Consider the following 72,089-nt stretch of genomic DNA (forward strand, 5'->3'; position numbering starts at 1 on the left):
TCATTGAAATGGAAACTTTTCTCACAAAGGGGTAAGTTTTGATGAATTTTTTGTCAGGAAGGTGCCTCAGAATTGAGAGCATCCCACACCAGAATAGCCAATAGTCCAGTGGTCAAGGCGCTCACCTGTGACATGGGACGATCAAGTCCCTGCTCTAAATCGGGCAAAGAAAAGACTTGGAGCTTGGCCTAACCATCAGGCCATTCTGGTCTCTTGCTCTCTCTGGCTTTTTCATCAGACAACTTCAAAAGGTCTTTCCCACTCAGCATTATTTAGACATTACATGAATTCACCCCATGGCAGAAGCTGAATTGAGGGTCCTTTCCCATGTTTCAAGTTCTATCTTCTCCTTAAGCACCCAATGACGTGAACTCCCTGCTCTGTCACTCTCAGTGTATAGGAAAGTTACAGGTTACAAAACCAGTTTTGTTTTCTTGGACATTTTCCTAAATGATGGGAAAACATTAGAGAAACAAGGTGGGAGAAGGAATATCTTTTATTGGACCAACCTGTGTTGGTGAGAGAGACAAGCTTTGGAGATGCACAAAGCTCTCCTCTTTCACCAACAGAAGTTGGTTCAGTAACAGCTATTGTCTCCCCCACCTTGTCTCTCTAACATCCCAGGACAACAAGGTTAAAACAACATGGTGAAATATGAAATCAGTTTCCTCAACCAACCATGGGGCAGCCAGCACTGGGGAAAAGAAGGCCCACAGTGGTTAGGATGATGATATCTCTGGCCAAAGCAGCGATCCCCCTCTCAGGTGAGTTCTTTCCTCTTCCTCAGGTAGCAGAGTCCCTGGAGCACAGAAGGTTGTCAGACCAGAGGCTAAATCAGGGGCAAAATCCAGTCAACAGACTAAGTTCCTACTCATGGCAGGAACCAGATGAGACAGCATCAGATCAACACTAGGTGAGACCACAGGAGTCCTGGATTCTGTTTCCTGCTCTACGACAGATTCCCGGTGTGATCTTGGCCAATCCTCTGAATCCCTCTGTGCTTCAGTTTCCTATCTGTAAAATGGCAATAATAATCCTCCAAGCCTTTATCTGGTTAGACTGTAAACTCTTCAGTGCAGGTAATATACAGCACCTAGCACATGGGGCCCTCATCTCAGCTGGGCCCTTTGGTGCTATTGTAATACAAATAATAAAAGGGTAGATATCAAAATACTGTCAACAAGAACCACTTCCCAAGAATCTTTTTAATTTTCCTAACTTCTGTAGTCCATAGAAAAATACACACTCATTACAGCACTTCTTGTCAAAGTTTTTTAGCAAGCTTTTTAAAATAAACAACTTTAACTGCAAAAAGAAGGCAACCTTCTCTCTGCAAACATATGGACAAGAGTGCAGTTCTGAAAGCAAAGTTCAGAAAAAGCTCCCAGCATTCAGATGGTCCTCATTAGCAGGAGTTTGGTTTAATTATTTTAGATCTTTCTTCAAAGTTCAAGGGAAATAGGCCTTCATTCAGCAAGATACTTGAGCTCTTGTCTGCCTTTAAGCGTATTTAAAAGTAGACATATGCTTAAGTACCTTGCTGGACTGGGGATACAGTCTACCATCTAAATATCTTAAATCTGTTATACTTCTCCTTTTGAATGGAGGCCATATTGGTTCTTGGTCTCATTATCATGACAGATCCTTTGTATCTTAGATGCATTCAGTGACCGTGTGTGCCCATTCCCCCACAATTATGTCTGCTACAGGTATCTCTTCCTATGAGACATGATAGTCTCTGGCAAAATATCCATCATATGTTTCTCAAATCCATTCAGAATCATATGCTCAGCTTTTGATAAAGAGTTTGAGGTTTCTGTCTCCCCATAGCCTTTTCACAACATCAATAGTTCCTTTGAAGGCCTTTCACATGCTTCAGAACAGAAAATCCAATTTGAAATCAGAGTGACTGTCGACAACACGAACTTGTAGTAGTGAATCTTCCATTGGCAACTCTCCAACTGCCGACAGCCTTAGGCCATGTCTATGCTATGGGGCTTATGTCACCACAGCTATGCCGGCGTAGCCTATGCTGACAGAGGGAGTCATTCTGTTGGTTTAGGAACAATGCCTCCCTGGAAGATCTTAGCTACATTGACAGAAGCCCTCTTCCACTGACATAGCTAAGTCTACACAAGGGGAGTTGTTGGCACAGCTAGTTTGGTCAGGGTTGATTTTTTTCACACTGCTGACTGACACAGCTATGCTAATATAACTTTTAAGTGCAGACCAAGTCTTAGAGATCAATTTTAGAAGAGCTTCAGAGAGTCCCTTTCTCCTGGGATCCTCCAGATGTTTGAGCCGTCTCTTGGACAAGGCTAACTTCCAAATACATCTCAGTAGGGAGGTACTGTTGCAGGGGTGAAAGTAACTTAAAGGACTTACGGGCACGCTGGAGTCCTGAGCAGGGGGTGGGGCCTTAACTGGAAGGGGTGGGGCCTTTAAATCCCCAGACCCTTTAAATTGAGATTTAAAGGGTGCGAGGCTCTGGCTGCAGTAGCGGCAGCTGGGAGCCCCAGGCCCTTTAAATCACCGCCGGAGCCCCGTGGTAGCAGTAGCTGCAGCGGCGGCCAGGAGCCCTGGGGCTTTGACAGCGATTTAAAGGGCCTGGGGCTCCAGCCGCTGCAGGGAGCCCCAAGCCCTTTAAATCGCTGCCTGGGGAAGCCGCCCCATGCCGCTACAGTCGGCTGTGTGACGGCTCTTGCCAGTACGTTTTACCGGACTGGACCGGCTTACTTTCACCTCTGTACTGTTGTCATGCTGAAAAAGGGTGGGAACCTGGATGACTGGAAATCATATCATCCAATTCCATTAATGAATCTGGACAGCAAAACACTTGTGAAGGTAGCTGCCAATCCCCCCATTTAAAAGAGAACTAAATCCAAGAGCATTAACCAACTATTAATGCACATCAGCAGAGTCCACATGGATAGTTAGTCTAGGCAGGCTAGTGCAGGGTATATTAACACCCCAGCTTGCTGCAAACTGATTGTTCATGTAGCCAACTCCTAAGAGAAATGTAAGAATAAAGTGCATTATATAATATTGCAGTATTTGAGAACTAGCATGTGATCATATAATAATGACTGGGCCCACAGTTTTGCTGGTAGTTCTTACCCAGTGAAACCATTATTGACCTTTAATAGGAGCTTACTGTCACGGACTCATAGATCGTGTCCACTCGTGGCCCCGTGCAGTCCGTGGGGGTTGCCCCTTTCAGTGCAACAGCCCTTCTCGGGGGTCCACTCTCTCTCGGGACCAGGCCCTCCACCTCCTGGAGCCACACCTCTCTGAGCCTTAGCACACCTGTCTCTGCCGTGGGCCCCCTCAGGGAGTCCACTCGCTCTGGACCCCCCGGGCCTCCACCCCTGAAGGGGTTGATGCAACCCTGTTCTCTAGACCAGAGTGACTCCCAGCCAGCGTAAAACAGGAAGGTTTATTGAGCGTTGAACACAGCATAGGAAACTCTCAGGGCCTCAGGCCTGGCCTCCCTCAGCCCAGCACATCCCCGTCTCCCTGCATCCAGGTGGGCTTTGCCTGATCCCCCTCTCCAGCCCCGAGCCCCCCTGCTTCCCAGCTTGTCATCTGAGGTCCCCGGCCCCAAGCCCCGCCTCTGTCCATTGTCTTCTTTCCAGGTAAACAGGGTCATAAACTGGGGCCTCCTCTCCTCGCTTCTGTCCTCTGGCTGGAACCGGCTGGTTAGGTCACTGGGTCCTCACTCTGCAGCCCATTGTTCTCCCACTGGCCAGAACCGGCTGCAACTCCAGAGCTGGGTCTCCGGGTTGGGGGTCTCAGGTCACTGGTCTCTGGGGTATCCATCCTCCAGGCCACTGGCTGGGGTCCCAAGTTCCCTCTCCGGTCCTCTGTAACAACAAACTCCCTCTCCCCTCACCTCGTTAAACCAGTAACACCCAGGGAAACTGAGTCCCACCCCCTCCGCATGCAAACCATTGAAACCCCACCGAAAACAAGAAAATCCCCCACTTCGTCACACTTACCTTGAGTGAGGACTGCAGGCTTGGTCCCTGTATCTTAATGCACATGCAAGGGATTGTAGGCGTGACTGTGCATTCAACCTCAATATTGGCATTTCCTGGCTTTGGGGTGTTTAAGTGTGCAACCTTAACATTGCACTAGCATAGGATTTTTTTTCATCTAATTATTAAAATAAGAAACATTGTTAAACTGGAGGGAATCCAATGATGGCCGACAAGTATGATAAAAGGATTAGAGGGTATGGCTCATGAAGAGAGATTAAGGGAATCTTATCATGTGCAGCCTCGAGAAAAGATAACAAAGAAGGCATATAGGATATCTGTATATAAACACTTGAGAGGAAATAGTACTAAAGTGATAGATGATTTATTTAAGGTGGTAAAAGAAGAACTAGGGATCCAAACCTGGAAAAAAGAAACACCAACTGGATATTAGGAAAAGCACATGTTGAAGACAGGTCAATTTTGACAATGGAATTGCCATAGCTGGGGCAATAACATTAGAGGTGTTTAAGAGCAGACTAGACAGAAACACAATCTGAGTATAGAGGACCAACCTGCATTACTGGAGAATCCTAGACTAGGTGACCTAAGTAACTCATTTCTTTAGATCCGTCTCTGCATTCATTTGTATATACATGAGGGGCTTGATTCATTACTACAATGGAGTTACACCACCCTATATTTAGAGGAAGGTAGTGGCGAAGAGGCCCAGAAAGTCCTATTTTCATCTACAAAAACACTTTCATTTCATACTAAATAAAGGAAACCTAATACTGATACTGCTTCCACTAGTAACAGTAATAAGCAAGTAAACAAGAAATCATCCTGAACATGCGGGGGTAGGACAGGTGTGAACAGAGCCGAAGCAGGAGAATAGATATCTGTTGCTGGCCTGAGCTGTGAATCCATAGCAGAGAAAGGTAGGTGGTCAATCTATACTCCTCAGGGTATTCTGCGTCATAAAAATTCTGCGCACAATATTTTAAAATTCTGCAAAATTCTGCAATTATTTTTTTTTTGGACAAATAAATGTGGAGGCTCTAGCATGGCATTGGGGAGCACAGGCCACTGGCTGCACAGAGGTGGCAAATCACCGTACAACTCCCCCCCGGGACATGGACTCAGCAGTGACTCTGCACCCAACCCTGACACAGTGCAAGGACCGGGCCTGCCCCAGAAACAGACCAGGGCCCTGCCCCTCCATGCCAGGTACGCCAGGTAGACTCAGCAAGGCAGGATCCAAGTGTGTGGGGGTTGGTGTGGGGGGATCCAGGTGTGGGTTGAGAGGGTTCTGTGTCAGGCATTCTGGGTGCAGATGGCTCAGTGGGGGATCCAAGTGTGTGTGTGTGTGTGGGGGGGGGAATTTCTGAGTGCAACAATAATGGGACTCTGCAGGGGGTCCAGTTGCAGGGGATCTGGGGGTGGGGTGGCTAGAGCTCAGCAGGGGAGTCTGTGTGTGGGGAGCTCAGTGAGGGGGTCCAGATGCTGTGGGAGTGGGGCTCAGTGGGGTGTGGCTCCTGGTGCAGCTGGTTAGGGCTCAGTATGGGGGGATCCTGGTGAAGGTGACTCATCAGGGTGGTCCAGGTGCAGGGGGAGTGGAGCTTATGGGGGGGGCTTCTGGGGGCAGGGGGGGTGAGGCTCGGCAGGAGGGTTTGAGCATGAGGTGGTCTGGATGCACGGGGGTTGGGCAAATAGGGGAGCAGCTCCCTGTACAGTGATCCCTCCCCCTGCAGCTGAGGAGCGATGGGTGCAGGAAGTGCATGGGCAGGAAGGGGAGGTTGCAGAGCTTCCTACAGCCAGGGGAGAAATCTGGGGGTGGTTCTGACACAGCCCCGGATGCCATGCAGTGGAAGAGGAAATTCCGTCCTCTCCAGCCCAGCCGGGACTAGCAGCTGAGCTGGGAGCAGGGTAGGAGCCACCAGCTGGGTCTTCTCCAGTCCTGCCATCTGCCTCACAGTGATTTACCTCTCTGCTGGCTACCCTGGGCACCCAAAACATACTGCTTGGGGAGAGTCGTGTGACCGCTCATGTGGCTTCCCTTAGCTTCCCCATCAGAAAGTCATTTTTCTGTGGGGAAGGAAAGAAATCTGTGGGGGACATAAATTCTGTGCATGCGCAGTGGCACAGAATTCCCCCAGGAGTAAATCTATTACCTCATTTAATAGTTGCTGCTCAAAGTGAGTGCGAAGGTCCTTAGAACTCAGCACTAGGAATGTATAAATCCAATTGGGGGCATAGAACTGATGCAAGTAAACCACACTGACTGTTTGACAGTCACATGCATTTTACATAAACTAATTTTTAAAAGCCTACTTGCTTGTAACTTTTTAAGCAATTAGAAGCAAACACTCGGGGACAAGGGAAAATGGCAGACATTCAGTCAGCTATCACAGCAGCTTCTGGGCTTCATGTGCTGGACTAGGAGGAACACAGACACTGCCGTGATGCACTCAGGACTAGCAACTTGTCTGAAGCTGAGCCGGCAGCAGGGATTCCCATGACAGGTACTATAGAGCCAACCATAAACCCATCATAATCGTCCCCCTTCTGCCGCCATCCACACAAGCAACATCTCACCCAGCTCAAAAGGCAAGACTTCAGCCTTGTCATTTTCAAAGGAATCGCTGCTGTCCCAATTCTCGTTGAACCCCTAGACCCAATTCCTATGCTAACATGCTGATCTTTCTGCCTCCAAGGCCATCAGTGCACTTGTGTTTGTAAAATAGCCCCTTCCCAAGGGACATGTCCTGTATCAGAAATACCTGTGTTGCCTGTTGTTCATAGCCTCCCCACACTGCCGCATGTCTCCTTCTCCACGCACTACTCATCTGGAATGACAAAAGACCACTCCTATCCTCTAGTCTGACCACCTGCATAGCACAGGCCCACCCAGCGAATCCTGCTTTCTGCCTAATAGCTTAGGGCTGAGCTACGGCATGTCTTTTAGAGAGAGAGTCTCGATTTAAAGCCTCCTGTTGGAGGATCTCCCACAATCCACAGTATCTTGTTCCAGGGGTGCATTACATTCACTGTTTAAACATGTCCATCTCATTTTGAGCTTGAATTGGTCAACGTGGGAGGGAGAAGGAGACCAAGGATCCAGTCAGGCATGTGGAACTGACAGAGCTGCAGTACAGATATGTGTATGCACCTGGAAAAAAAAACCTTAGCTAGTGATATGTCTATGCTGCCCTGCAGTTCGGACTACGGAGGTATGAATAACAGTGCACACCAAGGGGCTGCACTGTAACTCCTCCATGTGGACACTGTGGGTGTGAACTAAAAGGTTCCTAGTTTGGGTTAACACAGTCCTCTTCAAACAGGGCTACCTGAATGCAAAGTAAGAATCTTTTTGTTCATACCCACAGTGTCCACACAGAGGAGTTACAGTGCAGTGCTTTGAGGTGCACAGCTCTTCACACACCGACCATCAGAGCAGTATAGTCAGGTCCCCCAGTGCCTCATTTCATTAGCATCAAATTCACACAAAGGTTTGGAGGTCAAAAAGTAACTTTATTTTTTTTTTAAAAATAGGGTCAAACATCCCGTGGCAGATGGGAATATACAAGAGAGGGTTTTTTTTTTTAATTCCTTCTTTAAAGAAAATCTCGCTGAAATGCAAAATCTGATTGTCCATGAGCATCCTACTTTTTACCCAGTTTTCCATCTAGGAGCCTGAAGCACAAAGAAGTTGAGAATTTGGTTAGTCATAGTTAGAACACAAGGATCATCCTAGGTCCCAGTTATCCACTCTCATAAGAATGGACATACTGAGTTAGACCAAAGGTCCATCTAGCCCAGTATCCTGTCTTCCAACAGTGGCCAAAGTCAGGTGCTTCAGACAGTACCAGGTTTACCATGGCGCCAGTGGCATCATGGCACCAGGCCCACACTCAGAAGGGGTCCCAGTGTCAGGACTTGCTGCTCCAGCCTCCAGTGACCAGCCTGATCCCCTGGCTGGCTGAGCCTGTCAGGAAAGCTGCCCCTGCCCCTGCTCCACTCCCGCCCCACGTCTTCCCACCCCTGCTCCATCCCTGCCCCGCCCCCACTCCACACCTTCCCCTGAGCTACACCCCGGGGGACTGCAGCAGGGGTCGGGCCTGCCCTGCACTCACCGGGCGGTGGGAAGTGGAGTGACCCGGCCCTAGTCCGCTCCGCTCCACCCCACCGGCTCCCAGCCGCGCCGATGGTGAGTGCTGGGGGGCACATGGAGTCACATGCCACTGCCTCCCCCCCTTTCTTCAAGTACAGAGCTGCCTGGCTGAAAAAAGAGGGTGCTGCTCAGAAGTCACTAAGTCCCTCTGCACTTGGATCCTGCTGCCGGGCTGAGACTGATCACCCACACCTGGTGCGCCTGGCACAGGGAGGCAGGGCCCCAGGGTGTTTCTGGGGCAGACCTGGCCCTTGCACTGTGTCAGGGTTGGAAGCAGCCTCACCGCCGAGTCCCTGTCCTGGGATTGGGTGGGGGAGGCTGCAGGGTAATCTCCCACCTCCATGCAACCAGTGGCCTGTGCTCCCCACTACCATGTTGGAGCCGCCACATTTATTTATTGACAAAATGTGCAGAATTTTAAAATATGCGCAGAATTTTTAATTTTTTTTGTGTAGAATCCCCTCAGGAATATGGGTGCTGTGCAGCTGTGATGGTGGGACTCTAAGGAGGTGGTAGGCAGTGGGGAAGTCTATGGGCGGGGGGTGCTGGGTGAGTGATGTGGTGTGCAGGGTGCTGTGCAGTTGTGGTGGGAGGCCAGCAGGGGAGGTCTCTGGGAGGGGTGTGGGCTGGGCATAGAGATCTGTGATGGAGGTCTCTGGGCGAGGGGGCACTGGGCATAAGGGTGGGGCACTGGGCAGGGGGGCGGTGTGGTGCGGGCTCGCCCTCAAGAGGAAGGGGCATGCTGGCAGCACAGGGCTAGGCAGGCCAGTGTGCATCTGGCAGCAGCAGGTTCATAAACAGTGCCCTCCTGCTGGGCTGCGTGGAGCAGGGCTGCTCCCGCCGCACTGTGCCTCATTGCCCCCAGCCTGCCCTTCACTCTGGAGACTGACCATCCCGTCCCCTGCACCTTGCCCCATGGGGGCCCAAAAATATGTTTGGTACCAGGCCCACAAAAAGTTAATCCGGCCCTGGCTTCAGAGGGAATGAACAGAACATGTAATCATCAAGTGATCCATCCCGTCACCCATTCCCTGCTTCACCATCATTTGAGATGAACAGTAACTATCAACTATGTCAGTTGTGATAGTTGTGTTTTTGCAACATTTTCAAACCATGTGCTTTCCTTAGCAGACTTAATATCTGCTAAAGAAAGTTGTACATAATTTTGTACATATATATAATACTACAGATCTGAGGCAAAATTTTCAAGCTTGGTGTCTAAAATTGAACCCTCAAATCTATATTTAGTTAGCTAAACAGGTGACCTCTCTCTGCCTAAGAACCTTGTGAATACCATCTGTAAGACCTCTTCTGTTAATTACAATACTCCCTGAGCGTTTCAGTGCAGAAAGTTTACAAAGGGAGAGCCAGGCAGGAAATGGTATTCCTTGCCTAGGAAAATTATTGAGATTTCAAATATTTTGCCCTTTCTCAAACAATTTTGCAAACAGACAACCTGAAAAAAAAATTGGTTTGAGTCAATCAAAATGCTTTCTTTTGATTTTGACCTTTCTTAATTATTTTACTATAATTAGCTTACATTTCAAAACAAAAAGCCATTTGTGAATGAAATTTTTGAAAAGAAAAATTCAGTTTTGTCAAAACAGGACATTTTAACAATTTCATTTTTTTCCCCAAAGTTTTTGGAAATGAAAATTTCCTTGAAAACTTTCTTTTTCTTATGAACAGCTACAGTTCTTGACTAGCTCTGTGTTCAAGATCCTCTTGTAAACTAATATAACTGTATAACCTCCATTAGCCATCCAACTTTTGTCTCATGAATGCTAGAATAACTGCCGACAAGGTGATAGAACTGATTCTTTCTCAGTTCAGGACTTTCAGATCTTACAAACTGCAATGGAAAGTCTTTATAATTGTCATGGATTTCTCTTCAGAGAACAGAGTGTTTATAATCTCCATGAGTAAGCTAGTGGACAACTAGCATGTGGAGGTTTTTTTTTTTTCAGGATTCATAGTGCTTTTAAACAGCACTGCCAATTGGGATATTTGATAATCCCTGAGAAATATTCATTTCAAGGCTCATGGTTTACAAAACTCCTCCAATAAAATGCTGGAATTAATGGCCGTAGTTTGCATGCACAATTACCATTATTGCATGCCCAGTCATGGTTACTATGATATGATTCTACATGCAATTAAGGTGATAACTCATAGTTCAGGAAATCTGGTCCAATACAACTGTGTGTGTCCTTAATTCAGAAGGACAAATCCCAAGAAGTCTCCGAGCTGCTACTGAACTCCTATTGATTGGAGCTGGTCAGAAAACCTTTGATGGAACCATTTTCCATTGGAATTGGAGTCCTAACAAAATCAAAGCACTTTGTGAAATCATGCAAATTTTGCCAAAAGTTCATTCTGAGGGGGAAAAAAAAGAAAACAATTCTAATAGTTCTGACGTTGTTTTGACATTTTCTGAAACTTTTTGATTTTTCATTTTGAAACAATCTTTCATTTTGAATTTATTTATGCTGTTTTACATTACTTATTATAGAAAAAGCCAAAATCAAATTTAAGCATTTTGATCTATCTGAAAGGGTTTTTTTTAATTTTAATATTTGAAAATTTCAAAATTTTCAGGTGGTGTTCCAAATCAAAATCAAAACAAATTCTGAAATTCTTTGTGAAATGGAATTTTTGTTCTCCATTAAGCTCTAGTATTAATTGTAGCAGGAATCACAAGTGCTTGGTGCCTTTAGGAATCGGGCCATTATTTGCAAACTTCTCTTGCACTTTGGAAAGGTTAAGAAGGAAAAGAAGCTGAATTTCTTGGACAAACCTCAATCTGAGGGGTGTGAGAACTGAATTGTTTTTCAGTTTCTTACCTTCCCTATTTCCCCTATGCTTTATGATGCCTAATTAGTTCTTTCTAAGCAGCTCCTCCAGCCTGTGATGGTCAAGAGCTCCGTTGTCCCTGTTTTTCTTCCTTCTGGGGCAAATCACAACTCCTTCTCCACAAGTGAGGAAGGTCACAATGAAGCACAACTGGAGAGGTTCTGCTGCAGAGGGAGAGTAGTGTTTGAGGAGTGCACAGCTCTGTGCACCCCCTCCCTTCCCTACAGGTCTAAGCCAGGTTCTGCAGAGGTTAATTGTTTGGCAGCATGCAGGGAAGTGTGGGGTGATGCAGATGGGCCAAGGCAGGGATAAGTTTGGGCAGTCTGCTGCTCCTTGCTGTATGAAAGGTGGTGGTGCTAGGCTGTGGATGCTGTTCTACTCATTGGGCTGAAGAAGCCTTTGTGGAGCAGCTGCACCACTTTTCTGCATCCCTGTGGAGACAGACTCCTCTTTCTCTTCCCTCTGCGATCCCCCTTAGGGCGCTGCTACTTGGGCTGGCTGAAGATTTCCTGCTGTTTGTTTTTTTCCCTCTTTTCTGTTTCTTATTGTCTCTCCACTTCCTCCCTTTACCCCTGTTTTACCTTCTCTTCTTCCCTTCTCCCCACATCTCCCCCCTAGGGTTCTTCTCCAACACCCCTCGTCTATGCTCTCCACACACTTCCCCCCAGAGATGAACTACTCCAATTTCTAGGGCAAATCTTGTCCAACTTTGGGCCGTGTGAATGGAGCCATTCTCTCCTTGGCATCTGCCATTCATGGTCACTCGGACACCCTGTCCTCCCATTGGTGACTGAATAATGGTCACACGTCAACTGCAGCAACTGCTGACATGGGAAGGGAATGGTGCTCAAGATCTCGTTAGCTTCTTATGTGTAATCCTTATGCTGGTGTATGATGCACTTTCACCTGCCCATGTCCAGAAAGTGCTTTAGATCCAGAGGGGCAGCTGAGACCTGTAAAACTCTCTACGTGTATATTGTTCCTGACCACCAGCAGGTATTGCAAATGCTGTGCTTGGTGGTTAATCCGCTTCACTGTGCACAAGTTCAGTGCGGCTGGGACTAAGGGATAAAAACAAAAGCCTTATTAGCAAGTTATTTGGCTCTTAGCAGCTGGAGCAGAAGCAGGAATCTTTTGGCACAGCAGCACTTTTTTTCCAGGAAAAAAAAATAACTTTAATTGAAGCCTACGATATTGCATAAATGGAAGATCTAAGTTTTAATTGAAAAATAATTATAACCATTTAATCATTTTAAATGAGGGCTGTAATTGCAGTCAGTTCATAATAGCCAAATGCAGACACTTAGATTCCTGCAATAAAGCAGGGATGGTACAGCTTGATTTGCTAATAGCACTTCCACTTCTCTTCCCTTTTGTCTCAAAGATTAATTCAGGCAAGGGCTATTAGTGCCGTTAATTGGTTCTGCAATTTAGACCTTGTGCTTGTGAATGAGTGACTGATGCAGACCTATCAGCCAATGATGTGAACACTTTATCACTGTGCTCCTCATTGTCCGGTTGGATATCACTCCCTCTGCGGCTCCTCCTGCCACCCAACGTTGCTGTGTCCCCGGAGGGATCAAGCCGAAAGAGCCTCCTCCAGCGTGAGTGATTCACTTGGCTTTAGATGAGTCAACAAGATGTCTTTGAAATTACAGCTGACTTATGAATAAAATAATTAGTCATCCCAGGCACCCTCCCTTGCTGGGATAAATCTGGTATCCAGGAGAGATCCACTCCCATTGACACAGGGGAAGGCAGGATAAAGAAACCTAGCAGGGTCACATGGAAACTTGGCAAATGGAAACACTGGACAATGTTTGGCTGCAAATATACATGTACAGGGCTTGATCCAAAACCCATTAAAGCCAATGGAAAGACTGCTGATGGACTCTTGCCTCTGGATTAGGCCCATAAAGCATTATAAGGAATGCACTCTGAGTCTCACCTTGCTAGTTCAATTTACCCCCTTACTAGGGTCACTGTAGCCACCATAACAAGCCAGGTTTAAAGAGTTACTCCCCCAGATATTTGTCTAAAGTCATTAAGAGATGACGTGGTATTGAGGGGAGAGCCCCTGTTAAAGAGAAAGATTTTAAGGGATTGTCCATTGAAATGGGACTTGGGCTTCTAAATGCCTTTGGCACTTTGGAAAATCTGGCCCTAAGCTGGAGGAGGCAATTATTTGGAAGGAATTAATGGGCTTTCATCCTTCAGGAAAAAAAAAAATCAGTCCAGAGGAAAACCCCAGGCCCACCCATCCTTCAACCAGCTTCTGAACTGGATTTCTTCAAAGCTCTCACTCGGTACATACATGGTCCCCATCGTGGTAGTATCTGAACACCTACCTCGCTATTTAAAGTAACTTATTTTTGGTAGTTTTATCATAATTAATTTCAATAGACATTATGTGATGTATACATCAATTGTCGACTGCATGAACTCACCTGAATACATTATACAATGCTGGGGCTGCTTTGTATTTGGATGGAAACCCTCCCAAATGTAACCCAGTTGCTGCAGGAATCTGTGTGTGTAACTTAGTAAATAGCACTGCTTGCTCCGTCAGCATTAAACCAATATCCTAGCCCAGCGGTTCTCCACCCTTTTCATAGCAAGGACCAGATCTCCACCAAGAGTTTGTCTCCTCCCCACCAGCTGTGATCACACAGCCCATCTTCCCCATTCACAATCATACCACTTCCCACATTGCACCTACAGCAATAGCTTGCAGGTGACATTTTTCAAAGTACCCAAATGATTTAGGAGCCTAAGTCCCATTTTCAAAACTGCCTTAGGCACTTTAGAGCATAAGTCACAAGACCGAACATGGGTAAGTTAAGCAAAGCAAATAACTGATTTTTCAGATAGGTGGCTGAACAAACAAAGATTTGTTTCAAACCAAAACTGATTTTTCCCTCCAGCCTTTCTCAGTGAATTCAAAAGCCAAAAAAACCCATGTTGTTTGGGTTGAATGAAACGTTTTGAAGTGTCATTTCAAATTGGCATTTCATTTGGAAAATGTCAGTTTATAAGGAAATGAAACGATTTGTTTTGAAAATGTCAAAACAAACCGTTTATACATTTTTGATTTTTTTTTCAGTTTGTTTGGAAAATCTTTTTGCCAAATTAGTGACTAGTTTCAGTGCCCAGAGCCCAAAACATTTTAGATGTTGGGAAGGGAGGAGGGATTGACCAAAAAAAAAGAAGGAAGCAGACACTTTCACCCAAAAATTCTTTTTAGTCAAAAATCCAGTTTTCTGTTGAAAAAAGTTTTGACACAAAATGTTCATGAGCCTGGAGGAGAGGCTGAGGGAACTGGGCTTATTTAGTCTGCAGAAGAGAAGAGTGAGGGGTGATTTGATAGCAGCCTTCAACTACCTGAAGGGGGGTTCCAAAGAGGATGGAGCTCGGCTGTTCTCAGTGGTGGCAGATGACAGAACAAGGGGCAATGGTCTCAAGTTGCAGTTGGGAAGGTCTAGGTTGGATATTAGGAAACACTATTTCACTAGGAGGGTGATGAAGCATTGGAATGGGTTACCTAGGGAGGTGGTGTACCATCCTTAGAGGTTTTTAAGGTCCGGTTTGACAAAGCCCTGGCTGGGATGATTTAGTTGGGGTTGGTCCTGCTTTGAGCAGGGGGTTGGACTAGATGACCTCCTGAGGTCTCTTCCAACCCTAATCTTCTGTGATTCTATGAATACCCTGGTAGATAGCTTTCTTTAATGCAATGGAGCAGCAAGAAGGAGCCATAGACCTCTGTAGACCATCAGCAAGTGCTCTTCAAGCCAACAGTGATCCATAAACCACAGCTTGGCAGCATCTGCCCTATCCTGATTCTAGGGGGCACTGTGCTGATGTAAGTGCCGTATATTGGATGTGATTTATAAATGAAGCCCTAGCTACATGTGGTCAATACCCATCATAAGGCCTTTTTCACATTGTTAAGGTTGTTAACTCCAATGTCCTGGCCAACTGTAGCACAGGCTTGACAAAATTCTGTTTTTTTTTTAATTTTCCTTTAGTTTTGGAACCTCTTAACTCCTCTTTCCCCACAAGCCACTGATTGTGAAAGTCCACTTGAGCAGAGACATACAGAAAGAATATTAAAATACTATGCCTACCATCTTCTTTTAGACTTATTGTCTCACCAATCTACTAGGCCATTGCCAGATGAACCACATTCTGAGAATGAAGGGGAACAAATATCAAAATACCCTGAACCATTGTCCTGATTAGTAGGTCCCCACTGAATAGGCACAATGAATATTCATGGTCACATCTCAATCCCTTAATCTTATTTATATTCAGAAAAATATATCTGCAGCCATTTCTCTGATGCTGTAGTTACATGTAGAGAAGAGTAAGGATAACGTGAGGTGTTTGATTGCTAGGATGCTCCTAGGAGAGATATCTACCGTCTTGCTGTTTCTTCTCACTAAAGGCGGTTGGGAGTAAATCACCTCTTTTTAAAACAAATCTTCTAGTTTTTATACAAGAAATAAAAAACAGCAGAGGAAAGTTCACTCTGGGAGTGGGAGTTTTGTTTTTCAGGTAGATTAAACTATAATATTAAGTGGTTTGGGAGATGACAGATGAAATCTCAGAAAAGCGCTCCCGTAGCATAACAGAACTTTAATCCCCTCTTCTCCACTCCGTAAATCTGCTCCTTTAGAATGAGAGAACCTGCTGATTTTGGAGTCTCTTCTGCTGCTGCTCACCGGGGAATGAGCTGGAAGAAGCTCCTCAAAATATAAAGTCAAGGAAGAAGCTTTCATGGAAAAGTCTCGGTTGCTCTGAACCTGTTTTGCGATAGTCCAGTAAATTACAATGAGAAATCACTCAGAACAGAGATATTGTCACAGATTGATGGAGGAGAGGGGAAATCACAAGAATCCACCATGGTGTTTGATTCCCAGGAGGAGGGGAAGTATTGGGTAATGACTCAAGCACATAAATGAATTGTTCATGCTGGAATAAGGAGAACAAGGGGAACTGTAATATCAAGTTTTGAAGTTTTAGGTGGTCAGAAGGATTAAATCCTTGATCAGTCTCACTGTAAGACTGATGAAACTGCATTGGGTTGCTACAATGGAGACCTCTGGTTATGAATGATAACAATGTTACTTCGGACCAGATTCTCAGCTGGTATAAATTGGCATAGTCATTGAAACAAATGGAGCCACGCTCACTTACCTCAGCTAAGGCTCCGACCCTTCTCATTTTTATAGCACTCTCTGCGCTAGGAATTCAATGGTTTCACAACTGATGACTCAAGCCTTACAGCCCCATGGGAAGTAAGACTTAAACCCTGCTTTATAGATGGGGAAACTGAGGCATTAGGCTCAGCTGTGCTTGCAAAATGCTGCCCAATGTTGGAGATATTGCAGCAGCACAGTGCTCCACCTGGAGCTTTCGGAAAGGCACAGTATATCCTCCTGGAGGTGGTGGACGTTCTGCTGCTGTGCCAACCCTGGGGAAAGGACAGGAACACAAACCCCTGGTCCCTCCCTACTGCATGTTGAGACTGGCACCAATAGTACCACCAGCCCTGAGCAGTGTTTGTGCTTCCTGAGTACAAGACATGACCCCCACACACACATTGTCATGACCCCTTTGTGCAGCGTGTCACACCAATGGGAGAGCCACCTTTCCAGTCCCTTTTCACATGTGTACAAGGACCAGGCATCTTCTGACCCTAAGGGACTTGTCCAAGTCCCCACACAAGTCAGTGTCAGAACAAGGATTAGAACTTGGGGGACCTGTGACTCCCTCTCACATATTCATTCCCATATGCCATGCTGCCTCTGTGGATTCAATAGGCCGGGTTGAGTTACACTGGAGCATCCTGCTGGTGACCAATGCCCAGCATGTTGGGCTGGTGTCACAGCTGCCAGGGCGTATTTCTATTTACGTATTTATTTCAAACAAAACCCACATGTGATGAGCCCTTCCCCAAGCTGTGAAAGCCCAGCACAGGCAAACAGAGACAACCGTATTTGTTCTCTAGTTTTAGTCTCTATTTTGAGCTGTGTGGTATCAGGGAAACTTCCCGTGATTCATGAACCTGCTCTCTGCAGTGACTGATACCGAAAGTAATCACAGCCAAGACATGCGAGAGGTGGTGCATGTCATCACGCTTTATGGCAAGTAGGTGTTTGGGCCTGACCCAGCGCCCAATGAAGAGACTGGGAAGCTACCCATTTGGCCCAGGCCCTTCGTGAAGAGCTTAGGGGATCTGGCTCTTCTCACATGCCTGGAGGCACCTGAATTATGGTGAAGGCTTAGTACTTAGCTTCTCCTCCCCTCCCCCAACACACACACACACTCCACAGAGTGCGGGACAAGCTATTGTTCTAAAGCAACTGATTGGACCTTGTTTTGTAAAACCAGCTTTGTCTTTATAAGGAGATAATGCTATGCCCAGAACCAAGCCTCTGTCACAGACTTCGTGGCCCAAATCCACAGCCTGGCATTGAAAGCAATGCAGATGCCGGAGCAGTGTGATGCAGTGATACTAGCAACTGGGTCTGCATTCAGATGTTAAGTTGACCCACCTATGTTGCTCAGGGGTGTGAAAAATCCACACCCCTAAGCAACACAGTTAAGCCGACCCAACCCCGGTGTGGACAGTGCTAGGTTGATGGAAGAATTCGTCCATTGATCCCGCTACTGGTGCTCAAGGAGATGGAGAACCCCTCCCATCGCTTTAGTGAGTGTCTACACAGAAGCACTACAGCTGCTGTGCCGCTGTGGGATTTCAAGCGTTGACAAGCCCACCTTCTCTAATGGGAGGCAGGAAACACTCCCTTGTATGCCTAATAATTAGCTGTGCTGTTAATTAATAATTAGTTGTGTGGCCATGGCCCTGCCTCATTAGCAGACCAGGACAACATGGGGACTGCAATAGTAGCCAGCGCCTGTGCAAGGATGTGGAGTTGTCCTCCCTAGTTTGAAAGAATCCAGACAAGCGGCCCATGCAGGAGACCTTCCCAGGACTTAGCATTGAGGGCAGCAGATGAGGAGGCAGAGTTTGGGTATGCCTTGCTGCCTTCCCACTGAAATACTCAATCCTGTCCATGGACAGGTCTCATGCTCTCAGACCTAGGCTCCACACACTGCTCATGTCAGCCAAAATCAAAGGGAAGCAGAGAAGCTCTGACTGTGAGACAAAGGAAAGCACAACAGAGCTGGGAAGGTGCCTTTCACTCCAGCATGGATATCCTTCAGGAGCCCCGGCAGCCCTTGGGAATATCTGGCCCACCACCTGTGAAACTGCTGGGCTTTTTGATGCCTTTTCTCTCATTTCTGTTCAATACGTCGCCAAACACAGCTGCAGTCGCCAGTGCACCTCATTAGTGAGAGTGAAACTACTCTGCAAAGTAAACAGAGAGCAAGGTGTTAACACTGTGAGTAACAAATGGCTCTTGGTACCGATTAAGCAAAATTATCTCCCTGAAACAGATAAAGGGACCAGGGCAAGTCTGTGAAGCACAGGCCAGACCTTTCCTGACTCCATTAGTGACGTGGCCAGCGGCTCCAGCTAAAAGTACCTTTGTGCTCGCCGGGCTGCCCAGACAAGATTTGTATAGTGCTTTTGTACCTCCAAGGCCCATTTTGAGATCTAGCAGCCGTCATGTCTGTGACAATATGCCAGTCCCTGGGCTTTGTGGTGTCAGTTTTAGGGGTAGGTGGAATCATAGCAGCAACAGGAATGGACATGTGGAGCACTCAAGACCTTTACAACAACCCCGTGACAGCCGTGTATAACTACCAAGGCCTGTGGCGCACCTGTGTCAGGGAGAGTTCAGGTTTCACCGAATGCCGCTCTTACTTCACCATCCTTGGGCTGCCAGGTAGGGGCCTGCTGGTCGTATAACGTCACTGGGGGCAGAGGTGGGGGTTGGGAGGGCTCTAGATCAAAAAGGCCTGGGCCTGCCATCTGTTTTCTCTTTCCCCTACCGTTTTCCATTATTTCTGTAGTAACCGAGGCCTAAGTCTTCCAGAGTGATTTTGGGTGTCCAAATTGAGGCATGTTTAAAAGGCCCTCTGTTCGGGGGGGCGGGGAGGGGTGCTCAGCACTTTCTGAATTGCAGATCCCATTAAGATGCCTCAGTTTGAGTATCCAAAAAGCACTAGCCACGTTTGATAATTAAAGGCTTTCAGTTCTTGGCTTTCTTGAAATATTAAGACTCCATTTTTAATGAATACCCTGAAATGGTTGTAGATTGAAGAGGTGGAAAGGGGGAGACGAGGTGGTCAAAAATAACACAAATTACCATTTGCAAATGCCCTACCGTGACTCTTTCCGTGTTCGTCCTCCATTGGGGCTTTCTCCTCTTCCAGAGTTCCCATGACACCTGGACATATTGACCAAGTAATGAAAACAAATGATTTGTGAATGCTCTATTTGAAGAACATTTTCAAAAATGGATCGACTAATGCTCACGGAGAAGAGCTTTCCCAAGGTTACATTTTGTAGAACCAATTCCCTCACAATACCCTTTTAAACACGGACTATCCATTCTACATGGGAAGAGTTGATAATTCTAACCTGCCCATGCAGAATTCCCCATCTCCTGTTTGGCACTGAAAAATGTGTGTTATCTCAAAGCCCAAACTGAACCCTTGTGGGGATTGAGAGAATGCATCCATAGATGTGAAGAGTTTGCTGTATTGTACATTGACATTATCTGCTGTGTATAAAAGTTAGGTGACTTTCCTACAGAAATTGAACATCATGGAGAATGATAAACTGTTTATTATTGCCTCAAAACTCAGCTCTGAGCAGAAAACTTTAGTTCATATTATATGTTCAGTGCCAGGTGAGGCAGATATGAGAATAAAAGCTGAGCTTCTCAATTGCCACTCACTGTACTGAAAATTCATCTCATTGTGTTTTTCTTTATGTGGCCTGGCAACAAATGGAACTGGACTGGGACCACCTTGCCAGACGTCCGTTTATTAGAAATCATTCCAAAGTCATGTAGCTTAGCACAGAGTGTCCATATGTGCAAGACACAGCCTCCTTTGCCAGACCACTGGGGCTCTGCTCTTCCATCAGCACAAAGAAAAAAGGAAATATTGCTCTTGTAGCATTATGCACATATAATCTCTAGATTTTGATGAGATAAGCGTAAAGAGAAGAAACCAATTATATCACCAGATCACTGCATAACTTTAAAAAAACAACATTTTCAGAACACACAGAAACGAGCATTATTCATGAAAGTGAATCACATCTTGGGGTTGTGCATTCATTCTCTAAGTACATAAATTAAACAATTACAGCATAAGGAACAGACAAGGAGTCTGTTGTATACCCTTAGCTGTGTTTCCAAGTCAGATGTCTTTAGAGCCACATTTTCAAGCTAAATCTCTTTAGCAGCCAAACACTGCAGTCTTTACTGAGTCCTTAGGCAATTGCCTGAAGAAGATCTGAATGACTTGGTCCTTAATTTATCCCATAATTTTCCTTGTGAAATATTTTGCATGTTTGGATGCCACACATTTGCTCATGCAAAACCCCGCAAGTGTGCATTTATAGTGCCCCTTTGAAAATTTGCTGCCCACCCCACAAAAAGTACAAATTCTGCCTGCAAATACAGCTCCCAATGATGACTGCAGAGCGGTACAGATGTAACAAAGGGCAGAATTTGGCCCTAAAAGTGACATGTTAACCCAACTGAATGTTTAAAGTGCACCATTTACCATGCAATCAGCAAAGTAGGGCAGGTCTGAGATGCAGTAGGCTGGTATTATATTTTAACATAACTTCAATCCACTAACACATTATTCAAAAATAATTAGATTAAAATCAGTGAGATCCATAATGAACGGAGACAGGAGAACACAAAAACTATAACATTAAATATTGGTAGGTTCTAGAGTTCTCAACCTTTAAAATGCTTGTGATTAGTCATAGAGAGAGAAGGATGTAGAATTGTATGAAACTACCAATTTTCATTTTGCAACTCTTCATCTGTGAAAATTGCTTTTAACTTTGGAATATACGAGTGAAATTTTCAAGGTAAGACTGAAAACATTGTGGGTTTTTTGTTTGCTTGCTTTGCTGTACTGAGGATTATTTTTATGCAGTTCTTGAAGAGACAGTGCATCTTTCCCATACAAAGAAAGCCGCAAAAAGCTATTTAAAATTGCTTCATCATGTGCCTCAGCACTTTAGGAAAAACTGCAAAGTTTTTCAATTCCCCAAATTTCCCCTGGTTCTCCAGATCTTGGGTTGATACCTGCAAGACGAAGCTATCCCAGTCTGCAAACATAGAGCAATTGTGATCAGACAGACCTTATCCATTCATCAAACACTGGAAGATTTTGGTATTAAAAATCACCAGAAAGGAAAAAGTTTCTGGTAGGCCAAAATAAAATCAATCCAAAGATGCTGAGTGGTCTTGTATAGTATTCCACAGTGTCTACGGGCTTTTAATTAACTCATCATCTTCAAGTCCTAACAGATTGAATCAGTTAATTACCATATCAGAAGTCTTGGGCACATTGCAAACATTGACAATAGGGACAAATCTCTTGTAAAAATGTGGTTGAAATCCTGGCCTTGGTAAATGGGGCCTCAGGGTATCATCCTGTGGTGGGTGTGCATATGCGTGTGTGTATATATGGATATTTATGTTCCGTAGTTCTGACTTGCTGATCACTATGGCAAGCATTATCAGCACTGCCCTATGAAGAGTGATGATCTATTTTTACTAGGGAGACCTTGCTTTTCTTAAGGGGGAAGGAAGTGGAAATGACTTTTCTCCCCTATTATATACTGCATGACATTTCAAGTCTCTGGTGACAGTGGAACAAAAACAACTTCACTATTGCTTCTAGATTGGCTTAATATTTGAGCTTATTCTGCTACCCAGAAATACCTTTGCACATGCAATTAGCAAAGGGCAATTGTATTTTAACTAGAAAAAAGGAGTTTAAAAATTAAACGAAACCAACGTATTTTTAAAAAATCTATCTATATTATTTAAGCTGATCATCCTGGTGCTTGTTTTAACTGTGTCACACCCTGATTTGCATTGCAGCCATCTTGCTAGCCGTTCCATAATTAATGGTATGTCAGCATTTCCATTATAAACCCCTATTTATTATTCTGACAATGGCAATTTATATTATGAACAATAGTGCCGAAGTGAATAAAAATAGTAAAACTGTAGTATATCAGCCAGGTGACCCTGAGTGCATCATTACATTTTTGGTTTCTGTATTTTACTTTTCACTTCCCAACCCGGAGCATAACAAAAATAGAGGAACTGTAATTTTCCATCCTTATAATGTGTGTCTAATTTATCTGGACATTTACATTTTGAATATACTGAGGAAAAATCAATACAGAAAATATGAAAATGAGAAATAACTTCTGTAATTTATTGCTCTTACTATATCAGTTCAATTATAAACATTCAGTCTAGTGTGAAATTTGTCACCCACGAACCAAGCTTGTTTGTTCTCATTTTGTTTATGAACATTATTTTTGCTGTTTGGTTTTGTGGACAAAAATACTCTTTTATGATCATCTGAGGCACATCATCTGGATTTAAACACACAAATAATAAATAAATGAAGAAATAACCATTACTAATTCTAGACAGTGCTACTAGCGCTGTCTGTAATATATATTGCCAGACACATTCCTTTATACACCCCAGTTTTCAGTTGTTTATAATGCCAAACTTCAATAATTCAGGATGAAATTTTCAATGCCAGGTGTCTGTTTCAGGCTGAATTTTTCTGAGACATTCAGCAAAATTGGTTTGGCTGTTTCTGAGAATGGGGGATTAGGGAGAATTAGATTGTTTGTCCCGTGCTAAAAACAATCGTACAATTATTTTGTTGACAAGCTCTAGCTTTTCTGTGCTTTAGAGCAGGGTCTTGAAATGTGGCTGGGGCAGGAGGTCACCCTGGTGTCAGGGAGGTGCCTTCTGCTGTCCCTGTGAAAATCTGCCCAAATTTGGCCAAGCTATAAGTCTTGAAAAATTTCAGTTCATACATATTTGCAGTGTTGTTGATGCCATGTTGATCCCAGCATAGGAGAGAGACAAGGTAGGTGAGGTAATATCTTTTATTGAACTGACTTCAGTTGGCAAAAGAGACAAGTTACCTTTTCCAGACTTGAAGAAGAGCTCTATGAACCTCGAAGGCTTGTCTCTTCCACCAACAAAAGTTGGTCCAAAATAAAATTCATACATACTCAGTAGAGATTTGTTAGCATTTGGCAGCTAAATTCTCCAAAGATTCCATTTGCACTGATCATGCTCACAGCTGCTGTGTGTGACCATACGCTGCATGTGCCATCCCCACAGAGTGACTGAGCATGCTCCATCCCAGGGCTGCAGGAGCTGAGCAGGACTTTCCCTGCAGTTGCTGCTCCTGGCTGATGTGGTGCTGGGTACCAAAACTGAGAGCAGGGAGACAGGCAGTGTGGAAGTGAAGGAGGGTACAGCTTGATTTTAATGCTGAGTGGTGAGGTGGAGGTAAGGGAGAGGTGGCTGCAGGGATCAAAGGATGAGAGACAGGAGTGGGGCTGGATAGGAGCACAGGTAGAGGGGGGCAGAAATTAGGGTGGTTGGGGTGGACAGAAGGAGAGAGGGAGCACAGGGACAGAATAGTCTGTAACCACCAGATCACACTCCCTCCAAAACCTCGAACTAAACCCAGGAGACCTTAATCTCTATATTCCTCTACTATCTGCAAAGACTTGTGAAACTCACTGGGAAAAAGTGTGTCCCATCTCCCTGTAGTGGCTAGTCTACATAGAGGATAACAGCTTCTACTGCTACCAGTTACATCATTAGTTCAAGTGGCAGAGCTCTGTGTGGTGCATCTAAAAGTTCCAATCCTGCTGATTACCCAGGTTGTGTGTCAGTACAGTGTCACATGGTAGAATCTTTATATCTTCAGTCTGTTGTTTTTTTTTTTATTAGGAAATTACATTAAAATTCTACATTGAAACAACAATAATATTGCAAGTCAAGCACAAAAATGCCAAAATTAAGGTTTCCTGTGTAAAAGGCATAAGGACAAACTTAATTCTGGCCAGGGCCACCCAGAGGGGAGGGGCAAGTGGGGCAATTTGCCCCAGGCCCCGGGCCCCGCAGGGGCCCCCACAAGAGTTTTCAGGGGCCCCCATGAGAGTTTTTGGGGGGTCTTCGGCGGCAGGTCCTTCAGTGCCGCCAAACACACCCGGAGCGAGTGAAGAACCTGCTGCCGAAGACCCGAAGCTTCTTCCGCTCCAGGTCTTCGGCGGCGCAGTTCGGCGGTGGGTCCTTCACTCGCTCCGCGACCCGCCACAAAAGTGCCCCAAAGACCCGGAGCAGAAGGACCCCCCACCGCCGAAGACCCCGGGCCCCCTGAATCCTCTGGGCGGCCCTGATTCTGGCATCTCCTAAACAAATGACAATTCCTTGATTTTGCAACCTTAACATCCTTTTAACATAGTATTTTGGATGTAATAATAAATAACAATCTTCAAAATGCACATCAATTACTTAACACTAAGACTTATTAGAGCATGTTAGTTCTAGAATAGCAAATGTTTGAGAGTCTAGGAATTCAGAGGTAAGGTTCAATAAACATTATCTCTTAGCTCCCCATCCCTGCCTGTCATGCTGTGTACCCAAGATTTAGCCGGGGTTGAGGTCTAGTAAAGTATATCATAATTATTTTTGGAGTAAAAATCTGGCCCCACTGAGATCAATGGTGAAACTCCCATTGACCGAGCTGAGGATGGGATTTCACCCCTGGTGTTTGGTCATCTGTTTGGGAATTCGTGTAGGTCTATGATAAGTGTTCTATGGTGCAGTGTCTGAGTTATATCAGGAGGTGAATGAGGAGTACTACAGTCACAAAGGGCCATATTTTGCCACCCTACTCACGTTCAATAGTATCTATGTTGCAAGTAGCTCCACTGATTTCAGTAGCATTACTCAAGGAGTAGGGTATTACTCAGTGTGAGTAAAGGTGGCAGAAACTGGTCCTATATACACTAGGTTGTCTGGCTAATAGCAGCCTGGTGGATAGAAATATTGTTTCTTGAATATGTCTGGAAGATACAATGTCTGAGTTCTCTTTGGCAATTTGTGGGTAGATGAAGCAGAGGCCCATATGAGATGTGCTTATGTGAGTGCAGATCTCTATTTACACTCTGGAAGGTGGATTGCAGTCTGTATGGGAAGCGTCGAGAAGCAATATGGAGGTAGGGTATGAAGGGGTTGGTAGTGGATGGGCGGAGGCTAAGCATTGATCAGAGTTAAACTTGCTTGTGGAATCGTAACTATGAATATTCAGGCTTTCACACCCTTGGAGCAAAACTCTCTTCTCAGTTATACCAGTGTGAGTCAGTGGAGCAACCTCATATACCCTGGGAGCAAAATATGGTCCTTAGAATTTTGAAACTTAGAATTTCCTCTGTGTGTGTGTGTGTGTGTGTGTGTGTGTGTGTGTATTATACCTACAACATTCTAATAAGATTTCTCTCTTATGTAATTGATACATATTTAAAATTCAGACTTAATAAAACACTTTGTCTGAGAATGTTGGTAGTAGGGTGGTACATATGTTAAGGAAAATTGCTGGCAACTCTGCTGTGTAGGACTATTTTTATCCAGTGAGATAGTAAGTGATCACAACGGTACTAATTGGCATATCTTGATCCTCAACTGGCAAGAAGTGCAACAGAGTTTCTTCAAAGCTGTGCCTGCTCACTTCTTAAAATTGTTTACCCCAGTCAGTTCAGCTCCTGATTTTAAAACATCAGCGGGCAACTACAGCAGCCAGCTTAAAAACTTCCAAGACAAGCCTTGTGGATGGCAGGGTTTTGAGTCTGCTAGGGAGTCTATGGACTATAATAGGGAGCTCTCAGAATTATCAGAGGCTAAAGAGACCAATAGCCTGGATCATGCAGCAAGGGTATCTTCCTCCTTGTCAAGTAGTAGGCCTTCCATAATGAATCTATGGGATCCCCCAAAATTGCTGTATCTTTAGAAGGAGGGATGTTAGGGGGGACAGAGCTAACTGAGTGCAGGCTAAGGGGACATGATCTGGGCCATAATGAATAACTTGAAAATGAACCGCTCAACCTATCCAAAAATATTCAACGGCACCAGGCTTCATTCAGGCTGAGAGAAAAAAACAAACCCGATGTGTTTCTAACAAGCCATTTTTAAAACTACACATCCCCTCCCACCCCGCAGCAGAAAGCATAAGAGCAATGCCTCTGCTTTTTCAAGCAATCGTACCTCCCTAATGCCTTGTCTCAGATACCCCAAGAGGTCGAGCGGCAGAGGGCATGGTGGTACTTTGCTCACGCTCTGCCTACAATCTCCCATCCACAGTGTGGCTGGATGTTTCTGCACAAATTACCATAATGAAATAGTTACATTGACATTTACCGTGTCATTGTTAGGATCTGGAATTAACACCACCTGTTGTGATGAATGGGGCAGTTCACGACTCACTTAGAACTGCTGTTTCAGTCTCTCTGCAGTGGATCGTGTTCAAAAGGTTTTCTTCACATCTATAATAGCTAGAAATTTGGGGGGGGGGGGGGGGCTAAATCTTGAGCTGCCGTAAATCGGTGTAGCTCCACTGAAGTGTGTAGGGTGACACCAGCCTAGGACCTGGGCCTTTGTTTATAAATGAAAGCTTAAAATCTTCAGAAATTGGCAGAGGCACCTGGGGCAGTGTATCATTGTGTGTCTTCATGCCCTGGCTCAGCCCCATGGGACACATCCAGCAACCATCCCTCTGCACCATGGGAAGGAAAGATGCTGGCTGCAAGGAGCAGGAGCTCTGGGTGCTGATGGCTAGAGATGGCTATGAGCACAAGCGGGGTGGCTGGCAAGCTAGACACTTTGGACAAGATCCTCACCCTCATCCCAGTCCCTTTACGCTGTGTAAAAGGGCCGGAGTGGTGTAAAGGGACCCTACGAGCCCTGGTTGCTTCAGGGGGAGATTCCTCTAGTGCAGGCACTGTGGAAAGAGCAATAGGGCTGCCATAAGATGATTCCTTCACCAGCTCTGGTGCAGGGGTGTGGCTGGAGGTGGTAGGGGATATGTTGGGGTTGAATTCGAGACACACAGTGCTGTGGAGATTTGGGGTATACTGAGACCCGCAGGGCACCCTGGGGAGGTGGCTGTGATTTACACAGGCTCTTGGGGCTGTCGAAGATGAAACCAGCCTGCAGAGTAGCCTGGGGTCAGGAGGGGGGAAAGGTGCCATCAATCTCCACCAGGCTCACCATGATACATCTAACCCCATGGAGTGCTCACAGAGGGCGGGCAGAAGGCACTCCACTTTGGTCCAACTCTCCTCCCACTGAATTTAAAGGCACCAACCCACTGATGAACAGGGGGACAGAGGGGAGTTAAGCTAGCACTGAGTACTTCTGAAAACCCCACCCAGAGGTTCAGAAAAAACAGCCCATCCGTTCCGCAAATACCTTGTACTGTGAGGCCCTCATGTTACCTTGACTAGTTTTGCAAGTCATGTGGAGAAGGAGAAGAGGGTGGATTTCCTTTGAACAGTCAGAACAATTTGGAAATTGCTATTATGGGTGTACGTTGTATTTGCCAACAAAGTAAATATGAGCTATAGGTAATTTCATGGGAGTAGCAGTGATAACATTCAAGGGCTATAATGGGCCCAGTGATTAGGTTTGAGATAAATTAACACTGGGCAGATAAAGGAGGTGTGTCATGAAACAAAGATTATTGAAGGGTGCGGTTACAAAGCCACCTCCCATTTTGCAATTTTGGTAAAGCCCTGTAAATACTGTTATGCCTCAAGACAAAAGCCAACCACTATCTGCGTAGGTGATGGAGATGCTTCATCTTTGGGTAGGTTGCTTCACGGTTTCTGGTACCTTCCTCTGAAGCAGCTGGTACTGAACTCTGTTGGTGTCAGCACAGTGGACTAAATGGATCATTGGTCTGATGCACTATGGAAGTTCCTATGTTCCTAAAATCTATCATCTGACCTTCTCAGCCCTTTGAATAGAGGACATCCCAGGGACATGCTTAGAGAGAGGGGTATGGCCAGAGCTCTCTATTGAGCTCCAACTATTCCCAGCTGCAGAATGCCTTCTAGGGGCTGTTACAGATGAATGTCAAGCAAAGAAATCTTTAGCAGACGTTCACTGAGCATGCTCAGTAATAATTTGCCAATTACCTATAGCTTTATAATTACCCAACCAATTTTTTTAAGCTTTGTTGTGAGCCTCCAGAACAAGGAGCACATGTGCAAGTTAAAAAACCCAGCTGCTTTTGCATTATCTGTGGGAAGGGAGGGAGAATGCATTTTTACAAAAGGAAAATTTTTTTCCATCTTAAGTAACTCAGAAATGACTACGTGGATTTTCCTCAAATTTTGGGGTGGGTGGAGGTGGGGGAATCACATTGCAGCTGAGATGGAGCGTAGACAATTTCAGCCTAAAATGAGAATTTTTCAGAAAGGACACAGCAAGGGAAAACGGGAAAGAACTGAAACTGGTTTACAACTTTAACTGCAGCATTTAGTACAAGCTACCACTGCGATAGGTGTTCCTGTGGGCTTTGAGTCTCCTGTATTCACAGCTGTGATGGTAATCAAGGCATAAGAAATGGCAACCAGCTAACTTCTGGCTGATTATTACAGTATTCTAAGGGCTCAAGGATGAGTGAGCTGAAGCCCTGAGTACTGCAATAATCCTTTAAAAATGCAGTGCTTGGGGTGTGCACTCAGCACGACTGACATGGATGTAGATTTGCCATTCAGCTTGAAAACTCCCCCATGACCCTGTTTTTGGAATTCCTTCCTCCGCGGCAGCTTTTGAGGACAGAAAACTGAATATGAAGAGAGGAAGGAGACAGAAATAAAGGGACCACGTCTAGCTCTGGTGTAAGGAAGCACAACTCCACTGATGTTGGTGGAGCTGTGCCCCCAACACAGATGAATTTGGCCCCAAGATGTTAAACAGCATAAAGCTTGTAGTATGTCAATCAGTTTAGAATCAGTGCACTGGCTCACGGCTGGAGGATGTTGCTGGGGGACAGTACTTTTGTATTAGTATATTATACCCCCGTTTGTTTGATGGGGATCTCGTCACAAGTCACCAAGTAAATGAGAAGGGATTTACCGCAGCAGCATGAGAGCTAGGGAACTGTTCAGATTGTGACAGCTAGAGAGGTCTAGGAAACCCCTATGCTAGTGCTGCCTCAGTGGCAAATCACCAGTCCAACACAGATTTCCAAAGGCATTCAGACTGACCACTCACCCCTACCACACCTGCCCTACATGCACCTACTCCACTTCTCCCTTCAGGCAGTGACCTCTGAGGTTAGGCAGCTCAGCTGCACTGAGCTAGTTTGCACACTACATACTACAAATCTGCTTTTAGGGGGTAGAAGTCCTGCAACTCCACATGGCCGGGGGTATTTGCTGCCCCCTCTCTGATCTGCTGTCCAATGAGAAAATTTAGCAGAAAGAACAGAAGGACCTGGCATCTCCTCTCCTTTCCCCCACTCCCTTCATCATCTGTGCTACCCTTTTCCTCTCTATGGTGGATTCCAAACTTACCCTTAGCAGGGCTGGTTCTCCATGCTGTGATGCAGGGAGCCCTTCAAGCTCAGTTGCATGGGTAACATTTTCAAAAGCCAAAGGGACCAAGGAGCCCACTGAAAGGCAATGGAAGTTGCTTAGGTGCTTTTGAAAATTGTACCTGGTGTAACTTACAACATAGTGGAAATGGGCTGACATAGCATTGTTTGGATCTGGATTAGATTTAGGCTAAGCTTTGGGGATCAGGTACAAACATTTAGAAGCCATGTTAACTGGATTTGACAGCACCCAAATCCTGTAAAGATCAGCGGGACTTGCAAGGTTTCATCCACGCTGGAAACCAAAAATATGCCCCTCACAGTCTGGGATTCAATTCATGACCAAAATTTTAGGGGTGTGTGCAGAAGGATCACAGTGTTTTGGCTCATCTCTGACTATATGTTTCAGTTTGAAATGAACAGCAGGTAGAAAAGAGATGCATTGGGATCAGATAGTACAGTGAGGGGAAAGAACGAGACAAAAGATACCAACAGTGCAACTGAGTGAGGGGAGAGGAAAAAGGGCACAGAGCGAGGTGTGAGAGGAGCTAAAAGAATAGAGCCGCAGAGCAGAGGAAGGAGAGAGCACCCTTGAAGAACAGAGCAGGGCAGCAGGCTGAGTGGTACGGGGGAGTCGAGCAATAGAGGAAGGAGGAAATGGGTACATGCCACAGAGAAAGGGGAGCACTAAGGAATGGGCAGACATAATAGAGGACAGGAAGGGGCACTCGCTCATCCAACAAGCAAGTGGTGGAGATTTTCCAGTAGATAAAGGAGACATAAATCCTTCCAATAAAACTATCCTCTAGCTCACTTGTGTCTCTGCTCAGGGCATATATTTTAGGCGCAGCAGGGGCTGCCAGTGATCGGGGAATTGAGGGAGAGGATGCACCATGGCAGCTTAGCCTCCATGTCAGGACTGGGGTTTTGAGGGCTGGCAGAGAATGGCAAACCGACAGGAGAGGTTGAGGGGAGAAAAAAGGCAGGAGTGACACTGACCCCTCACTTCTGGCCTGCACAGTTCCTCTCCAGCAATCTACCTCCAGCCTCTGGCAGCATTTTGGCAGCATTACAAGGGGTAGGAATGGAGGGGGGAATCGTGTGCAGGCTGAGTAAAATAAACAGTCTGGGTCAAACTCCCTCCTGGTATAACTCTCAATGTCACGAGAATTATGCCAGGAGAAAACCTGGGCTACAGTTCACATACCAGTAACCCCCTCGTATTCACTGGTGTACAGACAGGGACAACTGGGAGTAAATGCTATGGAAAACACCTTCCTGAGCTTGTAGCTGGTGTTAAGCTGTCCTGCTCACCTGAGGTTTATACGTAAGACAGTCTCCTCTCCCAGCAAAGGCAGAAAATACATTTTTGAGTGTTCCTTCCTTTGGAAATAAAAGTCTTAACACATGATTTTAAAAACCTTCTTTGGTGTTCATCAGAGAGAAAGAGAGGGGGGTTGTATTGATTTTGTGGTTGGTTTGCTGGGGGGAAAAATGCTGTTTGTCATTTCTCCATTCATAGTGGTCGAGACTTTCAGTAGAGCTGGTTGCAAAATGTGATTATTTCTACAGAAAATGTATAGGTAGAAGTGGCCAGGAATCAGAATTTCTCTTCTGCAGGAAAGCCCAATATTTTGGAGGGGAAATTCTGAATTGGTACAAAAAGTCAAATAATTGAGATTTTCAGCAAAATACAATTTTTGAAAACATTCATTTTAGGTCAATTGAAATGTTTTGATTTGATTTTGACTTTTTTATTTTATTTTATTTTACATATTTACATTTTATTTTATTTTGTTTTATAATTTATAATATAAAATAAAATATATCTTGAATCAAAAAGTTGTTTTGAACTGAAAAAGCAAAAACATTTGTTTCCTTATCATAAGAACATAAGAACGGCCGTACTGGGTCAGACCAAAGGTCCATCTAGCCCAGTATCCTGTCTACCAACAGTGGCCAATGCCAGGTGCCCCAGAGGGAGTGAACCTAACAGGTAAAAATCAAGTGATCTATCTCCTGCCATCCATCTCCACCCTCTGACAAACAGAGGCTAGGGACACCATTCCTTACCCATCCTGGCTATTCGCCATTAATGGACTTAACCTCCATGAATTTATCCAGTTCTCTTTTAAATGCTGTTATAGTCCTAGCCTTCACAACCTCTTCAGGCAAGGAGTTCCACAAGTTGACTGTGCGCTGTGTGAAGAAGAACTTCCTTCTATTTGTTTTAAACCTGCTGCCCATTAATTTCATTTGGTGGCCCCTAGTTCTTGTATTATGGGAATAAGTAAATAACTTTTCCTTATCCACTTTCTCCACATCACTCATGATTTTATATACCTCTATCATATCCCCCCTTAGTCTCCTCTTTTCCAAGCTGAAAAGTCCTAGCCTCTTTAATCTCTCCTCATATGGAACCCGTTCCAAACCCCTAATCATTTTATTTGCCCGTCTCTGAACCTTTTCTAGTGCCAGTATATCTTTTTTGAGATGAGGAGATCACATCTATACGCAGTATTCAAGATGTGAGCATACCATCGATTTATATAAGGGCAATAATATATTCTCTGTCTTATTCTCTATCCCCTTTTTAATGATTCCTAACATCCTGTTTGTTTTTTTGACCGCCTCTGCACACTGCATGGACATTTTCAGAGAATTATCCACGATGACTCCAAGATCTTTTTCCTGACTTGTTGTAGCTAAATTAGCCCCCATCATATTGTATGTATAGTTGGGGTTATTTTTTCCAATGTGCATTACTTTACATTTATCCACATTAAATTTCATTTGCCATTTTGTTGCCCAATCAGTTAGTTTTGTGAGATCTTTTTGAAGTTCTTCATAGTCTGCTTTGGTCCTATCTTTAGCAGTTTAGTATCATCTGCAAACTTTGCCACCTCACTGTTTACCCCTTTCTCCAGATTATTTATGAATAAGTTGAATAGGATTGGTCCTAGGACAGACCCTTGGGGAACACCACTAGTTACCCCTCTCCATTCTGAGAATTTACCATTTATTCCTACCCTTTGTTCCCTGTCTTTTAACCAGTTCTCAGTCCATGAAAGGACCTTCCTTTTTATCCCATGACAACTTAATTTACGTAAGAGCCTTTGGTGAGGGACCTTGTCAAAGGCTTTCTGGAAATCTAAGTACACCATGTCCACTGGATCCCCCTTGTCCATATGTTTGTTGACCCCTTCAAAGAACTCTAATAGATTAGTAAGACACGATTTCCCTTTACAGAAACTATGTTGACTTTTGCCCAACAATTTATGTTCTTCTAGGTGTCTGACAATTTTATTCTTTACTATTGTTTCAACTAATTTGCCCGGTACTGACGTTAGACTTTCCGGTCTGTAATTGCCAGGATCACCTCTAGAGCCCTTTTAAAATATTGACGTTATATTAGCTATCTTCCAGTCATTGGGTACAGAAGCCGATTTAAAGGACAGGTTATCAAAATGCTTTGTTTTACTTCTTTTTTCTGCAAAATATTTCATTGAAATTGGCACATTCTGTCAACAGATCAGCATTTTTGGATGGAAAAGTGTTCCATTGGAAAATTTTTCACCAGCTCTAGTTATAACGTATTAGCTAGCACTTTTTAAAAACAACCCCTTTTTGTTCTAGTCTAGACAAGCCCTTAGAGACCCATGCCAGCTATTGTAATTGGAGCAGCCCCTGGGCTGCTCTACCTTATACCAGGGCTGAAGCAGTTTGAGACTTTCCCCCACTCTTGTGCCAGGAGTATCTCAGTGCAGGAGAGAATATGACCTGTGATATTTTATGTTCACTTTGCAGTAGTGTTAATGCAGGCCCAATGTGCTGGGCAGTGCGGAGTCCGGCTATGATCTGACTATGTTGCATTTGGGATAATACAGTGTCGCATTGTTGCAGGTACAATTGTGTGAAAATAGTTGTTAAAAGGAGCTTTATTTCTATAAAAATTCCAACATTCTCTATGTGTGAACAGCTTTCATAGCGCTGTTAAGTAGGGGAGAGCTCAGGTTTTAAATTAACGTTCTAATACATGTGTGGATAACAGTTGTACCCATGTTCACTGCTACCCATATCTTTTCAGCACCTACCTACACTTCTGTGTAAAGCTATTGCAGTGAATGGCCTAGAAGTACCTGCTCACAGTTAATAAGCACCTATACAGGGAGACGATATCTGTTACGAAAAGGTTCTTTAAACTAGCAAAGACAATGAAATCCAGTGGCTGGAAAATGAAGTCCGTAAAGTACAAACTGGAAATAGGATGCTATTTTTTAACTGTGACGGTAACTGCAATTTGGAATTGCCGTCCTGAAACAAATTCCGAGACTTTGAAATTTGGTTTTGTCCCAAATTGGTATGAAAATTTAAAATAAGAAAATTTCATTCCATGAAATATTCTGAAACAATTTCCTTTGGATAAGGTTGAAATGTTTCATCATAATGTAATCATTTCTCCTTTTATTTTATAATGTGTAACCTTTCTGCCAGGTGTTGCTGGCAGCAAAAAGGGCCAGGTTCAGTTATTGAGGGATTCCTTCTGAAAATTTAAATAACACTGGCTCGAGCTCCCATGCAGAAACCTGAGAAACTATAACCGCCAACCTGGCAGGCTTGATAGTCAACACTATCACAAGCACTGAGTCCAGGGGTTTAAAACAAAGAGAACTTTATTAGGGAGGAATAAGGGGAGAACAGAACAAACCTGGAACAATCAGCAATTAATAAATGAACAATATTAGGTAAGATTCCCCCTCCCCCACCCTCCCCTGCCAGCAATAGTCCAAACCTCAGTCCTCCTCTGGCATCTGGGAGTGGCTGATGTGATCTAGCCACTTCTCTCCTCCCCAGCTCCCCACTGGCAGTTTGTTGTTGGCGGAGCTGGGGCATGGCCACAGCCCAACCAATTAGCACCCAGACCTGCCCAAATCTGAGCCTGTGTGAGCTCCCCTCCCTTCCCTGTGACAGCAGTGGATTGCTCCATCAGATGGGCAAGGAGGGGAGACATTGCTCCTGTGAGCGTCTCCCCAGCTGTTCTGGATTAGTCTGTAACTGCAACCCTCATCACACATGGAGGGAGGGGACATCACTGGGACTCAGTTGCCCCACAGACACCTGCCCAGGGTCCTCACAGCCTTGGAGAGTGGGGGGAGTGGGGCAGTGGGCAGCTAGGGACAACAGGAGTCAGAGCCAACCGACTGCAGCTTCGGGACAGAGAGGAACAGGCTGCTGCTTCTGCAGGGTAGGGAACAGCACATTACACGAGAGGTGATGGGGGTTGAGTAGCTGGGATAGGAAATGGGGCCCAGGGTGCTGGAGCCACAAAGGAGTCCAGCCAGGGTCAATGGTCATTGTCTATTCACCATAAGTTGGGGCCCTCCCAAATTTCCATTCTTAGCTATGTCACTCTGGCAGAGTCCAAATATTTGGGCAGGTCAGTCCCCAGCCCCTCTGGGAGGTTCTGTCTGAGCCCTACTTCCCGACCCAGCTGAAGGGATTTCAGCTTTGAGTGCTGGGTAGAAGGGGCCCACACCGGAGTTCTTCAAATAGGCTGCTGTTCTCTAAACCTCAGTGCTGCCACCTGCCTCAGTGTTCTCTGCCCCCTCAAAGCTGACTAGGATAAGCTCTGATTGCTGCCTTGAAGCCTGCACAGCTCAGCCTACCATCTGTGCACCATCCATTTTCTTGAAGCTGTCTTAGCTCTGTGCTTAGTCTTCAGAGAGGAATCAATATCACATAGGACCTTCAGCATCCTTCTTACCACAGAGACTTTCCAAACAGAACCCATTCCTCCTCTCTTCGCTCACTCTTGCTCTATCCTGGCACGGCTACCCACTGTGCCAGATTTCAATTTAGTGAGGATGACTCCTCACCCCAGGCACATTTGGTGCAGTTTCTTCTCCTTTCATTTCCCAACAAGGACAATAGTATTTTATTGTCCCCAAGCTCAAAACTTAACTGTATTTTAACCAAAATGCCCCCAAATTCTCACATAACTGAAATGCAAATGAGGCCTGGCCCATTTGGTCATTTTATCTTGCTCACCAACAGATGGCAGCAGAGAGCTCCCTCCCATATGGAGTCCCTTTCCACCTGGCATTCTCAAGCAGCTCTGAAATGCTCTTCTCCCACTCCACCAATAGGGGTCAGTAGCAAGCTCCCAACTCTCTAGGGCTTCAGGCCACCAGGTTTATATCTAATCTGACCTAATAGTCAAAATAAATAAATGGAGATATCCCATCTCCTAGAACTGGAAGGGACCTTGAAAGGCCATTGAGTCCAGCCCCCTGTCTTCACTAGCAGGACCAAGTATTGATTTTGCCCCAGTTCCTGAAGTGGTCCCCTCAAGGACTGAACTCACAACCCTGGATTCAGCAGGCCAATGCTCAAACCACTGAGCTATCCCCCCAAAAAACAGTTCAATCATTTCCTGTGAAAAATTCAGCAAACTTGATACCTTCTGGCGCTTTCTTCGAATCAGCCTTTTACTTCAGAGAAATTTTGACCAGCTCTAGTAATTAACCCCTTGCCTAAGGACATGGTGGATTCTCAAGTCGCTGTAGTCTTTAAATCAAACCTGAGTATCTTTCTAAAAGATCTGCTCTAGCTCAAATGGAAGCCATGGGTGTGATGCAGGAATTACTGTGTGATGTTCTCTGGCAAGCATTATGCAGGAGGTCAGACTACATGACCCTAACCATCCATTCTGGCCTTCAAATATATGAACACATTGTTTGGAAAGACTCCGTCTTTCCTGCTTACTTAGGGTCAGGTTGTGACAGGTCCATATGGCACCATGCAGTGAGGGAATGCACAAGAGCTCCTTCTCCAAACCCTGGCACAGCCTCTGCCATGACTGCAGTGCCTGCCATGGAGAGAGCAAAGAGACTCTTCCTTAGGCACCACAGAGAGGGTGGGCAGGAAGCAAGGTCTGAGCCCCACATCTCTTCACGCTGAGGTGCAGAATACGCCAGGTGTACGTGGGCAGCTGTCTCAGATCCCCTTGCCCTGGTCCCACTGGGGTAGGATTGTGCCTCCTTGTGGCACAGTTCCTCTAGACATCTGTATAGGGTGGCATGTCTCTGCTCTTCCCCCTATACCAGCCTATCACAATCTAACCTTTTCTTTCCCCAGGATCAATTAGATGCAAGGCAAAACGGTGGCCATATGATTTCCTACCACTAGATGGTGACAGCAGCACAAGCTTTAGGGCATGGCCAGTAGAAGAAAAGCCATTCATGAGACTATTCTGGGAGCTGAGCATCCCAGATATGCTAGGCCGTTGTGTCTGAGCAGGTGCAGGGGGGCCAAGAGAAAATGGCCGGGGGGCTCATGCCAAAACAACCCCTTCAGCGGGGATCTGCCTTTTCTTGGTACCTGTATGTGCACACATGTGGCTAGGCTGTAGTGGGAGAGAGAGCCATAGCAGAGCTGTGGATAACTGTGGGTCTTGTGTGCTGAGTCTCTTCCAATTGGATGTCTGTAGCACCCTCCCCCCACCTGGACTATGGCCCCAATCTCTGGACTGGGAACAGCTAGGGGCAGATCTGCCTCCGAAGAGAGTAGGAAATGCTGAGAGTTGTAGGCCACAGCACTCTCTGAGGGCAAAGGGAGAATGGCAAACAGAATCCTTGCAAGGACCCCAGGGAAAGCTAATCCTGCTGGTAAAAAGGGTAGATGTAGAGTATATAGAAGGCCCTTCGTTTTTGGGTTTTATTTTATTTAATATTTTCCAGAAATATATCAGTGTTTATTACTACAACAAAAAAAGTAAAAATCGGTGGAAAAAAACGAATAATATTTTTCCTGGAAAAATATCAGGGTTTATTATGGTGGATGGAAGGACAGGGGAAAAAAGTATTCAGTAGATTAATGCTTTGACGAATGGAATTCAATTTGGTTTGCTGTAAAACTAAAAGAGAACTCAAAATACGTCACCTCTGAGTTTAAGAAAACAATATATCTCTAATCCCCAAATAAAACTTTTCATTTGAATAAACAGTTTACTGTTGTAGACTTAGAACTATTAGTCTATAAATATTTACATTTAATAATTGGGCCACACAGTTTGCAGCGCATACGCTCAATTTCATCCTTTTCTCCAGCTTTTGTATTTTTTTAAACTTTTGAATCCTTCCTTGTGTTCTGAAACGTATTCTGATACAGATTTTCGTTTTCTTCCCATTTTAGGGTGTCAGATCTTTAAACAGTTATCTGCTAACAGCTTGAAATGTGTACGTGGTGGGTGTGAGAACCATCAGTACATTCAGAGGCTCATGCACTTCAGAGCTTGCGTGCCTGTTTATTTATTGTGTGTATTTTCTAGACTAATATATAGCCATACTTTAACAGGAAGCTTTGCATATACACACAGACTAATGTATTATCGTAATACATCTCACGTAATGTATTGTATTTTCCTAATAAAACAAGTTATTTTTTATATATTTGAATGATACAAAAGTAGGGTGAATATCAGAGAAAAAGAATAATACTTTTTGCAAAACCTGAGATTTTTTCGGTACAGAAACATTTAAATTGAAAATGAAGGGACAAGTGTATACAAACACCTGTAACCCTCATAACAGCTGTGCAGAGTGCTCAGTCCTCTCTTCATCTGCTGGTGGAAGGTCACTATCTGGATTGGTCTTTTAGGGGGCCAGAGAAAGTGCTAGCCACATATTTGTTGTTCTGATAGATGTTCCTGAAGGAAAAGCTGTGTTAGGTCACCCAGCCCATCTCCTTGCTAATGCAGGATTGCTTCCTCCAGTGCATTTACCAGTGACTTTTCCAGGCTAGCTGTAATAGCCCTGAGCACTGGAGGCTCCACCAAGTCCCTTAGAAGACAAGTCCCCATCCTAACCCTGTATGGCATTTGTTGTTCTCCCATCTTGTGGTTCTTCCTCAGCCAGCCATGGGTTTTCAAAATGAATTGTCAGTGGTTCAGTATGTTCCAGAAATAATCCCTTTAATACTCTAGTGTCATGACCAGAGCTTTGCCAGTCATTCCTACTGGTCAGAGCAGGAGTCAGTGTCAGGGGTCAAGGGTCAGAGCTGGAATTATAGTCAGTGAATCAAACCAAGGATCACAGTCAGAGCTGTGATCAGGAACAAGGCAGGAAGGCAGAAACCAGGAGCAAGACAGGAGGGCAGAGCTCAGGAATCAGGCAAAAAGTCAGGGTCCAATGAAGTAGCAGTTAACTAGGAATTCACTCAGCTGCTTAGACAACTTCTTGTGCCTCCTTCTGGCTTAAATAGCACAGCTGGACCAATAAGTAGTGACAGTCGCTCCTCCAATCAGGACACCTGTGGGGTCAGGGTTCCATTAGCCATCAGCCCAGTAGCTAAAAGTATACAGCCAGGAGGTGAAATTTGCCTGTAGGCTTGGGTTCAAGACCATGGATCACCCAGATTAGCTGATTTGTATATGTTCAGATTTTTCAAGTATTCCCTTATGTGCTTTATATATCAATGGCCATTTTTACTGGGATGTCCTTGCTTCCTACCTGTTCAAATTATTCTGTAATTCCTTGCTAAAGCTAGGGCTGGGTGAAATTTTTCAGACAAACTTTTATGGTCAAAAATGCAGATTCAGGTTGACTGAAACATTTTGCAAATGTTTGCTGAATTTGCCAGATTCTGTTGGTCCAAAACAAACAAAAAAATCAGAACATTTCATTTCTCTGTCTTCTAAATGAAATGTTTCAATCTTTTTATTCAAAATTACTTTTTGTTTTGACCTTTACTTTAGTTTTATAAAAAAGGTTAAAGAAAAAACCCTCAAAAAAGAAACAAAACAATGTGTTTTGGATCAAATGAAACATTTTGTTCAACTCAAAACCAAAGGTTTTGTACTTGTTCAGCTTGCTGAAAATTAAAAAAAAATGTTGTTTCAGATCAATTTGAAACAATTGTTTTTTTGTTCAGATGCTGAACTAGCGGGTTAACAAAAGATGTCAATATTTCAGCCATAAAATCAGTGTCCTCATCTCACAAGCATTTCTACCCTTACCCCATCCCCATTTGTTGCATTCATTGTAGAAATTTAAGGTCCAGTTCTGACCTTAGCTAATCGGGAACCAGCCCCTCACCTGGTGTAAACTGGTGCAATTCTAGTAAAATCAATGAAACTATGCAAGTTTACAACTAGTGCACAAGCAATTCACATGATGATTTCACTGTACTACCTATGATTTATGATTGTGCTAGAGATTCATACCGGGCCTTTTACAGGACTCTCAGCTACTATAACAGAAACTCTAAAATACAGGCTAGAAAGGATTCTGTTTGCTGCCAGTCAGTCGTTGGAGGCAGAAACTAGCAACTACCTGTAATTTGAAAAGTTAGATATCTTGGATTGTACAAAAGAACAGGGGACCATTTTGTGAGCAGATGTTCCCAACTGGCATGGACAATTGAAGCAAACCTCTGTGGCCTTTGTTAGAGCAAGAAGAGAAAGCCATGTGAATCGGCTCAAAGGGCAGCCTAACATCACCCTTTTCAGGGAGAGTGATCTAAACAAAAGGCACAGCTGCTATCTTGTGGCTATTCTACCAGGATTACATATGATTTTGTATGGTTTAAGATTATAAAATAGACCTAGATGGACCACAATCGTCTCCCAATATTCCTGCATGTAAATCTATATATATATTGTCAAGCTCAGGATGTATTGGCTCCAGTACAGCAGTGCACGTGAAGTGTAAAAAGGGATGTCCTGGGTAGTCATTATATAGGATACAGCGACGATAGTCAATACATAATAACACCCCGGTAAATCACCCATCCTAGTGATAACCTCACCTCTCCTTCTGGTAGCTTTCATTCTGCTTCATAACGAGGCGATCATATTGACTATGTCTGCAGCAAAGAAAGGTATCTTGATTGGATAAAGACAGAATTTGTTTCTAGGTCAGGGTTGAAGTAAATCAGTTGGAACAGTATATTAGATCAAAATTGATGAGCGTGAAGTCTGGAAGGTCCCTGTAACTCACAGCAATGCATTGGTAGAGCAGCATGGCAAATTTATATTGCTCCCCTGAGCAGAGCACTTCACCACTGTGGGAAGAGATAATTAATTTCCTAATTCTCGCTTCCCCTCAGCCTTCGTAAATAACTACCAATAAAACGGCGCTCTCCGAGCGGTCTGTTTTACCCTCAGTGCATACTCATTGATGTTGGCAGGTGTCACGCATGTATAGTTGGGGCTGAGGTATCACAGTGATGGGCGCCTTAGAATTACCTGACTAGGTAGATAGACGGGTAGGCAACTGACCTCCCCATTTGGATCATTTCTGTATCAATTAACAGTAAAGAAGTTTTGGTAACCAGGCTTTATATAGAGGAATCCCCAGATGGTGTAAAACTGGTTCTAGGTCACACCCGCTCTTGCTGCCCTGTTATTGGGGGTTGTTCCATGGGTGGTGGGCATGGCCAGGACATGCTTTGCTCTGCAGAACAGCCTCTTGGGGACTGTTTGATGCCAGCATGAGTTAAGGCAGCCCCAGTTCAGCTACTTCCTGACCTCAGCATTGGGGATGATGGTTGAAAGATGGTTGAAAATCACTTGTGCTGTTCCCGTCAGGTGCACTGAGGACAGCTTTGGTGCCCTAGGGTATCTAGTCCATTCTGTTTTGTTCTTATTAAAACTCCTTTAGTTTTTCATGGCTGTTCTGATAAGACTTTAGCTTTTTCTTCTCTTGGTGACAGATCTTTTGAAGAACTCAAGTAAAAAACATATGGCCTGATTCTCCACCACCTTTCACCTTGTGTAGACATCTGCATCTGTGTCAAGTGAATGTAGAGTGGAGATAAATTGCTACTACGAACCTGATTTGGGAGTGTCTTACTCCCATTTTGGATAGGGGTAAATAATAACAGAAGGAACAAAGCAGTGAGAATGAGACCCATGTTGTATGTGAAGACCTTTGGGGGATGCCATGTTGGGAAGCACTGGCATGGTATGTCTACCCAAAAATGAAGAATTCATTTGTGTGTCTAGTTCTCCCTTGATCCCTCTCAGCAGTAATGTGCCAACTACACAGAATAAGTGTAGCAGACTCCAGAGTATTTAGATATGGGGAAAGGTGCAGGTGAATTCAAGAAAGGTAATGCTCCTCATAACTTTGTTCAAAATGGGTTGCCCTATACTTGACCAGGAGTGACTGCTTAGCTCTGGGAGAACAAGTGCTTCTAAAGGACAAAAGCTCCTATCTCTTGCCTCACCAACCAAAAAACACACAACCCTACCCAGCGAGAGCGAAACTGGACTATCTTGCAAAAACACTTTGAGCAAACAAAGTCGCTGAATGGGCACCATCTGATAAGAGCAGCTGCATTTCTGGTGGCTCAGTCGAGAGGACTTGAGTGTTCCCGTAAGGTCTACGGCTTCATCAGAGCTAGCTCAATCCTGTCCAAAGGGGAGACACCATGTCGACAACAATCTGCCAAGTGATGGGCTTTGTTGTCTCATCTTTGGGTTTTGCTGGATGCATCGCGGCCACTGGAATAGACATGTGGAGCACACAGGACTTATATGACAACCCAGTCACATCCGTGTTTCAGTATCAGGGACTCTGGAGGAGCTGCGTGAGGCAGAGCTCAGGTTTCACAGAGTGCCGGCCTTATTTCACCATTCTTGGGCTACCAGGTAGGGGCAAAAGATGGACCCAGGTGAACCCCTGGAGTTTTCTTGAAGGATAAATATAATACAGTTTTCACTGAATAGCAGGCGCTGATATTTTAAAGCGCTTTGTGGAGGGGGGGGGGAATATCTCCAAAAATACTTAGCATATGAGTATAGCAACACATGTATGTTGTATTACCATAAATAATAATCTTGCATGGCAAATATTACAGAATGTTGCATATTTGTCTGGTACCTATATTATTGTCCTCAGCTAGAAGCAAATCAGCGTAGCTCCATTGATGTTAATAGAGCTACACTGATTCAAATCAGCTGAGATTCTGGCTCTTTGGATTTAAACACATATGAAATGGTGGTTGAGAGCTGTTCAGTTATTTAATGTAACTGTTATTGGCTGATCATATTGGTAATTTCCAGCAAGAAACCAGTGGAAACATTTTTCCCCCAAAGGAAAGAGGATATGCTGAATTTTCTTGTTGAGAAAGTTGGTGCTGAACAGTGGGCATAGAGGAATTGGAGTGCAAGAGGGTATTTTTAATAACTCTTTTTTGTAGATGGAGTTTTACTGGAAGGTTGTGGTTGGCTAATTGTTTTTTATTTTGGTTTTGGTTCTTCAGTCAATTTTTTTTAATTGGGACAAACTGATCAAACTGATCTATTGCCTTTAAGGCATCTCATCTAAAGCTAACTTGGTGGTTAGGGACAGGTGTATGAAAGTTTCTGTTAAAATACGGCATAGTCCACATCCCATTGGATTATTTGGTTACCGTGTTATTTATCCTGGGGCCTGATTCTCTGCTGCCGAGCCACTTGTATAATGATTTACACCCACGCAAAGTGAATGCAAATTTGGTGCAAAATCATTCTGATCCAGTAGCATTTTATAGTCACTTTGCCCAGGTGTAAATGGGCAAGGCAGTAAAGAACTCGGAGCAAGGTTGTGAGAGGGGTCAGTAGCAAACTCAGGAGCATTGAAATCAGGGTACAATCCCTATTGCCAAAATCATTTTGTAAACAAATATCCAGACATTTTACACCAGGAAGTCTCTTCTGCCTTTGAGCATTTGAGTAATTTACAAAGCACTAGCATGCGCTGAGGCTGGATCAACATTAAAATTAATCGGAATTACCAGTATGATTCTCCTTTACTTTATGCAGTCATTTACACCTGGGCAATGTGGAATAAAAAATTAATACTGCGTCACTAATTCAGTGGCATTTGACACCCATTTATCCTTGCACAGGTGCAAATAACTGCCCAGGATGCGGAGCTGTGGCGAATCACGGCCTTTTGTGTGCCTATTGACATGTGTAAAGCAGAGAACAGATCCTAGTGTTTCTCACCTGTTCTGTCCATTTTGATGACTGACTTGATTCGTCTCTGAGAAGTCACCAGAGACTGTACAGTTGAAGACAAACTTTTTTGCTTTTGTGTTTGTTGCTTCAAAAAGTTCCAGGCATCTCTCTAGAGATATGATTTACTAAATACACCTGTGTTCACTCTGCATTATGACTGGTAGACAATGTGTTGTCCATTTTGAGAAAAAAACATTTGAAGCTAGCTGTCCTGGAGTTGCTTTTATTTTAATAAATGTCTCTACCAAAGCTGTACATGACTAATTATGGTTTAAGACAGCAATATATTTTCCCTTAGCAACAGTGATGATCAGGTTTCACTATGCTGATTTATCATTGGCAAGAGCCAGTTCTTAATTAAATTACTCTTTAAGTAATGTTGTAATAAGTAGAGCCTGTCAGGAATTTTTTGATGAAACACTTTTTTGTAGGAAAAATGTCCATTCATTAAACCAAAACTTTTTGCAGGAAGGGGTCAATTTTGACCAATTTCCTATGTCTACATGTTTGAAACAAAAAGTTCCGTTTTTCAGTTTGAAATTTAAACTAATTTATAGTAAAATAATAAAAAAAAATTAAAAAGTTAAAATCAAAATGATACATTTGGAAATTAATAAAATTAAACATTTTGATTGATGTGAGCTGATTTTTTTGGATTTTTGGTTTGTGAAAGTTTTGAGATTTTTGGCTTCTCATCCCAATTCAAGCTGGGAATCATTTTTCAAAATTTCAAAAAATTTTGCAGGATAGAAAACTTTCCCACCCATCTCTAGGAATAAGAAAATGTATTTAACAGTCACAGAAAGGTCATATTGCAAAAACAGGTCTGATCAGTATTATTTTCCATAGTGCATTGCTGAAATGTAAAGTTGGAATGACCTGGCTTTTAATTATTATTATTTTTTTTTAAAGATCATAGAAATCATAGAATCATAGAACTGGAAGTAGGGTGACTAGATATAGGGACAGTCCCGATATTTGAAGCTTTTTCTTACAATAGGCACCGATTACCCCCACCCCGTGTCCCGATTTTTCACACTTGCTATCTGGTCACCCTAACTGGAAGGGACCTCAAGAGGTCATCTAGTCCAGTCCCCTGCATTCAAGGCAGGACTAAGTATTATCTAGACTATCCCTACAGGTGTTTGTCCAACCTTAAAAATCCCCAATGATATCCATATTCTGGTAATTTTAATTGGTAGTAGGGTTCCATTTTCATGCCTGTTCTGGTAAAATTGCATTTGTCCTTATTGAATTTCATCCTATTTACTTCAGACCATTTCTCCAGTTTGTCCACATCATTTTGAATTTTAATCCTATCCTCCAAGGCACTTGCAACCCCTCCCATCTTGGTATCGTCCACAAACTTTGTACTCTCTATGCCATTATCTAAATCATTGATGAAGATATTGAACAGAACCGGACCCTGAACCGATCCCTGTGGGACCCCACTCATTATGCCCTTCCAGAATGACTGTGAACCACTGATAACTACTCTCTGGGAATGATATTCCAACCAGTCATGCATCCATCTTCTAGTAGCTCCATCTAGGTTGTATTTCCCTAGTTTGTTTATAAGACGGTCATGCGAGACAATATGAAAAGTCTTACTAAAGTCAAGATATACCATATCTACCGCTTTCCCCCCATCCACAAGACTTGTTACCCTGTCAAAGAAAGCTATAAGATTGGTTTGACATGATTTGTTCTTGACAAATCCATGCTGACTGTTATTTATCACCTTATTTTCTTCTAGGTGTTTCCAAATTGATTGCTTAATTATTTGCTCCATTATCTTCCCAGGTACAGAAGTTAAGCTGACTGGTCTGTAATTCCCTGGGTTGTACTTATTTCCCTTTCTATAGATTGGCACTATATTTGCCCTTTTCCAGTCTTCTGGAATGTCTCCCATTTTCTATGACTTTTCAAAGATAAATACTAATGGCTCAGCTATCTCCTCAGTCAGCTTCTTGAGTATTCTAGGATGCATTTCATCAGGCCCTGGTGATTTGAAGACATCTAACTTGTCTAAGTAATTTTTGACTTGTTCTTTCCCTGTTTTAGAGTCTGATCCTATCTCATTTTCACTGGCTTTCACTATGTTAGACATCCAATGGCCACCAACCTTGTTAGTGAAAACCGAAACAAAGAAGTCATTAAGCACCTCCGCCATTTCCACATTTTCTGTTATTGTCTTTCCCCCTTCATTGACTAATGGGCCTACTCTGTCCTTGGTCTTCCTCTTGCTTCTAATGTATTTGTAGAATGTTTTCTTTTTTCCTTTTATGTCCCTAGTTTGTTTAATCTTGATTTGTGCCTTGGCTTTTCTAATTTTGTCCCTACATACAGTACTTGTGTTATTTGTTTATATTTATCCTTTGTAATTTGACCGAGTTTCCACTTTTTGTAGGACTCTTTTTTGAGTTTTAGATCATTGAAGATCTCCCTGGTTAAGCCAGGGTGGTCTCTTGCCATACTTTCTATCTTTCCTATGCAGTGGGATAGTTTGCTTTCGTGCCCTTAAAAATGTCTCTTTGAAAAACTGCCAACTGTTTTCAATTGTTTTCCCCCTTAGACTTGCTTCCCATGGGATTTTACCTACCAACTCCCTGAGTTTGCTAAAGTCTTCCTTCTTGAAATCCATTGTCTTTATTGTGCTGTTCTCCCTCCTACCATTCCTTAGAATCATGAACTCTACCATTGCACTATCACTTTCACCCAAGTTGCCTTCCACTTTCAAATTCTCAACAGGTTCCTCCCTATTTGTCAAAATCAAATCTAGAACAGCCTCCCACCTAGTAGCTTTCTCCACCTTCTGAAATAAAAAAAGTCTCCAATACATTCTGAGAACTTGTTGGATAATCTGTGCCCTGCTGTTTTATTTTCCAAACAGATGTCTGGGTAGTTCCATTCCATAGCTCTGTTGCAGTCACATAGACAATGGCCACTCTCAGTAGCACTATGCTGATTTACACCAGCTGGGGATCTGGCCCATCACGTGTTCTCTAACACACTCCATTTCAAAGGACAAGGGACTTGAGCCACAAAGAGGCCGTAGGCTGAGCTGAGGAGGAAATGCCAAGGAGAGTGGAAGAGCCTAAGCTCCACCCTTCAAAGGGATTTATGCCAGAGGGAGGTGAATGGAAGGACAACAGTTGTGCCTGGCCCCTATGTGGGATAGAAGATAATGAGGTATCTTGTTCCCTCTCCCACATACCTTCCAAACCCAGGTGGGGTGGGATATAATTTAGTGCATAATAATTCATTTTTTCTTCTGTTGGCATGAACAATGTATTTGCAAAACTCATGACATGTCAGTCATCCCCTAGCAAAGCAATGTCCCCACCTGCCTGGTCTTCTGCAGCTCAGCTACGCAGGGACAGAGTTCTACTGCTATTTTTAAAATAAAGGACTTACCACCTCAAGGGAGTCAATTCCTTAACTCTGGCCTCAATCTTCCAGCCCATGCTGGATTTCACTGAGAGATTTTTCTCCACAATGATTGCAGGGTTGGGACTAAAGCATTCTGAAACAGAGAGCAAGATCCATGGCTGTACTCTGGCTGCTTCACACCATATCAGAGGCACACAAAGCAACTGGAATGTACCAGTTTATCTGATCCAGAATGTGCTAGTGACGTCTGAGAATCAGAGCACCCCTCCTATCATCTTACTTGCACCCAAATATTGTAATCTTTTATAGGACATTTGTAGGATGTAAAAGGGTGTCTCAGGGGAGAGCTTATCACTCCCTGAGAGGAAACCAGAGCTATAGATTCTATTCAATAGTGGCTTACTCACAACTATGGAGTATTAATTTCACTGGTTGTCACTCAGCCAGCAGCACACACCTTGCTTGGTGATATCACAGGCTACTTCTACTCTCACTGAAACCAAAGCAGATGAAATGAAACTTCAGCCTTTGTAAAGAAAAATGAGTAAAGGAACATTGTGCTTTTCTTCTCACTGCTTCCTTCTGCTCTGCACCAAATGTCTTGTGAACACCCTTTGGAACTGATAACACTTATCCATCAGTCTCTTGATTTCTGATGAATAATAATGAAATCACACCTCTGTGCTGATGAGTGGGAGGCTGAAAATACCTGGTTTGTTAACACTTGTTATCAGCTGATAAGGATATACCTGATGATCAGAATGAGTCAGAGCAGCAATAACCTGGGATTGTCAATACAGCCCAATCCCACTGAAAGCCATGGTTATTTCAGGTTGGGTCTCTCCATGCATTCAGTGCTACTTGTCATGTTCATCTGTAGGTGAGGTACTGCGCCAAGCTGATAAAGCTATTGGTTCTACCCAAACATGAGGTAACCCCCTAATGCCATGGAGATCTGATGTTCTTCTACATGGTCCCCTGACCACCTCCCCATCTAACATGGATCAAGCGGGTAGGGCAAGGCTGGCAGAATTGCAAATATTTCCCTTTTACTCCTGGCCAACTTGTTCTGCAATGTAATTTTTCTAAGGTAGCTATGTCAGCAGTTCTGTGATTGTGGGACAACAAGTTGTCCTGGTGGTATCAAATGTGAAAAGAATTATTGAAAAAAGGCTACCTCAAAACTCTGAGAAACACTCTTTAAAAATGTTCAAATCATCAGAGAATGGCACTGAAGAGAATGCCCTCTGTACTATGGCTTCTCCTCTGGGCAATGCCATATAGTTCACTTCTGGCTCGTTTCCATACAGTACCTTCTCCCTCACTGTCAGCTCATATACACCATCAACCGATGGCCATTCAGGTCAATAGGAGTCTTTACGACAGCCAGCACCAGCTAGGGTGATCAGACAGAAAATGTGAAAAATCGGGACGGGGGGTGTGGGGTAATAGGAGCCTATATAAGAAAAAGACCCCAAAATTGGGACAGACCCTATAAAATCGGGACATCTGGTCACCCTAACACCAGCTAATAGCAGCCCACAAGGAGCAACACATGAGCTGGGAACATCCAGAACACAGTACCCCTCCAACCACTCCCCCTTCCTTCACTAGGCTCACTCTGTGTGCTGAGCCTAGGATATGGAGTGGTGTAGAAGACGGTTATTCCACCTCTGTGCCAGCTGAGAACACCTGCATAGCAAGAGAATTCCTGGTCTGATGAGATCAGACCAGAAACTCTCGTCCTCTTGGTCACATAGGTACTCTTGTTCTTGCAGAAACACAGGTATTCATACCCATAACAGCATTGACGTAAATAGAACTCAGTCATTGGAATGTTCATGGAATGAAAAAAAGAGGCACAAATGTACCAAAATCAAATCACAAATGGTACTTTACAAACACATTTGTGACTGCATCCTCCCATTATTTGACCATCTCTGTTACTCTGATACCTTCTCATCGCTCATGGGGTCTTTAACAACTGGTATGGACACTGGCAAAGACATTATTGCCAAGAAATGTCTGCAGCCAAGTGTTAAATTGTGGATGAGATGAAATAGATGCCATTTCATTAGAAAGACTTCTTGATATTCAAACACCATACACCTTTTTTCTCTGCTTGATAGAGAGGCAGCTTGAGGGATGTTAAGAGGTGTTGCTATAGATGATTCACAATATGTTGGGTTACAGTTGGGAACCAACGTACAGTAGCTTTGTATGAGAGCATGTGTCAACTCTTCAATCTGCTTTTCACAGTTTGTTTGCTCAGCTGAAGCCTTATGTGAAAAGGAGTTGTTTGTGGGATTTCTCAGCATTGGCATAACTTTCTGCATAAATCACAAGCTGCTACTCTTTGCTCACACGCACACTTGCCATGAGCAACATCTGGTACCAACCAAATCTGCTTATCTCATTGCCAGCCAGTGAAATAAATATGGCACACTCCTTTGGCTTATTGTAAGAAAACACCAAAGAGAATAAAGCCACCGCGAGGTGGCCATATTTCTTTTTATTGCATTTTAAAAATTGCTGTACCTGGTTAAGCTTTAGCTTTGTCTCTGGATCTCCAACAATGAAAGACATACCTGAATACCTAATACCTGAAAGACAGTGGATCTGATTGTCCCCCAGGCCCTGCACCTTGTGTTGCCGTTCACACCCATGAAAAGTGAGTGTGAAATCCTAACTTCCTGATTTTAGTCATACTTTGCACTAGCCTTGCACAGCTGTAAATAGAGACTCTAGATCAGTGGTGGGCAACCTGCGGCCCGCAGGCCGCACTCAGCCCATCAGGGTAATCTGCTGGCGCGTCACCAGACAGTTTGTTTACATTTGCACAGCCACCCGCAGCTCCCAGTAGTCGCAGTTCACCGTTCTCGGCCAATAGGAGCTGCGGGAAGTGGCGCTTAAAATCTGTCAGCCATGGGCTCCACTCCCACAAACCATTCACAATCTGGCCCATGCTGTCTCTCAATTTGTTTCAATTTCCACCTGTTTGAATTTAATTTAATATATAAAATAAAGTACATTTCAAAACAAAACATTGTTTCAAAATGAAAAATCACAACTTTCTGTTCCCAAAATGTCCGACATTTCTGTAACTGTGTTTCAATTTTTTTTGAAGTAAAATTTCACCAAAATCAATAAATTTTCATGAAAAATGTTGGTTTTGTCAAAAACGGCATTTTCTTATGGAAAACTGTTTTGACAAAAAAAAAAATTCCAACCGACTACTAACATCATTTGAAAAGGGGGAACCCTGTAAATGGTAAAGATAAAGATGCAGATTTGCAAAGGTATTTAGGTGCTCAAAGATGCTGACAGGCCCTTATCTACACCATTGGTATCTAAACGCCTATATAAAACTGGCCCAAGTTCCATTTAGAGCTAACTGGACCATTTGTGATGTATCTGTGGGCCAATCTCATTCTTCCCTTGCTTCTTACAGTGTGGGACAGGAAGCTCACTCCTATGTGGAAGAGCACCTAGAAGGTCAACATGCCAGGTTCAGAGTATGCTCAATGGGAATAGTTCATGGGGACATAGATTTAACATCTTTCCTTCTGCATATGAAAGGGCTGCCTCTGGTGCGACTCAAGAAATAATTGTTTCCCCTCACTCCAGAAAAATGCTTTCATTTTCATAAATATTTTTCTTTGAAAATGTACAGATTTTTCTTAAAAAAGTAAAAAACCCAAAGCTGAAAATATTTCAGTTTTTGGCAACTGAAAAGCTTAAAATTTAAAACCAAAAATGTTCAGGTTTTTTTGGCTGCTAAAAACAAAAGAAAAATGTTGGGTTTTGGTTTATCGATGAAAACCTAAAATGGTTTGACAAAAATAGAATTTTGGGGGTGAAAATTTTCATTTTTGTTGAAAAGCCATGTGCCTTTGAAAAAAATGTTTTTGATGGAAAATGTCCGAACAGCTCCATCAGCCTCATCATGGCTCTCAGCTCTTCTCTGAGAATTCATGTGGTTGGAAACAGCAATGCTCATTGTGGCCCATGTTGGCTGTCCCCAGCCTTCCAGCCACAGCTTGGACTACACCCCCATGTTATATAGTCAAATGTTTTTTTCCTTGACTTGTTTTGCAGCAATGTTCCAGGCTGTGAGAGCCCTAATGATCGTGGGCATCGTCCTGGGTGCCATTGGCCTCCTTGTGTCCATTTTCGCCCTGAAATGCATTCGTATTGGCAATATGGAGGACTCCGCAAAAGCCAACATGACTCTGACCTCTGGCATCATGTTTATTGTGGCTGGTAAGTCATTGTGCTTTACACAATTTCTTCTATTATGTGCAAAGCTCAGCCAGCAGCTGAATTTAAGATTGAGGAAGTCTTTGTAAAACAAAAAAGCAAAAGGACAAATACAGTCAAGATGCACAGGAAACGAATGTTTCAGAATTGCAAACTGCGGTGCTACCAACTCTGGCAATATTTCTGTTGTTTTTATTAAGGCCTCAGCTCCGAGAGTCATGTAAATATATGAGAACCTCAGTTTTCAGTTGATAAAAAAGTAAGTTTCTAGCCTTCATGGAGATGGAAAACAGCACGAAAATGTGAACCCTAAAAGCTCAAAAAAAAATAGACAAATAAAAAGAGCCCAGAATTTACTTTTAAAGTTTCATGATTTTTAAGACAGTTTCATGATTTTTGAATACTTGGGATTGCCAATAAAATCCAGTCATGCTTGTCTTCCTCATGTGGGCAATCCCAGAGGTTCTAGTAACATGACTTGCATGAATAAATCAGCAGAATTTACCCCGTATTTGCACTAAGCAACCAGCTATGAAAGTGGTGATGCCTAAGGGAATTCCTTCATCACAGATTTACCTACAATCCATTGCAGGTGAGTAAAGAAATTGAGTCCATAGTCTCACTGAAGCATCATTCTGGAATGATTCAGCAGGATTGTTGTAAGAAAGGGTACGTCCAGACTACCCGCCGTATCGGCAGGTAGCGATAGATTTATTGGGGATCAATATATCGTGTCTCACTAAGACGCAATATATTGATCCCCGAATGCGCTCCCTGTCGACTCCGGAACTCCACCGTAGCGAGCGGCGGTAGCGGAGTCAATGGGGGAGCAGCGGCCATCGATCCCGTGCCGTGAGGACCCAAGGTAAATCGATCTAAGATACTTCGATTTCAGCTACGCTATTCACGTAGCTGAAGTTGCGTATCTTAGATCGATCCCCCCACCCCACCCCCAGTGTAGACCAGCCCAAAGATACGAGAAATAATTCTTCCACTTTACTCCATGCTGATAAGGCCTCAGCTGGAGTACTGTGTCCAATTCTGGGTCCCACATTTCAGGAAAGATGTGGACAAATTGGAGAAACTCCAGAGAGGAGCAACAAAAATGATTAAAGGTCTAGATAACATGACCTATGAGGGAAGATTGAAAAAAACTGGGTTTGTTTAGTCTGGAGAAGAGAAGACTGAGAAGGGGCATGATAACAGTTTTCAGGTACATAAAAGGTTGTTACAAGGAGGAGGGAGAAAATTTTTTCTCTTTAACCTCTGAGGATAGAACAAGAAGCAATGAGGTTAAATTGCAGCAAGGGCGATTTAGGTTGGACATTAGGAAAAACTTCCTGTCAGGGTAGTTAAACACTGGAACAAATTGCGCGGGAAGGTTGTGGAATCTCCATTATTGGAGGTTTTTAAGAACAGGTTAGACAAAAACCTGTCAGGAATGGTCTAGTTATTATTTAGTCCTGCCTTGAATGCAGAGGATAGGACTAGATGACCTATTGAGATCTCTTCCAGGCCTTCACATCTATCATTCTATGAAGGCCTGATTTCTGCAATGCTTACTCAGGTTGAGCACTTACTCAGGCAGGTTGTCCCAGTGACCTCAAATAAAACAGTTCAAGCATGTACAATATACACTGTTTGGATGAAAGAAAGGGCTTCGTATAATGTGGCTTCCTTTTTGCATTTAAAATACATATAATTTTACCCACTGACTTCACAGGGAGCAGAGTTAGGCCAACAGTGAAAGTCTGTGCAAATCCCACCCATATATTCTACATTTATGAAATCACTGAAAGACAATGAATGGAAGAGTTATCTATCTAAAATACAGGCAAGGACCCAGCTATCACGTGGCATATTAGAGCTGGTGAGCAAAGTCGAAAGGAAGGATTGTCCAATGGTTAGATCTAGCCTAGCCTTCAGGAGACCTGGCTTTGATTCCTTGCTGTGCTATAGACTTGCTGTGTGACCTCAAGTAACTCTCTGTAAAATGGAGATTATTGCACTTCCCAAAGTCACCAGGCACTAGGTGGATAAATGCATTAAAGACTGTGACATGCCCAGATACTAGGCTAATGGGAGTAATTTGATACCTAAGATGGAAACACCACTGATTTCTGTGGTCCTGGCTCCTCAAGCTCTCCCACTCATGCCATCAATAAAGTATTACTTGCATTTTTATTTGGCTATTAAAACCCGTTTGATTTCCACAGCCCCCAAATTTTCAGTTGTCAGCATGCTGGAAATAGAGGGTCTTGTAGGGGAGCCAGAGGCTATGGCAGCTGGATAAAGAATAGGTGGGGCTTTTGGAAGGTGTCAGAGTCAGTGTTGCTGGTTGGCAAGCAGGGGACTTTTGAGGACTTTGGAGGATTTCTGCAATGCTTACTCATTGAAATGTGATGGGTTTGAGTTTTTTCCTTCCTGCTTTGGGGCAGGGATATCTGTGACTTCAGATTTGCAAGAGGGATGTTTGGATTCTGCGTTAACAACCCCAGAAAACTTTCATAGCTGCTATTTGCATCCTTTTCCAATATCCCAATGATTGTGAAAAGATTTTTTTCTCCATGAAAAATTTAATGACAATGAAAATTCTTTCTTTGAAGTTTTTCATTGAAAAACCGAAATCTCAAAAACAGAAAAAAAGGTGGTTTTCAGCAATCAGAATTTACATATCTCAAAATGGTTTTCCACTGAGAAAAGGTTGAACAGAAAAAATCTACCAGCTCTACTAGAGAAGGTTTTTTGGGGTAGGGGAAGGGGAAGGCCGGGTTGTAATGAATGCTTTGATTCTGGAGCACTCCATTATGGAGCAATTTACATGGAAACCTGACAATTCTTGGTCTCAATGCTATTGCCATTGTATAACTTGTGCAAAGTGATTGCAATTGGAGTGGTAGGTAGCACTTTACTCCCATTTTTTCAGAGATCTGAATGACTCCCTGACATATAAGGCAGTGGGGAATCTTGCTCCCAGTCCCACATTCTCTCTGTTCCCAGGTCTATGTGCTATTGCCGGAGTGTCGGTATTTGCCAACATGCTGGTCACAAACTTCTGGATGTCAACAGCCAATATGTACCAAGGATCGATGCAGACCATCCAGACAAGGTAACCTTCTCCTCTTGTGAAGAGCAGTCATTGCGAGATCGGTATAGCTCAGGAGTAGAATGTTAGCATTGGCATGCAGTAGCCACAGCTGCCCCAGAATCAACAAGCATGTAGTGATGGTATCTAGTCTGTGTTTTCAGATCAATTCTGATGCTATGGCTAGATGGATTTATCAGGCCAGAACTTTAGCTGTGATGAGTGCACAGTGTAGCTTTAAACCATCCTGGGGGTCCCGTGTTATCAGGTCTACTCTATCCAAAGCCAGTTTCCCAAGCACATAGCCTTCTGTAACTTGTACCAGCTGCTAATGGTCCCCAGAGGCTATTACAGCAGCTGGGGACAGGGCTGCCAGTAATGTCATTTTTCTAGTATGTCTGTAGGGAAGGGGGTATGATGTAGAAGTAACTATAGTGGTGATACGCTACTTGATTATTCCCCTGCATGGAGTGGGATTGGGGAGGGGTGGAGGTCCTGCTTTAAGATCCGATCCAAAGTCCAGTGTAGTTAATGGTAGTCTGTCAATTGCCTTCAGTGGGCACTTTGAAGACTGAAATGAATAAACAAGCAACCAAAACAATGTAACTGAGTGATGTCCATGTTCACGTAGCCAAATCAAAGGAGTAGGGAGAACGCATCCGTCCCCTCTACAACATGGACGACACTTGTGTGGCTGGGGTGGGATATAGTCACTCTCATTCCTGTTGGGACAGAGGGAAATCTGAAGGTAAAAACTAAGAAAGACCAACATGGTAGAAGAGAGGTCCTGCTCCAGGAGAGAATTCTGTATGTTAAAGACACTTCAAAACAAATTGCATGGAGAGTTCCTGCACCCCCACAGCATTACGGGCCCTTTGTCTTTTTATTTTGTAGGTATACTTTTGGTTCAGCCTTATTCGTTGGCTGGGTTGCTGGGGGCTTGTCCCTGGTAGGAGGTGTTATGATGTGCATTGCCTGCAGGGGACTGGTACCAGAAGAAACCAAGTAAGTCCCTATGCTTCTAAATTGGAAGCTTTGCTGGTAGTGAAATAGTGTTTGATCGTGCACTAGGAAGTGATGGACACTCTTCTGCGGGGTTCAATATTTTAAGGCACATCACAGATCTCTAGCTTAGATTACCCTGGCAAGCACTGGATGTGCAAAACATATATAGCCCATGGACCAGATGCACAGTAGCTGCAATCATATGGCACACCCAGGTTACAAAGGATATAATGATTAAAGCTTGGCAATTTTTTTTCAGAGAATAGTAATTTGACTGAAAAATGTATTTTGGGGCGCAAACTATATGCAAATTCAGGCTAAATTTTGGCATAGTTTGGCCAAAAAATGATTTTTTTAAAGTAAAAATATTTCTTTTTGATTTTTTTGTTTTGAAACTTTTTGTTTCATTTTGAAATTTGGCCACTTTTTAAAATAAACAAAAACAAACAACAGTGAAAAACAGCCAAAAAGATCCCAAATGAAAAACCAAAAAGCATTCATAATGGGTTCACAAAAATTAATTTTCTCAAGTTTTTCAATTCAGTGAAACATTTAGAAAAAGATTGGTTTGGATTTGAATTGAACCAAATTGGTGGGAGGCAAGGGGAAGGGATTTTTCATTTTGGCCCTGTAACTCCAATTATTTTGAACTCAATTATTTGCTCAGCTGTAATCATGTCATCTGTGGGCCCCCTAAGAATACAGACTACTTACTTGTATAGTGTTGTTTACTTACATGAGTCTCATGATATTGTTTCTCTTCCCTGACTGGATGATATATATGTCAGCAAGGTATGACTTGCGATTTTTACAATCAAACATACAATTCAAAATGTGCACTATGTTGGTTAGCTAACTTTGTTACATAAATTACAGCATGAGTTGCAAATTGTGTAACTTGTCATAGAATCTCTGAAGCCAAACGAGCTAGGACAATTTACACCAGATGCAAATCTGTCCCTGTATGTTTCATTGTTACATTTTCAGTCTGCAATTCAAACAATCTGCAGGCCAGGAATTATTCGGGGAAGAAACTGGTGAAGCATTTCAAATAACAAATTTAAAGGAGATAATTTTGCAATCTGTTTGTGGACATTTGGCACTCATTTTTGTCAGGGCCTCCAAGTGATACTATAATACAAATAATAGGAATTAATATAGTGCTTAATCAGTTGCATTAAATCCAGGAACTCACGGGAATAAAGTTCAGAGGGGAGTGGATATTGGAGGTTGTCACAGAGTCTGCATTGCTGACGTATTTTATTTCTCTTTCAGTTACAGGGCAGTCTCCTACAATGCATCAGGACGGAATATCTCCTACAAGACTGCGCCATATAAGGCTGGTACTGGCTATGAATCTGAAGCCAAAAGTAAAAAAGTCTCAGCATACGATGACACTGCTCGTAGCGATGACGGGAAACGCTCATACCCTTCAAAATATGACTATGTCTAGAAGTCCTTCAGGGGTCAAAGATACACTATTGTTCTATAACACTTTGCAGTCCAAAAACAAACCAAAAAGAGTGCTCAAACAAGAGGCATATGGGCCTGTACATAGGTTCACTCTTTCTTATTTTGTTTGGTTTACTGTGGTGAGGTGTGGGGCATTTTCATTGGTTGCTAATGTGACCTTGATTTGACTTTGTACTGGTGTCCCCAGTATGATGAGGTCCATAAAACAAGCAGCGTGTTCTTCTAGTTGTTCTCATCCTTAAAAGAGATGGTTAGTATTTCAAATACAGCTTATGAAAGCCAAAAGCGTGGTTCTCCCATGCACCATTTTCTGTTTCTTTTAATTGATTTACATTTCTATTTAATAACAGAACACAGCTGGTGTTTGCAATCCCATGTAAATCAATCATGATCATGTTTGTGTTTGTGACTAAAAACTAAATAGCACTGAGAGCAGGCATGAAAGGCCTTTGAAAGTCAGATTGCTAAACCCAAATGTCTGTGCTGACTAGTAACAAAAGGCAATTGTCTCCAAAAACGCTGGTGGCCAATCTTAATTACAGAGCAGTATGTAAAAACAGCACCACACCACTACATTCCTCATCTCCCCATTCAATTTCACGCAAGGTATAGAGAGTTGCCTCTTGTTTTTTTCAGATCCCGGAGACCTTAACGTAACCTCTAGTTATGGTCAGAGAAAGCGACAGTGATTTGCTTAAATGATAGTGTATCTTTGCCCTAGCTTTGTAACCCAGCCTTGCCACAGCAGGTTAAAGAGATGACAAATCATTGCCTTTTGTGTTATATGCTGTGTGCTTTAATGAAATTCCAATGGCCTTTCTTTAAGCATAGTGAGCATAGCTCGGCAGAGCCCACATTTGTGCTTGGTCATCACTTGTACCCAGACACTTCCTTCCCTGGTACTGTAATGTATTATATAATGCTGATTTGGTGTGATATTTAATTTGATTTACCTTACTTAGACATTCGATGTAACCTGTGATACCAAAGTGTATTTATTTCCTCTGATCCCATCGGGGAATATACATAATCCATTGTTATTCCTAGGCATGGTATTTTCTGTGATAGCTGAGAACCTTTGTGCACAACTGGTATTTCTGCAGATGTCATCTTTAATGAAGCCAGGCGAATTTCTCATTTAGAATTAATTAGAGTCACATTTGGAGCAGGAATCCCATGGAGCATTAGATGTGTAACTCTCTTCACTGACATTACAGCTTCCTCATATTAATTCTTCCCATACTGATTTGAATATTAACCCCTTAAAGGGTCACTATCATCTTCTCAGTGGTCAATTTGACAATACAATCTGCTTGAGTCATCAAGGCCAAGAGCACAGAAAAAGGGACCTTGCTCAGTCCAGAGGATGGGAAGCATCATCTGTCACCTGAGCAAGTCTGACTCAAGGGATATCTTTGATGGGTCTCTGAACAGTGACTCCTTGGCAGAGTGAGGATCCTTCTCATGAGGGGCTTTGATGGTTTAAAGGGATAAGCAAAAGAGGGATCCTAGAAGCCCTTCCCTCCCAAGCAGCCATTTTGATAGCTATCTGTGATGGGATTTTGCTCTCGTTCTTGGTAACAGTCTGAGTTCTCTGTATCCACTAGCTTGTGAACTCAACTGAAATGGAACAGAAATGAAGGCAGAAGATTTCCCCAACAATTTGATCCTTTTAATGTCTGGAGATATTGACAGCATCACCTTTCAACACACACTGATTGTGTGTCTATTAAACTCCTAAGCACAGTGTATCATGAATCTCCGTACTCACACTGCGTGTAGTCCACACACATATGTGCACATGGCCCATCACAAGACTGAAGCCCCGCAGTGAGCCCATGTTGGATAGGTCCCCAGGGGGAGTGGTTATGCACCCCATGTGTATCTCCACACTAGCTCCAAATAGGAGAGTGTGTAAAGGGAGTTTGGAGGTGGGTCAGGGTGGAGCCACAAGAATTCAGAAGCCCAGAAAGGATGCACCATTTGTGGAAGGGCATCAGCAGCCCAGGCGCTGTGGTGAAGCCACAAGGCTCAGCGGAGACGAACTGCATCCCCTAATCCTAATGCAGAACCCTAAACAAAGCCTTATTGTACTGCGTTGGGGTGGGAGTACGTGAAAGTCACCAATTAAGTACAAAGAATGCTCACTTCCTTAAACCCAGAACCACAGAAGGTATAAATCTGCATAGCAATATTGTATTCAAGGGAGATATGCTGATTTACACCACTGGAGGTTTGGGAGCATTATTTTTACAGGCCCATTTAGTTACATGGCACTAAGATGTTTGCTACTTTTTTTTTTTTTTTTTACTAATGTGTTTGTTACTTTGAAGACTAGATTTTCATACAGCTCTGATACATACTTTGCTTTCGTGTCTGTGTTTTGCATGCTGGAAATATTGTGCTCCATTATGTTTTTGTTACTTGAATATTAAAGAAAGTGACTTTAAGTTTGAAAAGTGTTAGTTGATTTATTTGGCTTTTGTTTTGTCATTCCCTGAAGCTAGGTAAACAGGAGCCATTAATTTCCCTGCATTACTAGATTCATTCCAGCTTTGAACTTCTCAAGCTCTGAGGGGTGTGATCTGCAAAAGAGGGAAAAATGGGTCTTGTTTTTTGCCTCTTCTAGGTGTATAAAGAAGAACTAGAAGGGGTTTTGTTGTTGGGTTTTCAGAGTTTCTTTCCTGCCTGTTGTTACATTGGAAATTCAGTTTTATATGGAGGGTTGCTTTGAGCTCCAATAATATGTTCTCCAATATGTGCTCCATACAGAATGCTGCATATGGATCTGTAATGATAAATCAGGAATCTACACCTGCACTTTTAAGAGTTAAGTGAATCAGAGCATCAGATCCAATGACTACATTTTGCCCAACAAACTCAAAGAACTCTCATATTTCTTTTGCAAGAAATTTAGAAGATCTATTGCTGCCTGTTACCAGGAAATCTAGCCATGCTGGGCGCCTCTTATTAAAAAGCAAATAAGTCACATATTAGCAGATGGCTGCTTTTACTGTGTAAACACAGAGAACCTGCAACAGCAAAGCACAAAAAGGTTTCTTCTGATAACGGAGGTTCAGATGGCTGCTAGTTTTCACCACAAGTCTGGTTCACGTGCTAATTATGTGAAAGTGCAAAAGGTATTTTGGGTTTGCTTGTCATTTCCTGTTGGGCAGCTAAAGAGTCTAATCCTATACAACTGGAAATTACAACCTGTGATCTCCAAGAGATTGGGTGGATCTTTCAGCCAGTTGTACTGTTACTGACATGGTTCATCATCATATGAATATGAGAAACAACCTAGCTCAGACTTCATTTACCTTTAATGAACGGTTAAAAATATATTCTGGTACACTAATAGAAAATCCAACAGATGCTACTGTAACCCACTGGTGAGTATATGTTATGGGCTCCTCTGTGGCCAATCTGCAGAGGATATGAGTGTATTACAGCCCAAACTAGCAATTGCTGACTCTTTAGCTTTACCTACAACAGCTCATGCTTTTATCTGTGGAGGTTCCCAGTTCAGGCCCTAGTGTGTCCGTCAAGATGGCAGAAGTCACTTTATCACAACGCCACAGGGTTGAGTCAGCACTGCAAACCAATGGATTTACCCCAGCATAGAACTGAAGTAGCGTAGTGGTGAATTAGGCCTCCGGTCTCCAAACCGCACCAGATCAAACAGTTGGGAAAAAATACCAATGACCAGCTGACTGTGAAAAATCCCTGAATCACAGAAAATGTTAAGTCCTGATCCTGCAAACCCTTATGCACGGTTTTAACCAAACCCATGTGAATAGGGCCATTGAACTCAGTGAGTCTACTTGCAGCAGTAAAGTTAAACATCTTTGCAGGATTGGGCCATAGTCAGTTCAGGCTCTGCCCCTGACTTGCACTCAATAGCCATTCAAGGAAAGGGATAATTAGAAAAACAAATACTTCTGAATACTTCATTGTGCTTTGAATGGGACAAAAATTGCTGGTATGCTCCCACTTCTGCTGCTAGATTCCATCAGAAGAGAACTTGAAAAGACTGGAACTGTTTAGTTTAGATAGCAGTCAGGTAAGTGGTGGCATGACAGAGGTACATAAAATAATGAGGAATGGAATATAATAAAGGCATGGAATAATCACAAGAATAAATTTTTGACCATACAAGAACAAAGGGTAACCCAATTAAATTATAAGACAACACACTGAAATGTAGTATGTATTTTTTACACAACACAGTTAGTTTGAAGTGCTCACTGACCCTGATATTATTGAGGCAAAATTCTGAATAGGATTCAAATGAGTACAGTATCTGAATAACAAGAACATAAACAGATATGTCACAGAGGATGCTTTTCCATTGAGAAGGTGGGAGTGGGAACCCAGAGAGGGACAAAGGATTCCTGCCTTATGCAAAAGATATATAAATGGGTGGAACAGAACAAAGGGAGAGTCATCATGAGGAATCCCCTAGCTACCAACTGAGCTGGAACATGGGCTGTACCAGGGGAAAGGACTGTGCCCAGACTAGGAAGACGTCCAGGCTGTGAAAGAAACTTATTGAAACATCTCTCAGGGTGAGATTTTATCTGAACTGAGTTGTATTACTGTATTAGGCTTAGATTTGTGTGTTTTATTTTATTTCACTTGGTAATTCATTTTGTTCTGTCTGATACTACTTGGAACCACTTAAATCCTACTTTCTGTATTTAATAAAATCACTTTTTAATTGTTAATTAACTCAGAGTATGTATTAATACCTTAGTGGGGGAGGGAACAGCTGTGCATACCTCTCTATCAGTGTTATAGAGGGTGAACAATTTATGAGTTTATCCTGTATAAGCTTTATACAGGGTAAAAAGAATTTATTTGGGGTTTAGACCCCACTGGGAGTTGGGCATCTGAGTGTTAAAGACAGGAACACTTCTGTAAGTTGCTTTCATGTTAAGTCTGTAGCTTTGGGGTATGTGGTCCAGACCCTGGGTCTGTGTTGGAGCAGACTGGCATGTCTGGCTCAACAAGACAGGGTGCTGGATTCCAAGGCCGGTAGAGAAAGCAGGGACAGAAGTAGTCTTGGCACATCAGTTGGCAGTTCTCAAGGGGGTGTCTGTGATCCAACCCGCCACAGGTCCCCTACCCCTCAGAAGAGTGGGCTAACCATTGAGTTAAGGGATATTCTGCTAGCAGGTTTCCTTACGCTCTAATGTTGAATCTGTTCCACTGTGGCTCAATAATGAAAGAGTGGTTGGAGCAAGTGACCCAGGGTCTCCCAGGTGGGCGTGCAAACCACTAGACTACAGAGTCATATTCTCTCTCTCTCTGGCCAAATGCTCTTTCAAGTTTTTAATCCAGAGTAGAGCAGCTTCAGCGGGAGAGCCTGAGGAAACCCCCAAATCAGAATGTCTCCTACCTCAGTGGGTCTCACTCCTCTGAGAAGTAGGAGACTCCCGTTCAATCCTTTCTCCCTGTCTGCCTAAGAGGGAGAACTTGAACCTGGGTCACTCACATCCCAGGTGAATGCTTTAGCCACTCATCTGAAAGTTAGGAGGTGGGCACTGCAACCTCCTCCTCTGGCCAGATTTGGAATGAGACCTGTTCTGGTAGGTGACCTCTCAGCATACTTTTGGACCAGGCCCTGCACACCAGCGGCATAGCCACAAGTGGGCCTGAATCATAGAATATCAGGTTTGGAAGGGAACTCGGAAGTTCATCTAATCCAACCCCCTGCTCAAAACAGGACCAACCCCAACTAAATCATCCCAGCCAGGGCTTTGTCAAGCCTGACCTTAAAAACCTCTAAGGAAGGAGATTACCCTAGGTAACCCATTCCAGTGCTTCATTACCTTCCTAGTGAAAAAGTTTTTTCCTAATATCCAACCTAAACCTCCCCCACTGCAACTTGAGACCATTAATCCTTGTTCTGTCATCTTGTACCACTGAGAACAGTCTAGATCCATCTCTTTGGAACCCCCTTTCAGATAGTTGAAAGCAGCTATCAAATCCCCCCTCATTCTTCTCTTCTGCAGACTAAACAATCCCAGTTCCCTCAGCCTCTCCTCATAAGTCATGTGCTCCAGCCCCCTAATCATTTTTGTTGCCTTCCACTGGACTCCTTCCAATTTTTCCACATCCTCCTTGTAGTGTGGGGCCCAAAACTGGACACAGTACTCCAGATGAGGTCTCACCAATGTCGAATAGAGGGAATGATCATGTCCCTCAATCTTGTAGCAATGCCCCTACTTATACAGCCCAAAATGCCCTTAGCCTTCTTGGCAACAAGGGCACAGTGTCGACTCACATCCAGCTTCTCGTCCACTGTAACCCCTAGGTTCTTCTCTGCAGAACTGCTGCCTAGCCATTCGGTCCCTAGTCTGTAGCAGTGCATGGGATTCTTCCGACCTAAGTGCAGGACTCTGCACTTGTCCTTGTTGAACCTCATCAGATTTCTTTTGGCCCAATCCTCTAATTTGTCTAGGTCCCTCTGTATCCTATCCCTACCCTCCAGTGTATCTATCACTCCTCCCAGTTTAGTGTCATTTGAAAACTTGCGGAGGGTACAGTCCACACCCTCCTCCAGATCATTAATGAAGATATTGAACAAAACCGGCCCCAGGACTGACCCTTGGGGCACTCCACTTGATACTGGCTGCCAACTAGACATGGAGCCATTGATCACTACCCATTGAGCCCGACGATCTAGCCAGCTTTCTATCCACCTTATAGTCCATTCATCCAGCCCATACTTCTTTAACTTGCTGGCAAGAATACTGTGGGAGACTGTAACAAAAGCTTTGCTAAAGTCAAGGAATAACCGTCCACTACTTTCCCCTCATCCACAGAGCCAGTTATCTTGTCATAGAAGGCAATTAGGTTAGTCAGGCATGACTTGCCCTTGGTGAATCCATGCTGACTGTTCCTGATCACTTTCCTCTGCTCTAAGTGCTTCAGAATTGATTGCTGGGTGGGCTGGCCCAGGTGGGCTGCTTGCAAAGGACATGAAACCCAACACCACACCTGTGGGAGGGTGAACGTAGGTCAAGAAGAGAGGACACGGGGAGACCAAAAAACAAAAGACAGGAAAGTAGTGAACAGAAATGGAGGTGCAGTCAGAATATACAGACAAAGTCCAGGTGAGCCTGCTATGGAGGCTGGCTAGGCTTGTGACTCAGGAGACCTGGGCTGTGCTACTGATTTCCTGTCTGACATTGAGCAAATCACTTAATCTCTCTTGGTTTCAGTTCCCCATGTGTAAAAGGGAGATAATAATAATCCTCCTTGTATCTGTTTTGTCTCTTTATATTGTAAGCTCTTTGGAGCAGGGACTATCTCTCACCTACCTTCAGTTGAGGCCCCTGGGAGCCACTGAATGGTTTTGTTTTCATACAATTTGGTCAGCTAGTGTACAGCTCTTTGTGCAACTGTTTTAGGCTCATCTAATGAAAGACACACTAAAAGGTTGCCTGTATTACCTACAAATAGAGCTTGCTATAGGTTCTTTCTGAAGGGCCTTGGGCTCTTGAGACATTTCTGACTTTATGGAGTGCTGTGAATTTGTATTGACTTTGACCAAGGGAAGCAAAAGCCCATATCTGGAGCTCCAAATTGGACTGTGAGATAAGAACTCTCCTGAAATCTATATGCAATTAAAAGCCCTATCTCCCTGCCTATAGTGACAAGGTTACTGCTTTTATATAGCTGAGCAGAAATGAATGAGGCTGAGGATTAATAGCGCTAAGATTTATGACACTGTGCTGCCCAAATATTATGGGAGTGTAGCTTGCTGGGTGAGATACTCCAGCTGCATAAATGTGATAGGATTTTTCTTTTCCTTTATTTTTCAGCTTTTGTGGTTTTTGGGTGCACTGTGTTCCAGTTTGAAAGGCAGATGTTGGTGCTGTTTGATTACCTGTTCGCTTTCCCACGCACTTATGTAGACTATAAGGGTATTACCGATAGATCCAGCCCTACACAGGAAACTGTCAACAGGAAAAACAAAATCCATGCACAAACACTCTAAAACAAAATTTTGACTTCAGTGGAAGTACAATGATTGGCACACAGCTGGGGAGCTGGTCCATTGACTCCAATGGAACTAGGCTGATTTACAGCACCTGGGGATATTAAGGAATCCTTTGCATCCCAGTCTCTCTCTGTGTCAGGCTATGGTTAAACCAGGATGTCTATGGCAGCAATCAGGGAGCGGTAAGTGCTTCAGCAATGTTTCAATTTCTTGGTCTCTTGTGTGAATCGAGTTTTCCATGAGCAATGATGGGGAATTGGCATGGCCCATGGCTTTTCATAGAGGGAGGCTTCTCTGGTTGGGCAATAGAGGGAGGAAGTGGTCTGATCAGGGCAGGAGGTACTTGAGTTTATGCCCATGGACAGCCTGATCTCCTTCATCTTCCCAAAGAGAGAATAGTTGAGGGATGACCATTAAAGACAGTGCTTCTATATCCTGGGAAATTTCCCAAAATCTGGGAATTTGAGTAAAATGTTTTGAATGAAAATTCCCAATTTCCCAAGTTGAAACATTTTACTCACAAATTCCCAGGTTTTGAGAAATTTCCCAGGATATAGAAGCACTATAAAAAACTTTATCTGGGAATTTTTCACCAGATTTAGGAAATTTTTAGCACTAGGTTGGGAAAAGTTGGCATCATGATATAGAAGCACTGAGTAGAGACTCCCTCCTAATTTCTTATTCCAGCTTTGTTTGGAGTGAGTTGCTGGTGAGGTCCTTCTTAAAGAAGGAAAACCTAGGGACTGATAAAATATTCCCATTGATTTCAAGAGGAAATCCTCTTGGATCAGGCCTCTAGTGATTCCAAGCAGTAAAAAGGAAGAAATGCCCTGCCTTATACATAAAGGACATCAGGGTCGGGCATTATACAAAAGGGAAGCCAGAGAATTCCTTACTAGTTTGTAGGGCTGGTCAACAATGAATGTATCTTCCATAGGAAACTTCTAAAGAAACAGAAAACAACCTAGTTTTGTTCAAAATTTTGCACAGAATTCTTTGATTTGCCATCAAAGTGAAATGGAACAAAGCATTTCAAATAGCACCAAATAAGATTTTGTTTCTATGGGTTTTGCATAGTGGGGTGGGAAGACCCACAAGACCACAATCACTGATATTATTTTAGTCAAATGGAATCAAAACTTTTTCTCTTTTGTTTGCAAATGAACAATTTTGTTTTGGTGGCTAATTTTGAACAATGTGTGCATTTTCATATACCTTCAGAAAGCCACATTTCATCCTGGTAATTTTGTGGATTTTTTTGTGCTGTCACTATAAATGTATTTGATTTTTCTCTGAAATACCCCTCAACTCATGAGTCAGACGAGACTAGTCTATGCAGATGCTTTTATATACTATTTAGCTTGTTAAAGGTGTATCATAAATATGGACAGAACTTTATTTTCCACTGCATTGCAACTGCTGCAGTCATTTACCCTGTGCAAAGGAGATATACAATTTTGCTAATGTTTTCAACCCATTTATGCTTACTTTGCACAGCTTTAAATAACGGCACAAGTCTGAGCAATACAGCATGTATGACATCAGCAGGAGGCTGAGATTGAGGGGCATCTGCAGAGCTGTGTTTCTGGGGGGGGGAGCCAAAGGCTGGAATAGTAGAAAGCTCTGCGTTTTGGGATGTAGGGGCCCTTGATATAGCCGTGGGTGGATGAGGACGGAGCCTAGGAATGGAATAGCAAGAGGGTCTGCAAGTTGGAGGGGACTCCTAGGCTAGAATACAAGGGGACTGGTAGAGGGACATCAGCAGAGCTGTGTAGTGCTGGACTAGTAGGGGGGCTCTGGGTTGGGAAAGAAGAGCATATGCATAGCTGGGGGAGGGCGGGGGCTGGGATTAGCAGTGTTTTGCAGTTTGGTATTGAGCAGCATCACTAGCTTGGATGGAGGGCAGGACCCAGGCAAATCCAAGCTTGGAATAACAGGGGGTTCCTAGTTGGGACTCAGGGGAATCAGCAGAGGTGAGGGAAGCCCAGGCTAGATTAAGGCATAGGCACTGTAGGCCTGTGCCTACAGGCTCTGCACGTTGAGGCTTGTGATTATGTGAGGCTCGCAGCTTTCACTGAAAGAAAATGTCTATGTGTAGTCCTCGTGGTTGTGATGAAAAGCCTGGAAACGTGAGTGTAGTGTAAGCAACACAGCAGCATCTGCCTGTGTCTGCAGAGAGCCTGAGACGATTGCTTTGTGAGGGGGTCTTGCCTAGTCCTTTCAATGTTGTGTTTACTCCCAGGACCCCTGCTCTGTGGGCCTGTCACAGTGCAGGACTCACCCCTGCGGCACCCCCTGCTGGTCGTCTCAAGGAATTAGAGTTTCCAGCCTCCAGAGCGTCCTCTGCAGGCCGGTGTCCCGCTGCCACAGGCCCCCGTGTCCTTCGAAGGCAGCCTGACTGCCGTCCTCACAGTGACCGGCAAGCCACTCCCCGTGGCTTGCCACCCCAGGCACGCACTTGCTGTGCTGGTGCCTGGAGCCACCCCTGCATGGGTTCCCCTGTCTGTCTGGGTCCCCACCGTAGGTCGTCCCACTCCCACGTGGGTTCCACTTTTTATCTGGGGCTTTTCTGCCCCTGACAATCCCCTTTTTAGGGCCCTGGTCTTTACCACCCCCTCCTTTGGGGCAGTCTCCGACCGAGCCCCATCCTCTGGCCTCCCCCTCCTTCTCTGGGGGCAAGGCCCTTTTACTTGGCTGGCCTTGTGGTACAGAAAGCACAGCCAGTGCCTTCCTTTGACCACCTCTGGGCTAAGCCTGGCCCTGTGAGTCCCATGAGGGCACTCCCTCTTCTTGTGCCCCGGCTCCCCACAGGCCCAACAAGTTTGAAGCCCCCCTGTTAGCTTCACATGGGGCACTCAAATCTCTCCACAATGTCCCAGGCGGAGCCTCTTTGCTCTATCCCAATAGGGGCACTCCCTCTTATTGGGGTTAAATAAGAGGCGAAACAGTCTTTAGGCCCCAGCACGGGCTTCCAGCCCAAGGTGCCTGACCCCCCAATAAGAGCTATGTGCCCTCCCCCACAATAGCTGTAGCAGCCTTGCTTGCTGCTCAGCGAGATGGGCCACACAGGCTCTCCAGTAGTAGTCCCTCATTCTGTCCTGCATCTCCACCTTCAGTTCCTTCACTCGGATCTGGGCAACTGTCCCACCTTGCCTTGGTCCCATGTATCAGGGGCAGACTGCAGATGCCTACATTCTACACCACGTGTCACGGTGTGGGACTCACCCCTACGGCACCTCCTGCTGGTCATCTCAGGGAATTAGCATTTCCAGCCTCTGGAGCGCCCTCTGCAGGCCAGTGTCCCGCTGCCGCAGGCCCCCCGTGTCCCTCCCAGGACCCAGGACCCCTTGTCTTTGGGGTGCTGTCCCCTGGCAATATCTCCACAGTCTCAAGTTCTCCCCACCCAGGGGAACCCCCAACCCTCTATCCCCACCTTGCCTCAGTCATGGGCTACTGCCAGTCACCATCTAGCCCCCACTCACTGGGGCAGACCACAGTGTAAAAGCCACTCATCATAGGCAAGGGAGGGGTTGGACCTGCTGCCTCTGCCTACCCATGGGCTGCCCCCTGCAACCCCAGTACCTAATTGGCTGTCATTAGACCACAGCCTGGGGGGTTTCCAGGTCAGAGCTCCCCAGCTTCCTTGGCCTTCCCCCAGCCCTGCTCCACTCCGGGTACCTTCACTCAGCTCCCTGCAGCCAGGTCCCTCCCTCTCAAAGCTAGAGAGAGTCTCTGCCAGTTCCTGGCTCACTGGCCTTTTATAGGGCCAGCTGTGGCCTGACTGGGGCATGTCCCAGCTGCGGCTGCTTCCCCAATCAGCCTAGTAGCTGCTTTCTCCCAGCCACAGACCCCCCCCCCCCCAGGGCTGCTTTTAACCCCTGTTCCTCAGGAGTTGGGCCCAACAACAGGGCCCAATAACCCAGCTCAGCTGAGGACTCTGTATGGCAGGAGGGACAGAGCAGTGCAGAGCTGTTTTCACTCAAATAGGGAAACCCCAGCTGATGAGGCAGATATTAAGGGTACCACACACTGCTGTCCTGCCCATATGGGAAGGGATGCACACAGTGCCCTGATTGCCATAACCAGGGCTGGGCAATGAGTGTTTCTTGGGCCCACATTACTCCAATGTGTGGCTGACACATCACCATTGATTTCAGTGGAGTTACACTGGGAAATTGGGCCCTGGGTTTTTTGCAAGGCTAACATCCCTAATGAAACAATTAGTTAGCATTCATCTTATAATCTAACTGGCATTTCAACCTGACTCAGATCTGGGTCTTACTCCAATGTGTGGTGACTCTTCTCTCTAAACATTTACTGCTGTTGATTATTGCACCAGTCCTGCTCCTGTCTGAACAAAATTAGAGCATGGTCGATAGTTTATCTGGAAGCAGAATCAGGCTCTAAGCCTAGAGGTCAGATTTTCAGAAGAGCTCAGCTGGTTGGGCACTGAGATCTTTGGGATACCTGTCCGCAGCTGTGGGTTCCAAGCCTACTTAGCTCTAGGACCAATGACCAGAACCTGCCCCTAAAACTCTCAGCACGACCTAGAAAATTAAACGATGGGTTTGGGGTGAGTAGCACCTCTAAATGATGAGGCTGGATTTGGAGTTACCCCAGTTTACATTTGCTGAGGACCAGGTGCAAGGATCTCAGAAGGGTGTCTCTGAGTGCTAAGAGGGCATCCCATTAGTCACATAACATAAAAGCATCTTCAATTTGCATGCATGGTTTCTGCTTGTAAAAGGCTGGCCTGCCCTGCTTCCCACTTGCATTTGCTGTTAACTGTATTGCATTGTCTTTTTTTGTTTTGGAATCTCATCTTTACAGGAAGAGGGAAAATCATTTTAGGTTAGGCTTTTGTTCTTTTGTGTTTCTCTTGTGGGAGAAGCCAAATTTGTTTTCTAATTCTGTCACAAGTAAATCTTTGTGTAAAGGAATTACCAAGACACTTGTCTCTTTATTTAAACTTGATTCATAGTAATATAAACAGAGTCTGAATGAGCTCCCCCCTGAAATCTAGTGGTAAGCCGTGGAAAAAGACTTCAGGAGCTGATCTCATTTTCATGGACACGCCCACCCGGCCTAGGTGCTCAGCTTGATGGGATTGTTTGCCCAAATGATCACTTGTGGCTGGTGTTGGATCCCCAGTCTCCTTATTATTGGGGCGGGAGTAATACATGGTTGTTATCCTTGTTGTGTGAACCGAGGGCAGCAGAACTGTATCTGGCATACCTCAATGGAGGGACTCACCCTCGACTGAACAGCACTCGCTAGGCAGGGGACATGGGTTCCAAAGCCCAATGAGTGGAGAAAGGTACTTGTATCTGGTGGTGTGGGTGTTGTTTAAGGCTCTTAGACACCCTTTGACCCTTTCTTTCCACAGTATAATAAAAGAGCTAATTTACACTCAATTGAGAGTCTTGTTATATATTCCAGAGCTGAAATCACTGTTACCTAGATTTAAGTATTAGACCTACTTTGGGACAATATCCCTATTGCAAGAGACCACCCAGTGTGCACCAGCAGTGAGGCTCCCCCACAACAGCTGGAATCACTGACAGCTATGTTAAGCGGGGAACCCTGAAGGCATCTTGGTGGGTGGCTGGTGGAGAGGGACAAAGCAGAGCTCCACACAGAGGTGTGGCAATCGGCCATTGAGGTGATGAGTGAGTGCCTGAGCAGTAAAGCGTGTAAGGTGCCCCCTTCCACACAGGGTGGGAGGTGAACTCTGAGGATGAACCTCTGAACTCTGGGGCTGCACTGGTCAAGAACAGCAACTGAGTGGGGAGCACAGAAGGGATGGGCATGTTAAAGGGACTTTTGGGTTGCTGGACTTAAGAACCTGAGGGGAAAAGGACATTGCCCAACTTACTTGGGGCTGGGTCTTTTGCTCATGGTTTATGTTTATGAACCCTAGCTGCAGTGTTTTCCCAAATTAATGCTGAGTTACTTCCCTACTTTTATTACAAGTTTTTGCTAGACTCAGGGTACGTCTATACTTACCTGCTTGTTCGGCGGCAAGCAATCGATCTTCTGGGATCAATTTATCGCGTCTTGTCTAGACACGATAAATTGATCCCGGAAGTGCTCGCTGTCGACGCCGGTAATCCTGCTCCGTGAGAGGAGTAGACAGAGTCGACAGGGGAGCCTGCCTGCAGCATGTGGATCCGCGGTAAGTACCTTTAAGTTCGAACTAAGATACTTCGACTTCAGCTACGTTATTCACGTAGCTGAAGTTGCGTATCTTAGTTCAAACTGGGGGGCTTAGTGTGGACCAGCCCTTAGACTCTGTGCTTGCGAGAGGGGAAGTATTGCCTCTCAGACGCGCCCAGGGGGTGGTGTATAATTGTCCCAAGTCACTGGGTGAGGGCTTGAGCTGGTTTTGTGTTGTATTGTTGAAAAGGAACCCCTTGATACTGAACCCGGCCCTTGTTGCTGCTGGATCCACCTGGCAGAAGGGTTACAGCAAGATTCCCTGCCCCTGCTTTTGACTGTCTCTCATGCTGTGCATTTCCTATCTTTTTTTGTTTTTGTTTTTGTTTTTGTTTATTCCCTTGGATTCGGTAATCCACCTGCTTGGTGGAAGTGAAATTCACTTCTATTTCTATCCTGTATTATCATTGTGTAGCACATCAAGAGCATTGAGTACTGTAAATGTGCAATTTCTCAGCAACAGACATGCAATGATGCTGTTGAATTTTGGAATACAGAGACTGGATTAAACTGGAGACTACACCCACCTGAAAATCAAGACTTGTCATGAGGCACAGCAGGCAGTCTGACACTTTTCCAGCACTACACTGGTGGCCCCAGCAGTGTCTGCAGAATTTTAAGTTTCTTGTCCCTATGGCTGCAAAGGGATAACTTGACGTGGTGGGAAACTTTCCATCCAAAAATTATGGGTTTTTTGTTTGATTTGAGTGAAACTTATTTTTTTAATCTAAAGGCAAATTTCTGCAGCAAAGTTCCATTTTTTATTTTAAAAATTGCTCAATCTAAATGTTCCATGAAAAAAAATGTGATTTTAGCAAAAATCAGAAACTGAAAATGTTGATACTGAAATGCCATCCTGGTGCCTCATGGGAGCTGTAATTCGGATGCTAATGCCCCCATTCTCCTCTATGAGTCAGTCTCCCTAGCTGGTCGACGTCTCCCATGATACACCACAGACTCCCCTTTTGTTGAACCACCATAATGCATCATGGGAGACATAGGTCAGCTGGGGAGCCCAGCTCATACAGGAGAAT

General features: G+C 44.1%; 1 protein-coding gene across 1 annotated transcript; it reads left to right on the forward strand.

Moving 5' to 3' along the window:
- Window positions 1-41,899: 41,899 nt before the first annotated feature.
- On the forward strand, window positions 41,900-59,287 carry CLDN18 (claudin 18). Its single transcript, XM_005303657.4, has 5 exons — window positions 41,900-42,259; window positions 51,104-51,268; window positions 54,266-54,374; window positions 55,245-55,355; window positions 56,631-59,287. The coding sequence occupies exons 1-5, from the start codon at window positions 42,040-42,042 to the stop codon at window positions 56,806-56,808; spliced, it is 783 nt and encodes a 260-aa protein (XP_005303714.1). The 5' UTR covers window positions 41,900-42,039; the 3' UTR covers window positions 56,809-59,287.
- Window positions 59,288-72,089: the final 12,802 nt, after the last annotated feature.

This window comes from Chrysemys picta, chromosome 9, assembly GCF_011386835.1.
Source record: "Chrysemys picta bellii isolate R12L10 chromosome 9, ASM1138683v2, whole genome shotgun sequence".
In the NCBI taxonomy this organism is placed as follows: Eukaryota; Metazoa; Chordata; order Testudines; family Emydidae; genus Chrysemys; species Chrysemys picta.

Bases quoted from the DNA above. Each gene is read 5' to 3' on its own strand.
- CLDN18 (XM_005303657.4), top strand. From the start codon at position 42,040: ATGTCGACAACAATCTGCCAAGTGATGGGCTTTGTTGTCTCATCTTTG. The intron at 42,260-51,103 runs GTAGGGGCAAAA...CTTGTTTTGCAG, and splicing joins CACCATTCTTGGGCTACCAG to CAATGTTCCAGGCTGTGAGA. The intron at 55,356-56,630 runs GTAAGTCCCTAT...TTTCTCTTTCAG, and splicing joins CTGGTACCAGAAGAAACCAA to TTACAGGGCAGTCTCCTACA.